A 72089-nucleotide genomic window follows, 5' to 3' on the forward strand; every position below is an offset into this window, starting at 1 on the left:
AAAAGAACACAAGCAAACGAAAAGCTTGTCATTCGAGGCACCGAGTTATAAACGGCACCGATAGCGAGCCGCCAGTAGTTCTATGGCCTTATCGGCCAGCCTTATCCGTTTCCTTGCATTGCGTTCTTGGAAAGCGGAAAATGGGATAACGCCGGCTCGCTGCTGACTTGGCTAAACGTTAGATCACGTACCACCGGGCGTGATGTCACGTTGGCGTTTCTCGCAACTCTATCGCACCGCGTGGTTGGGCTTATCTAAACTCGGCATATAGTGAAACTTGTAAGCCGGCACGTGGAGTGCCTTCAATGTGGCTACCACAGACGGACAGGCATACAAGGGTTTTTTGCTGTGCCCACTTGTGAAGTTTCGCTAAGGAGCTAGGAATGTTCCAAGCGCTCGGTGTGTGCGACTGGCTAAGGAACGGACAAAGACAGAAAACTGTTGACTACTTCAGGCCCAAGGACTGGTATTAATTGAAGACCAAAGAGTATTTGGTGTACCAAATACCACTTATTGGAATTTTCGATGAACTCTGGAAAGCAACCACGCGTTACCCCCAACACTGCATGTGGGTCTGCAATTTCTGCAGCCGCTGGAAACTGAGCTATCATTAGTTAACTAGGGGCTGTCCAGTATACGTAACGATCGGTCCGGTTCGACCAGCCATGGTCCTGAACGCCATGGAGATCGCGCATTATACAGGCAGTGTAGCACATCCCCGTGTTTTAAACAACACAGTCGAAATGGCAGCACAACTTCCATTTTCGGGCCTTGTTGAGTGGGCCGTTTCATTTTTGCTTCGAAGGCTTGATTGATCACTGCCAGAAATTGAGCGTGCCGCAAGAGCCGCCTTATTATAGCACCGTCGAATCAGAGGTTCGATCGGCTGGCATTTCAGTCTTGCTGTCAACCGCTAATAATTAGTTTAGACAACTCGATTTACGAATTAAAGCACCGTCTCACCCGAAAGTTGAACATGCCAATGTATTACACTTGTAGTTTTATAGGCAGTGCAATCGTCAGTGAAGATTAGTTTACTATGTAAACAAGCGCGGTGTCACAAGCCCAAGGAAACAGATGGAGAGAGATCACTCGATGACAGCGAGCAGTCATGGTCGCAGCGTTGACATGGCGAAGAGTGGTGGCAGCGGGGAGCGCGTGTGCTTGTCCCAGAGCGAACGTTCCGCGCTGCCGCTCCCTTCACCGTTTCAACTGCGCCAAGTGTCCAAAATGCTGCAGCTAGCTCGCATGGCCTCCAACACTGGGTGCGTGAAAAATACAACGCACACCAAGCTACCAGCGTTGTGGGCTCGCCCTCGGATGCTGGACCTGGCACCCGCAGCACATCACGTGACCTTCAACACGCGGCGCGCTCCGCGCCCATGTGAATCACGAACGTCTCTTCAACGCATGTGATTGATCCTAACGTCAACGTCTTGAAGTCACGTACATGTTATGTCTCGCGCATGGGCCGTTTTTATAAGAAAAAGCGTGGCTGTTTATGGGACGTACTATCTACATGACTGTTAGGCTATATGATGGCTATATGTTAGGCTATGATTATATATATATATATATATATATATATATATATATATATATATATATATATATATATATATATCATGCATATCACATGGCATCCAGTGTATTTTTGAAGGACAAGACAGAACTTTTTCGACCACATATGGATAGTTGTCCTCCCAGGGGCGTTTTTTACAGTTTCCTCATGACAAACATGTTTTCTCACTTGTTCAAATTATAGTTCATGACTATTATGTTTGCATGCCATATGTTTGCATCTACTCTCCTATTTCCGCGTTCGGTTTACTCTTAAAATGTGATGTAATTCAATGATATACTTGAACCAGTTGTGAGGTCCTGAAAGATTCACGCCCGCGAGGCGGGCGTGCGTGAGCACTTCTGCGTTTGCGCGAAGTATATGATTTTGCTGTGTTGTATTCTACGCCTTGCACTTGTCCCATAGCGCCTACTGAGGACGTAATATTCAACATATCAAGCAATATGCAAAAGCCCTGATACGATAGGAAGTCTCGCGAGTTTTTATTTCTCAGCAATATTATGGAAATTTTATGTTCTATTTACGGTCCGTCAACATAAATATGCTAAACTGTTCCCACACAGTAATGTGAATGTACAGAATGTCATCTGGGTAACGCGGTTATAGCGCATTTAGGCCTTACACTAATATCCCAAATTGCAGCGAATATCCATCAGAGACATTCATATATCATCTTTTCAACGTAACAAAAGAGGGCTTTTGACAGTACCATCAACGTTATTTTGACGTAAACTATAGAGCAATCTCAACCTCTATTAGAGGAGTTTAATCTCCAACTGATACATCTAATGTACCTCCAGGCAATGTTGATTACTATTTAAATAATTATTTAGTATCCGCCGCATGTTACGTTACTATTGACTAAAAATGGGCTCTGTGAAGTGGTAAAATTCCAGCTGTTAGCAGCGACCACATATATCATAGAGGCTGAGTGAGATGGGCGTGCAACCGCAAATTTTCTTCGAACTTAAGCATTCTCGAATGTACACGAGCATCCGTTGATCAAAAGTACGCGTTTTATAATTCGCAACTTACACTTTGCAAGCTTACCAATTGAGATGCGCTGATATTGATTTAGCCCCTTTTGGACGTATGTTGCCTGCAGCCAACACACCAGATAAATATTTTTTTCCTACTGAATTTCGGTTCTGAATACGCAGTTTCTAGCTAAATGTCCTCAACCAACGCAAATGAAAGAGAGCAAACATCACTGGTTGAATTACAAGAAAAACAGAGGTCACGGGGCAAAAGATCCCGAGTTTCGGCGCGAGTCGTCCTTTTTTTTTTTTAATCGTGCAGGCTCAGAGTAGAACGACCAATGGAAAATGGCCCAGTGCAGTGATATCACGCAAGTAATTTAAAGAAAACCTCAGTTTCAGATATACGAAGAACTGTCTGTACATGCTCCAAACAAAGCCGTAAGTGGTTTGGGTTGAAGCTCGCCTTCAGTGTTCTGCGTGGTGTTGCCCACCTGTGATGGAGACGTTTTCACAGAATAACTTCTTTTTGTTTTGCTGAATATTCTCATCCTCGGTGTATTTCACACATTCCCAGAAAAGAATAAAGATTTCCTTTGTTTTGATGGCTCGTCCTAAAATGGTTGGGGTTGGAACTTATCGATGGAGGTTAGGGACAGTGGTTGCTCGACCCAACTACACTTCAATCAAGAGCTTGGGAGACAATGTACCATCTTTCTAAGCTCAAGTTGTCCATTTATTGATATAAATTTAGGCATACACATAAACTTGTTCCCCGATGGGGCAGCGTAGTGGCAATTGGCATTGCGCTGCAGCCCGAGGGCGCGGGGTCAAATGTCGGCCGCGGCGGCCGCATTTCCATCGGGGGTGAAATGCAAAAAATGACCGTGCACCGTGCATTTGGTGCAAGTTGAAGAACCCCAAATGGTCACTTAATCCCGAGTTCCTCACAACGGCGTGCCTCATAATCATGTCGTGAATTTGGCACGGAAAGCTCCAGAACTGAATTAATTATTAAATTAACTCCTCAAAGGCCTGCAGCGCCCTTCACCCTAGCTCTTCGCTACTGCTTCGGCGAGTGCGGACTACATTTGACTTCGCTATTACGTCATGTATCGTGGGGTTACTCCTACGCATGATAGAAAAAAAAAGAAACTGTCTTTACTTCATGGTATTGAATCACAATCCAAAGTTTATTCAGCAAATTAAACCTTGGAGCTTAGTGTTGACCGTCTCAGAGGCCATGTCTTGCAATATTAGATGCAGCCAGTCGGCAGGGCCACGGACTGTCTGAAGCGCGCATGTCCAAGCGCGCGCGCTCCAGAACAAAGTGGTTGTGGTGGTTGTCTGGATTGTGGCAGGATAAGCAAAGAATGAAAGTGAGAAAACAAAGACCGCGCGCACGCTTAGATCTCAGAGGCCATAACAAAACGTTCTATTTAGAGCCAATCAGGCATCCATCATTTGCATATCTAAGCTTATAAGCTCCTAAATTAAAAACTAACATAAACGTAGAATTTATTCATAGTTGTTAACCAGTAGAGTTCGGTAGTGCCCTTTTGTCCTGCATTTTGCAACGAGGAGTGAATTTGACCTAAACACACCCCGAACTACTTTCTTGTGCGTACGGATCTCTTGAAGTGAGTTGGCCGTCCGGCCGCCGCAGCGTACGCCGACGCCGATGCTTGCGAAACGAGTTCCAGCAGTTCAAGTTCGCTTTCGTGTGGCGTGGCGGGAAAGTAAATGCGGTGACAGGACTGACAGCTCCGAAGTGAAGACATCGCAGAAAAAGAAAGCATGTTGTTGTCATTGTTGATTGCCACACTGGTCACGCTGCTTACGACGTACATTTGGTGAGTACGAGCGATTCGAGGAGCCATGTAGGACAGTCGCGATTCGTACTTTGGAAAATCATGCACAGTATCGGGCGCACTGGAGTTTCCAGTGCATCATCTACGCGCATGTGGGCCGACTAACCCGATATATAAGTTCACACTGTGTAATCGGTATAACGTCGCGTTGGCTAAAGTGCTCAGCGACTTGTATCGAATACACACTCCTCAGGCCCGCGTTAAATGCAAGGATCGTATCCTTGCCTGCACGCATGATGCTGTTCATGCGTAGGAAACTTTCCTAAAGACTCATTCCAGCCTGTTGTAGCAGCAAACAACGTTAAATTCCCCTGAATCGTTGATGACCAGCGACGGTTATTGTGGGGTAGTTACGAACTTTCCCTTTAGCGGTTTAGCATTTTGGCACGTTTATTTGTCGCAAGTACGCTGGGAAACAAATTTAATACAGCCAGTGCTAAACACTAAACACAGCCTACTGGCGGGAAGCAGTAAAAGTTCGATGTGTGTTAAATATATATCGTAAGAAAAAAGCACGGAATATTTTGTAAAGTTTTTCATAGGAGCTGCTCAAATGAAATGAAAGCAATGAATATTTATAGACAAGTCTACTGTTAAAGCAAACGCTGTTTGTCTTCCGCCATCAACTGCAGCTGAGCTGTGGCAATAAGGGGCATAGTGAACACACGCACACTACATGCATGTTTGCCAATGATGCTGTCAGGTGCATCTTCCAAACTGGTGAGTTGTCACAGGTACATTGGCTTAACTATGCATTAGGTGTTTGCCTAAAAAAATTTGATCGTATTGTATGTTTTGAATGCGTTATTCTGTCTGTTGTGTTTACTAGAAATGCCGGTGTAATGTTATGCCCAGTCTTCTGTTGTCCATGCTCAAGTTGCTCACTTAGTGCTGCTTAAACACGCATGATGTTGAATGATCTGGTGGCACTACAAAGTGACGGGAAACAAAGCAGTGGTTTGTGAAAATGTACAGAATATGGAAAAATGGTGAAAACATGTTTAGCTGTGACAAGTTGGTAGCATGAGCTTGGCGTGCTAAGTAGCCAGTTGACCCTGTCAGCAATTAAGGTGTCACTGACAGATAGGTACTTTGATCACTTGCAGTTACAATACTTTGATCAGCAGGATCGCTATAACTTGCCAAACAGAGTCAGTTACTTGGAAGGCATCGACCTTTGTATTGTGGCTGCTACATTTTGATTGGGGCAAAATGCGAAGACACTCATGTGGTTATTGTGATTGAGATGCCCCAGCTTGTCAAAATTAACCTGGCGTCCTCCACTATAGCGCCCCCTCATATAACTCATTGTGTAGGTTTAGGACAGTGAACCCCACGTTTTAATGAATTTAATTTTTAACCTATCAGCTTGCAGCTGAGAGATGCGTAGTTTTCTTAAAAATTATTCTAGAGATCAACTTGCACACCCATAATCCCCGTAGTTGAATGAATGACTTATGCTAGTCACTCTGTGCATGCTGCTCATGACGTCCGCATGTAGTCAGCAATGCCGAAGCTGACATCTTCATAATCTGCCCTTAGCACCTTCCGTGCCACGCTATTATCCTGAATTCTGGCCAAAAATAGCGAAATTGCTGTTAAAGATTCTAGTTGTGGACACATTTTGCTTCCTTGGAAAAAAATAATTTCTCTTCTGCTTGCACTACTCCATGAATTGTATGCTGCCATCTGCCAAAATTGTGACAAAGCACTGAGTCGTAACTGGGCTCGTCCATGGCACTGCTAAAAAATGCAGATTACTGTCCACGAGCTGAGCTTGTCGTATTTCCCCGAAACATGTGGCTGAACCCAGCTCGTCCAAGGCACGGAAGGGTTTAAACAATCTTTGCAGGAGCAACTGTTTGCCCATGCCGGAGGGCTGCTCTGACCACTTACGAATGCAAAAAGAAAAGGCATTGCTACGAAATGCCCAGGACTCTTGCTACCATGAGAGATTGTGCTTAAGTCGTCTCCTAACATGAAGTGTTCAACAAAAGTGAGGTATTCACAGACAAATATTTCTAATTTACTTTTTGCCATGGTGAACACTGTGGCACGATTACATTTAAATTTGCCTGTAGTTAAACATAGTGTCTCGAGATGTTGCATCAAGTGCTACCATTTGCGGCTGTTATGCCACTACTGAAGCCATAAGTAGCAGCTTTCTTAGCTGCCTGGTCTAGATTGTGTTATGATTTTATGTTTCTTGCATATTTATAATAATTCTTCTGTTCTCGCACAAATTGAACTATCTTGCACATGACAGAAGCTGCAAAGAAATGGAACACAACCACATGAAATGAATAAATAAGATATGCAGAGTTGCCCTTTGTAGCTCTAATGATTATTACTGGTCTTTTGATTACAAAGCTAAATGATAAATGAGTATAATTTGCTTCTTAATTCGGCATTCTAAATTTGTGCCTTCAGTCATGGTTAAAAGCTAGCTTTCTATTAGCATTTAATTGACATTGTATGTTGTAAAGCTAAAGGCATAAGCCCTGGAAACATGCTGCCATTTTATTTCCAGCTATCTTCATCTTCCCATCAAGACATGCTCCACGGTTTTTGTCTTTTGTCACTGCTGCTGCAATATGGCGATACATAAATCACACCACTGGCCTTCACACTTTACCTTAATTACTTTAGAACGCCCAGCTGCTTCTCATCGTTAGTAATCTTGTAGGGGCCAGTGAATGGGTATGACCATTCCACTCCTTTCTCTATGAGGATAAGGCTCTCTGGTTCAGTGTCCTGTGATGGCTAACATGATTAATGATCATGAGCAACAGTCATGCGATTTCTAGCATGAAAGATAGTTTTTTGTGACGAATTTGCACCCATCTTGCCTTCTCATCATATTTTGGATGCTTTTAGAGTTGGATGGCAGTCTGCGATTCTCAACGGTTAATCTTTTCGTAATCAGCATTTTCCTCACATGTGGAGAAGTGACATTTTCAGCCTAAGCCAGTCGTATAAAAGCTGTAGCATCTTAATCTAGGTTTTAAATGTTTGCCCTCATTGTGGAGTTTAAAAGCTTGCCTTTTATTGCCATTGTATTTCATTGTAAGCGAATTCTGTTGAAAAAAAGTGTTGTGGCACATTCTCTTTTCAGGCGACGGCGAAAGCGGTTCCTCTTGTTCAAGGAATTAGGGATTCCGGGACCTGAACCAAGCTTTTTTTCTGGAAACACTGCAGAAATTCTCAATAAGGCAAGTCATGAGCATAAAATATTAGCTCTACATTGTATAGTTTCAAAAGAAGACAGTGGGCTTTTATGTTGTGCAACACAAGATGCACAATGAGTGTAGCTTTTTCTCAGGTTTGCAGAAACTACATTACTTGCTTACTTCAGTTTTTCCATCACATTTGATAAGTTTGGCCTTGACAGCAGAGAGGGGAAATATAGAATAGCCAGAAATTAGCACACATTATTTTCAGTAAGCGTCTTGGATAGGAATAACAGCCAATGAAGTGTCTAAAATTGAGATCTCTTCAGTAGTTGTTACTGGATGAATGGGAAGGCGGGGTGTTCTTATTTAAAAGTTTGAGAAGAATTGGGCTACTTTGCACCTTCCAGCAGTGTTTGTGTATGTAAAGGTTAAATAAATGTGATGCTAATGCACAGAGTGTGCTTGTTTGACCACAATACCTGTGATATGTTGGGTTGGAGTACAATTATGCTGTATAACACTGACTGGATAGCATCATTGTGTGGAATACCAAATTATTATTATTGCTTGGTTTGAAAACTTATACACTTGAAAGACAGGAAAGGGAAAGCAGGGAGCGAGCTGACAGCTGTCACCGGAAGGGGCTAAATGCCTGCTTACTCTTCAGAAAGGAAGGAGACAGAAACATGGAAATTGAAGATAGGAAGGAAAGAGGAAAGGAAGGACAAGATGATAAATTTCAGAGAATAAAGCAATACAGTGTCAGAAAAATACTATAGCTGAGCTTACCTAAAAAAGTTAATTGAAGCCTAAACGCAAGTTCTTAGTGGTTGTGCTCTCATCACTGTGTTTTCTTCTGCGAGTAATAGTTGGGAGAAATATTACAGTACGTCTATCAAAGTACAGGAGACCTGACCTCCTCCTGCGCTCAAGATGCAGGCAGACCTGGGGATCACCCGCCGTGGTTGCTCAGTGGCTATGGTGTTGGGCTGCTGAGCACGAGGTCGTGGGATCGAATCCCGGCCACGGCGGCCGCATTTCGATGGGGGCGAAATGCGAAAACACCTGTGTGCTTAGATTTAGGTGCACGTTAAAGAACCCCAGGTGGTCAGAATTTCCGGAGTCCTCCACTACGGCGTGCCTCATAATCAGAAAGTGGTTTTGGCACGCAAAACCCCAAATATTATTATTACCTGGGGATCCACTGTGGTTTGTCAGTTGATGTGGCGTTCTGCTGAGCACGATATGTTGAGGATTTGCATCCCCGCTGCAGTGGCAGAATTCTGATGGTACTGACCTTGCAATTGAGTTTTAACATTTGCTGTGGGAGGCCGTGGATTCAAAGCCAGCTGCCGCCAGTAACCCAGTAGTAAAAACTGGGCACTGCTGTCCCCCTTTTTGGATGCTCGGCTTTTGTCAGGTGTGAACAGCCTGGGAAGGGAGCCTGCACCAAGTGAAGTGGTGTTGTCTACTGCAATTTGGGTGCATGTCACAGCGACACTATAGAGAAATGCTGAATCGGTTTACACAGAAAGAGTGGCCTTTAAAGACTAATTTCGTTACTATCACCTTAAAAGGTTAATTACAGAAGAAAATGAAGCCAAAACTTCAATGTTTAAAATTTTACACCGAAACGTCTGTGCTAGTATATCAGTATGATGTCACAGATGTTAAAGCATTTTTCTCATATTTTTGGCAGTTGTGATGCAGCAGATGTTTTCGAAACTTGCCACACTCAGTCGTTGGCTTGTCTAGAATGCAATGCAGACCATGTTTGATAAGAAAAAACTTACTATGCCTGAGCACACTTGGAAATGCATGACGTTAGCATGCAGTTTTCTTTAATGCTTTTTTAAAAAATTATGGCCGAGCCCATCTCACGATAACTGTTGATTGTAATGCGATTAGCGTTTGAGCAGTCTAGCGATGTGTTTTTCTGAAGTCGCGTTTATTGAACATCTGTCATGATCAGTCTGAGACTTCCATTACTTCAGCTATGTGCGGCACACTTTGGTATCGTCCCACTTAGCCGTGGCACTCGCTTGACAAGATCACCCATGAGCATGGTGGCATGAGGATGATGAGATAGGCGAGAGGGCTTGAAATGTCTGGAGTAAGCGATAAATGCTAATTGCATTAACACTCCAGGTGGTTAAAATTAATTAGAAGCCCACCTCTATGGCCGTTTCTCATAGCCCAAGTTTCTGGGGACATTAAGCCTTATCAATCAGTCCCTGAGGCACTTCCTTTTCCTGTCTTTCCTGAATGCAGCACCAGAGCAGACAGAGAGAAAGCCTTCACTGATAGGATGCTTAGTATAGGATTTCCAAGTTTCAAGTGGTCCAAATGGCCAGGGCCCACAACAGAACTTATTGGTGATGCTAGGGACATGGGCAGAAATGCGACTGGCTTTGTGTTTATGACAGCGTGACAGACGACAAAAGAAAATCTACAAATGAGCTGTCAGACATTATAAAAGGGAAGTTTATTCTTGGTTATTCAGCAGAAAGAAGAAAAAAAAAGAAAAGGTGGGGACATTTGGCCATCCTGAATTAGTCAAGTCGGGACTTGGGACATTTCCTCGAAAGTCGGTACTTCCGTGTTAAATTCGTGATGGTTGGTAATATTAGCTAAATATGTAAATAATTTCTCCTTGAATGGAATGCTGCCATGTCCATTACGTTTTCTAAGGATTTAGTGTTAGGGGAAGTTGGCTGGCGTTTGTGTGCTTTCCTTTGAGGTTTCTTATCAGAGGCTCGTGTGGCTACAGCATGCCGATAAATAAACTAAGGTGGGTGGAACAGGACAGCTTTGACTACAACATGTCCAAGGCAATCGTAGCCTCACCTCAGGCTCATTAAAGGGAAGAAGGGAATTGCGCTAAAAAAGACACGGACGAGTAAGGACATGGACGGGCGCAAACTCGCGACTGATTTTATTCAGAAGGAACACAAATATATATACCTAGATTCTTATTGCCTAATCATTGCCTAAGCGCACATGCCAAGAACGTTTTTTCTTTCTTATACAAATTTATACTGGAATCGCTTACACAATCATCACCTGACTTATGAATGTAAAAAGCTTCTGCGAGTTCACGTGCTACCTGGTTACGACTGCGCCTTAAGATTTTGGTTCTAGCCAGCAAAGGCTGGCATGCTTTATCAGGCGTAGCCAAAGGGCATGCGCCGCAATGTAAGGGCATGCCCTTTGCCCTTTGGCTACGCCTGATAAAGCATGCCAGCCTTTGCTGGCTAGAACCAAAATCTTAAGGCGCAGTCGTAACCAGGTAGCACGTGAACTCGCAGAAGCTTTTTACATTGATAAGTCAGGTGATGATTGTGTAAGCGATTCCAGTATAAATTTGTATAAGAAAGAAAAAACGTTCTTGGCATGTGCGCTTAGGCAATGATTAGGCAATAAGAATCTAGGTATATATATTTGTGTTCCTTCTGAATAAAATCAGTCGCGAGTTTGCGCCCGCCCATGTCCTTACTCGTCCGTGTCTTTTTTAGCGCAATTCCCTTCTTTAAGTATGTACGACCGACTCGCCCAACAACGTGCTCTCCTCATTAAAGGGGCCCTGAAATACTTTTCTCACTAATCATATAATGACCTCACTATCGAAGGACACCACACAAATGTCATGTCACAAAAATTTTTCAAATCCTGGAAGTATACGTAGAGTTAACGCACCGATCCATGGCTTTCTATCTTTTCATTACTGGTAGTGTGCTGGCAGCTACACAGGGGAGAAAGCAAGGGGGCAAAGCCTCGTTCAAAAGTTTAATGCCCTGGCAGTGAAAAGGCTCATTGTGGCACCCCATGACGGCAACGGTAGATTATGCTGCACAGCACATTACTGCTGTCTCAGAGGCTATGCGCAGCGGATGCAGCTACACACAACTGCTGTGCGCAGATCGGCAATACAAAGATGAAAATTTGTTCTTTTTGTGATCGTAGACAAAAAATATTTTTCACTTATTTAACTGAAAATTAGCAATTAGGTATTACTGATAATGTCTCCGTGACCACGAAATCAGCCAACAGCTCTTGTTGGGTCCAGCTGCTTTCGATGATGCTGCACTACAACACTGTGGAAGTGAGAGCAAGCGATGTTTTAGCTGTTTTTGACACAAGGTTGTAACTTCAATGCTGAATGCACTGCCATAAATTCTGGCTCACATGTTCACAGGAGTCTCTTGTACAGATTGGGAGCATTTTCTTACGATGTTCAAAAAGTGTTTCAGGGCCTCTTTAATAATGACTAATTACCGATATGAACCGCAGATAGCATTCCGGCAGAAACATGAACTATTTGTTTGTGTTGATGCTCTGAGGGGAACATTTTACTTTGCTTAGTGCAGACATGTTACATACCTTTTTTTTGTCTTTGTATATTAATAGCTAAAATATGCTGCATTTGTGGAAGGCAATGTTGTGTATGCTCATGGAACTACAAAGCTGCCACGGTCAGTGACTTGTTTAACTGGTACCTGGTCTGTTTGGGACATTAGCGGCCTAAAAATTCACAGCTGGATGCAAAAAATCAGAGCATAAAAAGAAATGATATCATTGTTGGTTAATTTTCTCGTATATTCGATAGCTCTTACAGTTTCATGTTGAGAGTGGTATAGAAAGAATGGCATCATGTCAGTGTCTCTAATGGTTAATGATATCTGTGAACAGACTGTTTTACTGGAGCTGTGCAGCATGTGGTATTAGGTTTTGTTTTGGCTAACTGTACATTCTAATGACACTACTTCTTAGAGTGAATTAAAATTATGTTTACACCTTGATGGGAAGATTTGTTCACATGATCTGCTTGTCGTTGCAGGGATCTGTGAAGGCATTTGATGAATGGACCAAAAAGTTTGGTGATATTGTGGGGTGAATATTCCTTCCCTTTGAATGTAGCAGTGGTCAGTGCATAACACTTTCTTTTTCTATGGTCTGATGAGACTGGTAAGCCTTGGTGCATTGCTTATGTTGAATATAAATGCAGTTAATAGAGGGAGATTGGTAAAGCAGCAAATGCAAGGACTTAGCATTAGCACTGCATTATCTACACTGTGCTTTCCCGGTACATAGATGACCCTAGGGTCCTTGCTTGTCTGTGCTATTTTAGGGATTTTGCATTCAATGCTAATGCCTGTACGGCAAACATTGCACTGGGGAACATGGGGGTGCTTGTCAAAGTGAGGGCCATCCACATCTGAGCTATCAAGTCATTGTTCTGCACTGTATGGCCCATTGCTTTCCAACTGATGGTCACATTTGTTTAGAGATGTGCCATGATGCTTCAGCATCAAGATATTGGTGACAATGGGGTGCTGTTTCTGATATCTGTTCCAATTTTTCAGCACTGTAGGCTTAACAAGACAGGCTGTGCTAGCTGTATATAACCTTCAAGATTTGGCAGCACATGCTGCTCGATCTGTTAATGTATTTCTGTGTACTTTGTTTTTGTATAGATGATACCAAAGCCTGCATTTGATGATTGTCATTTGGGGGAAAGCAAAGTTTGGCTAGCACTGTGCAGATAATGCGGGATACAGCATTTACTAAGGTTGACATTTAATGGGCATTTAGTTTACTTATACTTTGTAAACACTTACTGTAGGTTGTGCTGCAATTGTTTGTATTTGTGTGCTCGTTGGTTCCACTGTTCTAAATAACTAGATTGTGCTGTGCTCTATAGCATACCAATAGTGCTAGCGTTGTTTTGCACGTTTATGCTAACACAAGCATTTTGCATTCTGCTAAACTTTCCATTAATGCAAAGCCCAGCTTGTACCAATATGTGCATAAATTTTGTTGCAGATTTTATAATGGTGGAACGCCAGTTCTAATTGTGAAGAACACAGAATTGCTTCGAAAGATTCAAGTTAAAGATTTTGGAAACTTTACTGGCCGTGGTGTGAGTATCTGTGAGGTTTTCACAAACCGTCATTTTCGGAAATTGGGTGGAGTGTGGTTTAATAGAGTGCACAATGAATGTACAATATAGCCTCCTGGATAGACTATTAAGGATAGAGTGGTCTGGTAAGGCTTCTAAAATATTACAGGCTTCAGGCATGCATCGTGTTGGAAAACTGAAGGAAGTTTGCATTGAAAGGGACATCCTGCAACCTGATAGTGAAATTTATGCACACTTTCGTATTTTTAGTCGATGTCTGATTGTGAGAAAAGCAGAAGGGCAATCTCTTTCTTGCTTTGTGCGAAACTACATGTGCTTCTATGTTGTACGAATTGACTGAGCAACTTTCCTAAATGCGTGCTGCATCTGTGTCTTTGTTCATAAAGCATCGATGGAATGCCAAAACAGCAGCTGAATTGTTAGTTTACAAAAAAAGTTACCAATCGAAGGGCTCAGCAGTGCTTTTGAAAACAAAATTGGCTCATCTTGTGTTAGACTGAAGTTAAGTCCTTCGAAAGATCCTCGAATTTTCTGAATGCAGTAAGGGGTCATCTTTCATGATCGCACATTTACTTGCGATAGCAATCAGCATTTCATTTCCCATTGTGGACATCTCAGTACACAGCACTCAACTCTTTGTAGTGCCTATCTTCAATTGTACTTTGTTTTCAAAGGGGAAAAAGTTTCTTGCAGACTTCTGATCCAAATCTATTAGCATGCATTAATAGCAGCACTGACAGGAAAGCACATGTTGGACAACTGAAAAAATATATATATATCGAAGTGCATACCTGAACTATAATCATTATGAATTTATTGTCGCTATTGCTGTCTGAAAAAGCTCAAGAAATTCAACAGTTTAGAGCAAGTGTGAAGAGCCAGAGTGTTTGAACACCCCGTTGAAGTGTACTGTTGCGTTGAATGGCAGAAGCTGGTGGGAAGCAAAATTTTTTAATGGGACCCAGTCACACTTGTCTGTCAAGCTTTCGTACAACATTGCAGTGACGTAGATAGGCCTCCGAATAAAGTTATTCAGAAAGACCAATTACCAGCAGAGCTATAGGGAGTATATGATGTTTGTCAATTGAAACCTCTTTGACTCTTCTTTTGCACTAATTATAGCAGTAATAGGGAGCAGTGAAACAGCTGTTATGTCCACATAGCCGCGTGAAAGTGAGAAATCTTATTTCTCTCTTTCACCGGGAAGCTGTTGGTATCTCAGCTGTCTTCCATCAATTCAGATGCTGATCACGCTCCATACTGTCTGCTGCGGCTTAGGTTTGCAATCCGGCATCTTGTATTGCTCGTGATCACTTCTTTTGATAGGCCAGTGGCATGTGCACCTGTCACCTCACGTCACTAGCAGGTCGAATTCCCACCAGGGAGCAACAGTGTTGCGCTCTAACAGTGCCCTGTGTGTGTCTGCTGCACAGATCATCATAACCTGTCCTAGGTGTTCATAAATGTGTATCCTACCTGTAGAATGTGTTTGTTCATTGCTCTTTAGGGGCGGTTCAAAACCTGTTTAAATATGGCTTGTGGTGCCTCTACATGGGCATCTTGACGAGTCATAGCAGGTGAGAAAATTTTCACGTCGTCTTTCCTTATGCATTTCTCTTGCATACGGGCCAGTGCAGGTGGTGTCCGTGGCATCGCGCCACCACCGCATTGCCAGGACAAGCCTCACCAATGCTCCAAGTGAGCGATGGAAGGAAATGCGCAGCCTCATGACGCCTGCATACAAATCAAGCTCCATGAAATCGGTGAGAACTGTTCTGCAGTGCCATGCATTGTTTGCCTGCTAATGACAGCACTAAAATGAAACATACTAATGAAGGAAAGAAGGACTTGAAGAAGTGTAAGGAATGGGGTGTAGTAGCATGATGCAAATGTGTGTTTTTTAGTAGAGCTCTACAAGTTATGTGCCATCTTCTCTGTTGTTTCAAGTTCTCTTGGGTCTGTACAGTAATTTCTTTACTAGCCATGGTGGCTCAGTGGCTATGGCACATTGCTGCTGAGGACGATTTTGTGGGTTTGATTTTCAGTGTCAGTGCAGTACTCCAATGGGGGCACAACACAAAAACGCTTCTGTACTGAGATTTGGTTGTGTGATTACGAAAACCCAAATGGTCAGACTTAATGTTGAGTCCACTGCACCACTATGGCACCTTTGACATCACCTGTGTTGCTTTTATATGTTTAGTTCGAACAAGCAAGAATTTAAGTGACAGCCATTGCTTTTGGTGGGAGCTGAAGAAATTTTGATAACCGTGCGCCTGAGAGTGCGTAAAATTGGCAGATTTTTGTTACTGCTACGTGTGACCTGCCTGAAGTTTATTTCAATAGTGTTTTGAAGTTCCTAAAATGTGTGTTTGCAGCTACGGGGACAATGCTTAATCTTCAGTATTAAAGTTAGGGCATTCTCAGATCATGAACAGCAGGTTGCCATTATCCCTCAAGAGAAAAGTGTATAATAGCTGTGTCATACCAGTACTCACCTACGGGGCAGAAACCTGGAGGCTTACGAAAAGGGTTCTACTTAAATTAAGGACGACGCAACGAGCTATTGAAAGAAGAATGATAGGTGTAACGTTAAGGGATAAGAAAAGAGCAGATTGGGTGAGGGAACAAACGCGAGTTAATGATATCTTAGTTGAAATCAAGAAAAAGAAATGGGCATGGGCAGGACACGTAATGAGGAGGGAACATAACTGATGGTCATTAAGAGTTACAGAATGGATTCCAAGAGAAGGGAAGCGTAGCAGAGGACGGCAGAAAGTTAGGTGGGCGGATGTGATTAAGAAGTTTGCAGGGACGGCATGGCCACACATAGTACATGACCGGGAATGTTGGAGAAATACGGGAGAGACCTTTGCCCTGCAGTGGGCGTAACCAGGCTGATGATGATGATGATGATGATGATTAAAGTTAAATTGCAGTCGCGCTGCTCTCGCCATCATTGTACTTTTGTAAACATTTCATGATGAGCAGTATGATACCTTTGCACGTCTCATGATGCCACTCTCTAAACTGTTCATTGGATACAACCACCCTAGCAGTACGACAGTGACTAATGAACCAAATAGGGACTACAACATATTACTATCGTTGTTTTACCTTTGGCTGGTGACTGCTTTCACCAAATACTAATCACTCTTGTTATGGTATCGCTATCGTGCAACACATTCAGGCTGTTTGAGAAACTGTGTTGTCATTGCCCATAGTGAGGCATGCCTCTATAACGAAATAGTATGCAAATACTTTAGTGCACTCTCGGATTGAGATGAGCACTATGGACTGCACTGGAAGTTATGACAATGCATGTAATAGCAGGTGGACTCGGGCAGTGGACATTTATCTGTTGACATGCTGTCGGTGTCACTGTTATCAATACCTAGCTGTGTTCAAGGTGTCTACCAACCAGGAAAACTGGGAAAACCGGGAATTCTCAGAGATTTTAAGTAGTCTGGAAATACTCAGGGAAAACTCGGGGAACTTGTGCTTCTACCAAGGGAAAATCAGCTGTAATTTTATTGAAAGTGTACAAAAGTCACGGTAGTGCAGGTTCGAGTAACAGAGGGATCAAAACGAATCGTATTTTGACGCTGTGTCATCTACCGGAGAAGTTTCCCGTGTGCAATCAACGACTGACTTTTCGGATGCCCGATAATTCGGACAGCTTCGCGGTGCCACCACTTACCCCATAGAGTCAATGTATAAGAACGTCTGAAATTTCGGACGTAAGAATGCTTCGCCGTGCGATTTCCGGACTTTTTGCGTGACCGCAGGTCCAAAATGGCATTAATCAAAGCCACTATTGCCACCGTTTTGATTACCTCACCGTCTTGAACCGGTGCTCTCAGATTTAGACTTAGAGAGTTCTGTGGCGAGCACAGTGTTACCCCCTGACCGTTCGGCGTCCATGGCGTGAAAGGTCGTCTAATGAGCGCGCTTTCTCTTATGTACCCTTCCTCCTCTCCTACCACCTGGCCTGTGCTCTAGCTCGCTTAGAGCAGCGCGCCCCCTTGCGAACGCTCACTGTGGGGCTGGAGCGATCTGTTGGCCCAGCGGGAAACCTTCGCCTGACGTGACAGACGCACGCTGACAACCACGCTCAACAGACATTGCGAGCCCCTAAACAGCTCCACTGTTAAAAAGCTTTTCTTTCGGCAGACAGCACAAGAAACAACCTTTGTATTTATTATTATTTTGTTATTGTGCTATTTGCTGTCAAGAAAGAGCATCTACTTTCTTGTATTACTGCCACTGGCCCTGAGAAGAGATGATAATGAAATAAACTTTGTTAAAATGATGTAGCCAACAAATTGTGTATGTCACCCTCAGGTGAGTGGCTTCCTTAGTAGGGGATGCAATGTGAATACGGAACGCTTGAGATGGGGCTACAGTAGCACTTGTCCGTGCCTGTCCTTTCACCCTTGCTTTGTTTTTTGTTTTCTTTGGCACATCAAATTTACTGGTTCTCTGAATAAACAGAAAGTGGAAACCTAGGATTCAGTGCAAAGGAGTGTTGCATGTTGTGCTATGCATTGGTGAGTAAAAGCAATAGACGCAGCCCACACAGCCATGCTCTTTCCTGCACATATTGTGTGTATTTACACCTTACGCTGTGGTCAGTGGTCGACGGTCAGTCAGTGGTCAGTGGGAGTTTTACTGGCATAACAGTTGACTGAAAACTGACTTTGCTGTGTAGAAATTGTTTTCACAATGCCATCGTCATCACCATGTCGCGTGGTCGTTATTATGTTGTCTACATTGTCAGGCCATCTCCTCATTTTGGTTCTCACCATTTGGCAGAGGAAAACAAAATTTAACCAACCACTGCCACTTGGGGTCAAACTCGTCTCCCTGTCGTGTGATGTACATTTGGGATCAGGACATGTTAATATCACTGAGCTCTTGCACAATACTCATGCTTAAGAATTTGTGTGGGGTCTCATGTCCTATGCAGCCTCTGAAAATGGTGACATTAAGGCACCTGTTTAGGAGAGAGTAAGAAGCAATGCTTTAGTGGATGAAGACGACATTGTACACCTCACTGAGAAGTTGTTTTTCAGTAGAGAACTCCATTAGTATTACGAGGAGACAGTGAGCAAGATGGCAGTTATACTTGAAAATCGGTGTTAGAGATGGGACCAGCGTAAGAAGACTGACGTGCATGCGCGTCTCGTCTTTAACTATGCAGCTTTCAAGAGTGCAGCCATGCAAACTTGCCAAGCTGTTTGTACTTTTGAAGATGACAGTGTCCACTGTAAAAGCCTGCTGATGTCACAGCAAATGAGGTCAGAGGTCGAGGAATCATTGAAGTCTGTATTTCAGATTTATTTTTTAGCAATAAATCTCTGAAACCTTGTTAAATGGTAATCTTTGATTTAGGGCACTTTTCCACTGGAAAATTGTTTATAACATGGGATGAACAGTAAGTGTTTCAAGCTCAAGAATCGCTGCTCTGCATGCATTACAGATGCTGTCACTTGTTGAAAACTGCGTGGACACCTTCATGAAGGTTGTTGCGGCCAAGCAGCAAGAAGCAGCTGCCACGGAAATGCGGGAGCTCTTCCAGAAGCTCTCCATGGACATCATTGCACGCTCTGCGTTTGGCACTGAGACTGGAATCCAGCTAAGTCAAGGAGACTCGGATGCTGACACACTGCTGGCCTTGATCCAGGACAGACTGGGAGAATATAAGAAGGGCTGGCTGATGTACTTTGCAAGTAAAACTTGTCACCTTACCTTTCACAACGACTAGCATTTACTTCTCTGGAAAGTTTGTGTGTGCAAATGCCTCTGTTAAGCTAGTATGAAAGGCTAGCACGAAAGTGTGTTTAGCTTTAGATGAGTCTTGTTGAGCTGTACTCGCTTCGTTTATTGGCTAAAATTTCTACAAAAGTGAGTTAACATGAATTCTTGTAAGTAGGAGGCTTTTAGAATGTTTTCAAAGATAAGAAAGTGCTGCTTATTGGAGATGCTTTGTGTAGCATTTTGCTACACATTGTGCTGTCACTTATTAAAGTAAAGATTTCTTGAGATCCTGTACTGGGCTCGCTAGGGGTTGCCCGGAGCATAGCGCACGTGGAAGTCTCACATCTTGCGTCTCTCAAGCACAGCACACACAACACTTAAAAAAAAACTGAAGCATGAATGCATCATTTATGCCAAGCGATGTACTGACGTGGAAGTGTGCCATCTCTCGAGCACAGTGCACACAATCCATACGTCACACAATATGCTACGTCAAGCACACTAGACTCAAGCATCAACGTATCAGTCATATCAAGCAATGCACTTACATGAACATGTTTACGGGTAATCTTGTGACACAGTCAATGTTGGATTTTACGGACTTCCTAGGGGCCATGAAAAACGGAAAAAGAAGGGCAGTCTGCAAAAATGAATGCGTGCTTTACTGCCCTGAAATTGGCTGAAATGAAAAAGTTGAAATTGCCACATGCACATACAAAATGGCTTTGTTGTCCTGCCAATACACTTATTGGGCATATTGGTGCTCGCAGTGTGACAGGAGACCACTGTGACAGGACACTGCTGTATTGCAGCGAAGCTGAATTTTGGGAACTGACATAAAGCAACGCTTGACACTTGCACATTTTTCCGTGCTTCAAAGCCATCCATGCGGACAACAAAGGCAGAGTTGGTGCCGTTGCTGACAAGGGCGAGTGCTTTAAATGGAAAATATGGCACTGTACAGCCGGAAGCTTAGTAGCAAACGTTGTAGCAGATAGGCATAGCATTGCTGTAATGGCTGCGGCTGCCAGGGGATCGGTGTGCAAGAGCACTGGTTCCACACTGCGAGATAACCGAAGTGGCGGCAGTGGTAGCTTTGATGAATACTATTTCGGACCTGCATACATGGCAAAATGTTCAGAAAATCGGAATGATTTCTGCATCTGAAATTTCTGACATCCTTATACATCAGCTCTATGTTGTATCGGCGGTGTCACGAAGACGTCCAAATTGTCGGGCATGTCCGAAAAATGAGCTGTTGCATTAAAAAATTTTTTTCACTGTAAATGCGAGTGGTGGCGAGAGGAGACCACCAGAAATGCCTAGGGATACTTTCGAAAAAGCGTAACGACGAAAGGGAACTTCAGTGCTGTGAAGCAAGCAATGTCGGACACCAGCATTAGGCAACATGTCTGCATCTAGAAATGCCATAAACGCCTTGAAAGCTTCGCATTTTTTGTAGAAACCCGCGAAGGACCACATAGAAAGAGCTGTCGATGAGCAAACATGGCAATTTAATGAGACAACAGTGACGATGACGATGATAGCAGGTGATCAAGGAAGAAGTTTCTGCACACTCCCTGCCCCAGCAGGAAGCGTCATTTTCGTGTCCTCGGCAAAGAGACAGTCCAGTTACACCATATAAAAATGATCCTTAAGTTCCAGTAGGCCAGATGATGCAAAGGAAACCTAGCACAGGTGGCGTTCACTGGATTGTGTAAATTCGCCTTGTGATCAGTATTCACCAGGATCGGTGCCCTGTCCTTGCATTGCAACAGAATGCACAGTTGTGCTTTGTTTTGTAGTTTCAGTTCTGGTGTGCACACGTAGTGGTGTTAGACGACATTGCTCAATGTTAAACACCAGAAGTTGGCGTTTATATGTGGTCGTTGCTTGGTCTTCCTTGAAACAGTGTGAATGTCGTCAAGAGATGTGCAGTGTTGGCAAAACAGTTGGCACAATGGACACCTTGTTCTGCCTTTGCACTGCTTTGATGTTGTGTAGATGATATCCCGTCTCTGATGCATCGTTGTCCATGCTTTGCTAAATATTGCTACACCAAGGACGAATCAGTAAGACGAACAACTACATATATACAGGTTATATATACATAAGTGGTGTCAGTGCTGACCAGTTAGATTCACAGCGCAAGCCCAGTTCGTTCTTCCTCTTTTCTCGAGTGATGGTGCCCATGCGCCTCGTTCAAACAATCAAATACCACATGCGTGTAACAATATCTGTGCCATTAATACCCTTAATGGTCAGACGTTAGTTGTTTGTGCCACGTAGGATTCTTTGGAAGTTTAGCTGTTAGTTTTGACAGTGGCAGACAGGGCAGTGCCCAGACGCTCTTCTATGTTGATTGCGCAGTGACCATGGGGCTCCTCTTGCCGGTGCCTGTATTGGCTGGAATTCATTTTGCTTCGGTTCATGCTTGCGCCTTCGTGGTCATCAATACAATGAGTATCCGTTCCATTCCCTTGCCTGGACGGCACCATGACTCTTCGATGAAAATGAGGTCTTTGTGGACTGCTGGACTGCTCATCAGAGACACTGTTGAGCTACATGTTGCTTTTTGAACCATTCACATCTCCTGCACACTGCACGAAGGCTCTTTCGGTATCCCTGTGGCTAAAAGAGCTACTTCTTCATCATCCTTGTGCTTTCGGCGAGTCTCGAAAGTCCGAGATGGTCAGTTGATGGCTGTCTTCGGTTCTATCATCCACATCACTAACCACGTTACTACCGGTTTTACTCGCAACACTTTGTCTTCAGTAGGTACTTCCATGTCAATGAAGATGTTTTCTCTTTATGCCGTTTTTTTCTTCTATGTGCTTCAATGTGGCCATGGCTTGTAGCTTCGGTCTTACAGTCTTTTACCAGTTGTATATTTTGCAATGCTTCAAGGCACAAGAGTAAAAGGATGTTCATTCTGCTTCCTGTGACCTGTGACACATCTTCATTTTTTACACTGTCTTATCTCAACAGCAAGTCTGGTTTTAGACTTTAGTGTAACCATTTTACCTCTGTAATCTACCTGAATAGTATATTCTTCCTATATTAATAAGGGAAAATCAGACATCCACCCGTTCGTAGCAACTGCTACAACTGCTCCTTTGTAGCAGTTGCTATGAACGGGTGGATGTCTGATTTTTCCTTGTTAATTACTTCTCTCCACCTTGCGGATTTCCGCAGAACTATTACGTCAAATTCTTCATATAGGTCATCGTCAGAGATCAGTACGTCGATCTTTTCATCTAGAAAATGAAGCCTTTCCTCAAGCATTTCAAGATGGCGGCTCATGAGGTGAAGTTGAGCCGTTGTGGCCTCACTGAAAGCCACGTCAATATTGTCGAAAACGAGGCTTAACGTAGTTCTGATCAGTGCCCTATTCATGTCAGCTTGGCCTCCTTGTAGCAGGGAACTGTCGGTGGGTGGATGAGGGTCGCCGATAGCGTTGACTCTGTTCTTCCCAGTGAATCTACTCGTGGGCTCATCATCAGTTAGTCCTGGGGGCTGTTCGGTCATTGATTAATACTGCTCCCGGGTTTCACAGCACCATTTTGTAGAAACTTGTGAGGACCACACAGGAAGAGTGGTCAATGAGCAAAAAAAAAAAAAAAAGAAAAGTGAAGTAACTGAGACAAGCTGGGAAATTCAGCTTATAATTCCAGCGCATTGTTTCAACTTTAAAAGAGCATAAACATTTTTACAAATTTTCTTGCTCTGTGTACCTTTGACAACATTGGTAATAAAATAAGTTGAAAAGTTGCTCTCCTTTCATGCTGTAAAGGCTTAATTTTGTTTGCACCATGCTAAAGCATGTAGTACAATGCAAATAGAATACCCAATTTTGCAATAATTGATTGCTAGGGCACATAGCCAGGCTAGTTGGTTTGGACTCATTATAGACAATGTTTTTCATATTCTTGGTCTCCGTTGTATTGCGCTCTCCTTGTCATTAAGAATTGATTGATTAGTTGATTCTTTATGATTAATTGTTCGGTTGATGGGACATGACCCAAAGCAACACAAGGCCTAGTAATAATCCTGCAGTTGGGGGTGCGCAATCATATTTGACGACCTCCAGTTCATTAATATTTACATAGGTAAGTGCACGTTAGCGCATTTCTTTACATTTGCGCCCATTAGAGTGTGGTCATTGCAATAGGGGATTCAATGTGCAACCTCCTGTTCAGCAGCAGAATTGAAAATCACAGAGCCATGACATTAGAGCTACTGTACTTACTTGAATATAGGTTGAGCGTGGATATCGGTCGACCCCGACGTATTGAACTTACCAAGAAACAAGAAATAATAATGTGAATGTAGGTCAAGCCACATCTCTATAGAAAAACGGGAAACCTTGAGATACACCTTTATTTGCAATAATCTCGGCTACCGAATCTCGTTAGTTTATGCCATAAGCTGTATCCTCGTTGGAACTGCTACAGAAGTCATCCCCGCCAGATGCCGTTTCGTACGATATCTTGGGTGCCAAGGTTTGCGATTGAGAACACATAAAATGACCGACTACAGTTATGCTTCCTTTTTTAATGGTTAATTCATTCCTGGAAAGCACCATCTCTCGGCACCAATGTTCAGAATATGGCCAAAGTGCATTCGTGTGGTACGTCTAAACAAGAAAAAGTGCAAGGCACACATGAGGTCGATAGCTGTAGGCGCCCGCAATGGCACCTTTCCCACAGTACTCGCTTGCCCATGTCACATTAAAATGCCGCCACACATTCGGTTTCCTATTCCAGTGCCAGTAAACCTCCTTGCAGGTTGTTGCACGTTGCCATTTACAGCTGTCGCCGCCAACCTGATGCAATAAGCATCTTCACTCACCTGTTACAGCGCACGTGTGGTTTAAGAAGCGTACCGCACGCCTTTAATAGGCAGTAGCCCAAACACCACCACCACCGCAGACTTCGCGAAGTGAGCTTCATGTTTCGCTTTCGTGGCATCCTGGCATCATATTCCAGTGTTGCCCACCAGCTCGATTTAGTTTTGGTTTCCCATTCATGTCTTGAAATGACTACGCATGTCTCGGGTCGCTTGGGACACACGAGTCTTGACGCGTGTCAGTATCTTGTGCCGCAATGATTCTTGCCGAGTCTGCACGCCAAGACGTGCTGCCAAAATACACTGCCTGACGCAGCTGCTGACCCCGGCCAAATTTAAGGAGCGTATGTAAGCTTGCCGAAGCCACATACACAATGTGCATCTTCGGTCGCTCGGGCCCCGGCATGCGTCGGCAAATCATTATGCAACGATTCGCGTTGTGCTTTTATTTGCATACATATCAGCTGCAGCTCACTTTGACGAATTCTGTAGTGAATTTGGATTGTAAGTTTTCTCGGTTAGTGTGTTTTTTTCTTGCGCTTTTTTCCAAAACGTACGACTGAGGTTGTACTGCAAAAAGATAGAAAGTTGGGCGAGTTGGTACGGTAACACTGTGCTCACTCACTCGTCATTGTGTCAGATATACCTATGACCCCGGGTAGCCTTCAGAGTGCTCCAATGTGCTGTTTATGCCGCACAGCAGCACAGCTTTCACGTTCTTGCTATGAAGTTGATTGCTGGGTTCTTTGGGCGAAATTGTAATTAATTTAAAGTCTGTGCACATTCACGAACTCGTATTTGTGAATGTCCAATGAGCCTGCCTCTGCTTAGAATACGTGTTTCACTGTCTTGTCAGGACCAATTTCTTTGAAAGAAGGATCAACCAATTTTTTCAAGCACTGTTGATTACTTCAGGGTTTTGAATTCCGGTGAACCGTTTCTCTCATTTTGATGTCGTGTGTGTAAATGGAGCACTATGAACATCAATGCGGAAGCCTATGTCAGTAAACTGGCCTATCATCGCTGACTTGGCTAAATGTGGTCTTTGTTCTTGCAGACTGTTTTCCAGAATTTGACTACCTGTGGAGATTTCTGCTCTCCCGTGGCAAACACACTGTGAAGACACCAACAGACTACATTAAGAACAACCTAGTTTCGATCATCGAACAGAGGCGAGCAAACAAGCAGGTATGTTCAATAAGCTTTTAATGTGTTCACATTCTTTGGATACTTGAGGCACTTCCTGGAGCCAACTATCTATAAATTTATGTATGCTTGTATTGTCGGGCCCTTGGGCCCTCCTCTGCAGCGTGCACGGGGGAAGCCTTTAAAACACGCGCCACAACAGCACTCGTCGCATAGAACATGTGCATCGATCGCGTTAGCGTAAGAACTCGCACAGGGGCTGCCGGGAAGGCGGCTGCCCGATGAGAAGGCAGTGGAGACGGCACTCGGGGCTTCTTTGGGGTGCGGGCCTGGTGAGGCGCTGGGGGGCATAGCCCGCCTAGGTTTTTTCCAGAGCGTGCTGCAGAGCGAGGGAGAAGCGCTTCTGCATTATGTACACGTGAAAGAGTGCCTTTGTTGTACGCTGTCACAACTATGTCTGTGCGCCCGGTTTGGTGCTTGCTTGCTTTTTCGCCTTACGCATTCTGTTATCGACCTTAAGATTGTGGTGGTTGAGGGTTTGTAACTGCGGTTCTTTCGTCGCTCCCTTTTGCTCGTACATTTAGTTGCCTCGATCGCTCTTCTGCTGCTTGCTTCTTCGTCTTGTTCTTTTCCACTATCGGCTGCGAGACTGCGGTAATTCTTTCAGAGCTTCATTACATCATAAATTAAAGTGGTTTCTGTTCTTTGCGCCACTGGTCCTTTGTCGTGCTGGTCGTGGCTCGCGGACCCCCTTAGCGAAGGTGAAGGGCCTTCAGTATCTAACCATATTCCCGAATACCTGGGTCACTGGCTAGTCCGTGTCCGAAGGGTTCGCACTTCAGGATGCTGTGCTGAGATAACAAGGTTCGAAATGAACCGTTGGACCAACTTGCGTCACTGAAAATGTGGCAATGTGTGCATACATGTCTCTCTTCAATGAAGCTCTTTCACGCTGACATAGTTCATTATAGTTGCGGGTCTGGGTAGGTATCGCTGTTTGAAGGAACTACTTGACGCCAACTTGGAGCGCTGGGTGTGTGCTAGTAGTTGTGTGCCACTCTTAAATGAGTGTCTTTGACACCAGCGCGATATCGCCACTGGGAATGTGGCACTTTACAATGAGCAAAAAGATGACATCGGTTTATCCGACCCTGAGCAGAATCCAGCCCACGTCAAAAGGGTTCCTTAAGGAATGAAAGCAAGCCAATGCTTTAGCAGGCTGCACCACAAATGCACGTGTTATGTGCCACTTTTCAATGAACCTCTCACCAGTTTAGGTGGCTGAGTATGTGCTGAGTATGGCTGAGTATTCATACACCTTGAGAGGAAGCTTTAATGGTGCTTCTATCTAAATACATGTAAAAGGAGAATTCAGTTTTCGTGCAACCACTGCGCCAAATTTGACGAGGTTTATTGCATTTAAAAGAAAAACTTGAAATCTAGTGGCTGTTGGTTTCGAATTTTGGATTTAGGTTGTCAACTTATTAAAATTTGCAAAAATAGAAAATTTTCACGAAACGGAACTATCGAGTTTACAACTCTCCAGCTCAGCAAGGAAAAATGATATCACAATTCTCTATATTGCATCTGATAGTATATCTAAACTGGACAAAATTGATGCATTACAGATGAATCTAAAAAAATTTGGTAATATGAAAATACAGCTTTTGCAGAACCCTTGTAAACAACGTAATGAATTCACGTAAGATATAAATTGACATATCGAATTTGTCCGCCTTGAATGATCTAATGGATGCCGTTTACAGAACCGCAATATCTGTTCTTGATGCAGAGCTATTAATTTATATACTTTGTGCATCTATTTCTTTCAAGCTTTCGAATTTTTGAAAATATTTTTAACAAAATTCAGGCGCTAAATCGAAATTCCTGTTCCCACAGTCACTAGAATTTAAAATGCAACAAATTTCATTAATATCGGTTGAGCGGTTATTTCAGAAAAAAAATTTTGTGTTTTACATGACTTTGAATAGGCCGCGTTGGACTTGGGCCCGAGCTAAAGCTTCCTCTTAATCTTTGAAAGTTCATGAATTCGTTGAAAAACAAAATGCAAGGGCCTTTGAAACTCATTGCAATAGAAAGTGCTTCTTTAATTTCTTGAAAACTGTGATCGGTGGTGACTTTTGAAAATTCAAAGTAACAAGCTCCGCATAGGGGCCGTACCACGGGCCTTCTCCACTGGGAAACAATCGAATATCATATGTTCTTTGAAGAGTATCGCTAAACAATTGCAATCGGGTGCATCCACAGCCACCAATGACAGTCTTGTTTAATCGCCATTGCGATCATGGAACTAGACAAAGACAGGTCAAGCGATCAAGCTGTGCCTTCATTTTATGGTTTGGCTAGTTGGTTTGCACTGCAACCATCATGGCTCCTTTTTCGAGCCCACGACTCAGGATATTTCTGGCTGAAAGTGAATTTCAGCCATTTGGCTTTAATGCGATGAGTATCTTTGGTCGATGTTGGACTGTAGCAGCCACCTTACCAGAAGCTGATTGACATCATTACAATGGAAAAGTCAACTTAGAAAAACGTTCTGAAGAGCTTCAACCATGCGTACAACTTGACAGCAGCTGAGCTGCAAGAAATCGCAACAAGGAATGGGGAGATCTCACTATCTTTCAGTATGTGCGTACCGGTAAGGTTTGTTTCCCCCTCCTTGAACTTGGCCTTCACTATCCTTGCAATCCTTGAATTGTCCTTGAATTGTCCTTGAATTTTGAATCGGAGGCTCTGTGCAAATCCTGGAGCGTGCAGCAAGCTAGGGAACAGTTCTCAGCATTTTCAGGCATTGGCACTCCACGCTTGTCACGGAGGCCATGTGAAGACTTCTCAGCAGCACCACTAGCTGGCACAACATGTTCAAAAAGAAGCACAAGAGAAGGGTCCGGTTGCCACTTGTCAAACTCCTCAGTGATCACACGCACCGGGTCGCAATGCATTTCGAAAGCCACGTGCAGGCTTCGCTGTGGTGGTGCTAGATGGCACTGAGTGTTCTTAGGGAAGCGTGAAAGAGGAGTGCCGCTGCAGTACACACCTCATGCATAACTTGTTTCGACGGTGACAATCCTTTGTGTTGCTGAATTGATTCAATGCTAAATGCATTACTGTCGACAGTCTTTGTGAGATGTCTTCTGCTTAATTTTTTTTTCCTGATACCTGCTTCTCTGCTCCTACATGCTTGGATGCTTTCACTGGTTGGTCTTTGCCCCTAAGGATCACAGACAAAATTCTTCTGGGACTTTATAGCTGTAAGGGCCAAGTGCATTTTAAGTGCTATACTGCAATTTCAGTTTCTAATGTGCTTTAAAAACATTGGTGCTAGTGACGATTGAAGGAATGGGCTAAGGTCTAAAGACAATGTGTTGCTTGTCGAGCTCTGCTGTTCCAAGTTGTTTGTCGCGTGTCTGCTGCTCCTAAAGGTAAATCGATCATTATTTAACAAAGTGCACGTGTTCCCGAAAAAAAATTGAAATGTGTGCTGTACCCTATTTTGTGTTCGAAGTCGCGCCAGTGGGGTTTTACAAATATTAATATATATCCAGAAGTAGGCATGTTTAGCCTTCAGCTTGTTGGCACATCTTTGAGGAGTGAAAAACAGCACCCAGCTGGCAGTATGAACTTAGGGCTAATAAACTGTTGCCGTATCATTCGGGACATTCCATTGATGCCTTATTTTTTGTGCAGGTTGCACACGAGGACCTGTTGCAGCTCATGCTGAATGCTGAAGAGGAGGCTGACTCCTTGATTGATGTGCAGCAGCTGACTGTGATGCATGAAGAAGACGAAGTCGGCTGTGCATGTGAGCTTCTGGGCTTGTACAGCTGCATCTTGATAATTCAAACTTTGACGAGCTTGAAAATTAGTTCTAGTTAAACATAGATCGTATTAAGGAAGCTCATTGAAGAGAGAAATTATGCGCAGCGCTGCGTTACGCGGTGCACGTGCAGTGAGTGCGTGCACCGCCTAACGATTCATGGGTTCTGGAAAGTGTGATGACTTCACTGCAGCGCAGCAAATGCTGCTGTGAAGCCACACATTCAAGCCACACTGCTGTGAAAACCACACGTTGAGTGTTTGTCACTTTTGCCCAACTGGAACTTACACAAGCACCATTGAGTGAAACATTCCATTCGTGTTTCGCTTGAAAACCTCGATATTTTTTTGTTTTATTGTGCCACCTCAAATGGAAAAAAATGATAAGATGAACACTGTTAGAACCTTGCAGCACTGATCCTTCTGCGCTCTTTCAGAAGCAATTCACAGTTCTTGGAGAAGCACTACATTTCCGACAGATGTACACCTTTATAGATTTTTAAAGCTAAAGGCATGAAAAGTTTCTGTTGTGTGGACATTTGTTGTCTATTTGCTATGGAATTTTGGTGCCTGTTGCCTGTTGATGTGGAATCGCTCTCACATTTGGCCGAAATTCGAACTTCACCATCATCTTTGTGTGACAAATAACTGCATCACTGTATGCGCGAGAGTGCAACTGTGACTTCCTGTAATAAATGGGCACATGTGACTCAAGCCAGTCAATGGAGTTCATGCACCACGTTGTGATGTACGTTTCTCTCGTCTGGCTCGGCTGAAACCCATATAAATCGTATCTAACTCCCGTTAAAGATAGTGGAAAAGAATATTGAGAGCTAAAAGTGGAATCGCAAACCAGAAGTCAAGTAGAAGTAATCCTAATCAAAGTGAGCGTGAGCTGATAATACTTAATATGAAGTACTGAGCAAGCTTTGTTGTGAATCATGCCTGATGTTTTACCATGGGGGTAGGTATTAGGAGCAGTTGTTGAGCATTTTTCTTTCACTGGAAACAACATGACTCTGCCTAGCAATTCGAAATGAAAGTAAGTGATGTAGTTCTGGTGCCTTGAGTAGTCATGGCAGATGCCTGTAACGTCTTGTGCGCTGTTGTTTTTCAGCCCCTGGGAGCATTCCCATAATCCGCAAGCGACGATTTATGACGACAACAGAGATTCAGTCCAATGCAGTTATGTTTCTTGTTGCTGGGTGAGTGAGTAAGGTGATTTCATCCATGTTTATTATTTTGTGGGATGGATGCTTCAGTGTTCTACACTCTAGATGTCTTAATGTAAGCTTAGGCAATTTGGCATTAATTCTGCAGTACCATTGCTATTGTTGCTGTTGTTTTCTGTCACAATTGTAGTGGTGATGGTGATAGTGACCCTCTGTACTTTTACAGTTGGCAAACAATTTTTTTAATGCCCGATTTTTCAGACATGCACAATCATTCGGACGCCTTCGCGGCACCAGTACATACTCCATAGAGCCAGTGTTTATGGACGTCTGCAATTTCAAATAGCTAAAACCCTTTGCTGTTTGATTTATTTGATGTTTTGCGTGACCACAGATCATAAATGGTATTAATCAAAGCCATCACCACTGCCATTTTGATTATCTCGCTGCCTCAAAAAAGTGTTCTCTCATACCGATTCGTTGGTAACCATAACCAGCTGTAGCCACAGTGGCCACCGTAGCCATTTGCGTTAGGCCACATATCATTTGGTACAGGGTTGTCTGGTTGTTTTGTGAAGTCGTGCACTCTACAATGCTAGGCCCAGCTGCTTCGACATTCGCTTAAGTTTCCTGCTGTTAACGGCTGTGTTCTTCATTGAAACGATTCGTCGCTATCTACAATGGCGCCGACTCTGTATTTGCTGTCCTTGCTGATGGCTTCGCTGCTCAAAAACCATTACTGTATGTTGACGATCAAAAATACAGCTGCCATTATCACGAAAGTTGAGAGCGGCCAGTTTCTAGCCGATGTGAAAGGGGTTTCAGCATTTCCAAGCAAGCAATCTAGAATTTTCTAAATAATGAGGTGAAGATATTAGAACCGAGCAGAAAATCAGCCAGGGCTTGAAAAAAATTATGCAAACCAGGGTGCTGACCTGATGCTTCAAGAAGCTCTTCTCATATGTTTAAATGCCATGATCGCCAAATGGGTGCTGGTCTCAGTTTACATGTGGTCTCAGTTTGCCATGGTGACAAATGAATGTTAAGGAGCTGAACTTCAGCAGTTGGTGGCTGACAAATCTTGAAAGTCAGAATGACCTCAGGTTCAGAAGATGTGTGCCAAAAATAGTGCGGTTGACGATTCAGCGGTCGCACAGTATCAGAGCTGCAGTTGTTGCAGGAGTTCGCACCTGAGAACCTTTTCAACTGTGATGAAACTGGGTTCTTTTACAAAACACGCCTACAGAAAACGCCTTTGCTGGTGACTCCTGCCATGGTGTCAAACAGAGAAACATAACAGCTGACTGTCCCCGTCAGCAGCAACACTTCGGCTGTGAAAAGCTTCGAATATTCGTCGTGGAAAAGTCGAAGCAGCCAAGGTGCTTAAGAGAGCAAACCTACCTGTTCTCTACAAAGTGAATAAGAGTGCTTGGTTAACATAGCAGTTATTCGAAAATTACATCTATTTCGATTTTTTTTCTTCCAGTTTTTCCACCTTCGAGTTAATAGGGGTTTATTGTATATGTCTTTGCATGGGACACTTTTAAGATGCTCTACTGTTGTTAATCATCTGGTGTTGACAAACACATGAGCTTTATTTTTACACTTGGTGCTGTTTACACTGCCATCTGAACAGATGACCTTCACACTGTATAACATTGGCTGTAACTTTGTACATTGACTTAGATTTGAAACAACTGGCACCACTCTATCATTCACGTCGTACCTGCTAGCAAAGTATCCTGACATGCAAGAGAGGACGAGGAGTGAAATACTGTCCGTCATGAAAGCTGAGGTAATCAACAGCTTTATATGGCCTGGTTGAAATGTCTTTTGTCACAAACTGCTTTTTTTTACTTATTGTGTTCTTGCATGCTTAACTAGCCTCTGTATACAAGGCACAGTCTTCATTACAACTCCTTTAGAAAAAAAGAATATAAATCCTTGGGTATTACCTATGTAACTAGCCTAAAACTATGTTCATATTTGTAAAAAAGTTACACTTTCACCCGAAAGGCAAAGCATTGATTGTGATAGCGAATGAGTAGACAGCTATACGAAGCAACGGTAGTAGTTTTATCGGCCGTATGAACTTGGAAACATTCGCTGTCTTAATAAGCATTGCATTATAAGCATATTAATAAGCAATACAATAAGCAATGCATTAATAAGCATTGTGTCAGTGCGCACAAGCAAACATGGACACATCACACTCGATGAGTGCAGACACCCGCTGTCGAAATGCTGGTGTGAGCGAGCGTGGCAGTAGCAGCAGCGAACGAAATGAACTAAAACTTCACGTGGTCTATTGCTTCAACGTAAGAGCGACAAGAACACAGCACGTACAAAGGTATGAGCCGTCTGCAAATTGCTTTGAAGATACAGTGTGTGCAACCTTGCAAAGTGTGCACTTGTTGGCGAAGTCGAAGCTTCCCCCCACCCCCCTCCCTCTCGCGCTGGCTCCATGCTTTCCCCTTGGTGTGCGGTCACGAAATACACTGTTGCTACTGGAGCGCAATGCCGCCCCCTTCCTCCTTCACTCCCTCCTTCTCTCCCATGGCCTTTCGAATGACGAAGACGCCGCATGTGCTCTCCACTTTCTTTCTTCGCGCATGCCAGATTGAACCGCAACCGTCAGCTTCCTTCACTTTCTTTCACTTGCACATACAGCATACGACGCGCTGCGACAGTGCTATCGTCATTGTACTTTATATGGAACATCATCATCATGCCGACGGCGACGGCAAAATGTGTCTAAAGTGTCCATATAATTGCTGTCACAATAAAAGCAAATCAGCACAAGTGCAAGCATGTGACAAAGCTCCAGAAACAATGTGTGTGTGGTGTGTGTTCCTTTCTACATCCTGTCCGTTTATAGCACTCTTAAGTTTTCTAACAATGCTGTTGTGTATGTTCAATCAGGGCTGCTTTATTGTTGCGATCTCTCAAGGTGCGCTGCGGCTTAAGTGCACTGTGAAATGTTTTGCTGTGCAGTCACACCAAAAAGCAAATTTCCATACAATTCATGTCCACACCTTCATTTTGTACGTAGTATTTTATGTAATGTTGTGTTTAACTGGAGAATGTTCAAGAGCTAAACCTATTATTAGGTGTTCAGCCATTTTTTGTGGTTTTCAAGCAAATAGTAGTCCCTTTTCTCTTAGAGGACCATTAGTTCTCCGTTCCACCTGATAAAGGCATGACATCACCATCTGCTACATATCCTGTGAAGCCTGAAGTTGTAACTCTCGCTTGTGTGAATGCCTTTTTAGGCACACACTGAAATTCCTGCTTTGTGTCTTCATGCACCTGTGCTATAATGGCTCTGTTGTTGCTGGGAAAGAAAAGAAGAAAAGAAAATAAGGTGCAAAAGATTTTTGAAATGCATACAAAAAAGTTACAGGGGCATTTTAGTCTCCTTACGTGCATTGAATGCAAAAGCATTATGACTCTTCTGTGCGATACTTTTTCCTTGGTCATATGCTCGAATTAGGCAAAGTCAATATTGGGGGTGTGTCAAGTCAATTTTGGGAGGCTGTCAAGTCAATTTTGGGAGTGGGCCAGGTCGGCATTGAATGTGGGCCAACTCAATTTCCAAATAGGGCAAAGTAAATTTTTTGGGTGTGGGCCATGGTGTCCGTCCTACGCCGTGGCTGTACACTGTGGCATTTTGCATTGCATGCTGCAGCAACTTCAGCGCTGGGAATGTGACGTCATCACTTCATTTCACATCACTTCATGATAACGCTGCATGCTCACTAGATTTTCCACTTCATGGAGCATATACAGTAGAACATCGCTCATTCGTTTTAGAAAAAAGCTGCGAGAAAAAAATGTACTAACCGGGGAAATGTACGATTTGAAGTAACTAAAAAAAAGTTTGTCAGACTCAACTATTGCTGACATCTATGTAATGCAAAGCGTCACGAGGATCGTTGTGACACAAGACACCAACACACGTCGAACTCGTGGTGCTCTGGCGGCCTGAGATGCATTTTGTTGTTTTTCTGTTGTGTGGTGTTTTAAGAGGGCGATAGGAAGCCAAAGCAAAACGTGAGGCCCACATCGCACTGCCTGCGGCAGGGAATGGCCACGCATTTGGATTATCGCCTAATAAAATCTTACAGTACTCTACAAACGGCACTATGCAGCGCGCACTGTAAAACAGCTAGATGAAGATGCTTATCATAATAGGTTTGGCAGTGACAGCTGTGAATGATGTGTGCGACGACCCAGGCAGATATTTGCTGGTACAGGAAGGAGAAACTGTGCAAGCTGTCGTTTTCACGTGAGATGCGTCTCTATAAACTGTCCTCGATCATGTGCACCTCGTGCCTTCTCATGTTTACGTGGGATCTAGTGGGTGGCAAACGCATACGATCACAGTCTGCAGCAGGGAACGGCGGTGTCTCGGTTATCGCCTATTAAAAGCGTGCGCTACACTTCCTACGGCACCATGGGCTGTGAAACAGGTAGGCGAAGATGCTCATTGCTATAGAATTGGCGGTGATAGCTGCGAATGCTGCGTGTGATTACCCTGGGAAAGGTTCGCTGGTGCATAAATGAGAAACAGTGCACACCGTCGTTTTCATGTGGAATGGGTGGGTGATTATTGCAGAGAAGCTGCCGCGGTGGGCAGCTGTGTACTGTTCTCGATCGAGCGCGCTTTGAACATTTTCTTATTTACAATGGGATCTAGTGGCCGAAAAATGCATCATACGATTGTAGTATGGCGACATGCGAAACGTTGATGCTGAAAAATAGTTTTTTTCTGAGAACGTATGAACCAGAAAAAAATTAGCACAGCTCTAGTAGGCCATTTTTGTGTTCTCAATTGCGAGTGCTAGTGCCAGGAAAACATATGTAATGGAAACCTATCAACGAGGTTCTGCTCTAATGCTTTCACATTGCACTGTGGGACTTGATGTTATGTGAAGCATTTTGCGAGTACCTCGCTAACCCACATGTTTAGAGTTTTGGAAGGTGAAACAAGGTGGATGAACATGCTTGTCTAAATGGAGTAATCGGCCTCTTTCATGGCGCGACGGCGCATGCGCACTGCCCTAGGATAGCAGGGACGCGTGCGTGGCTGCGCACCGTAGTCCCCCGGAAAAAAAAAAGCACTCGGATGCGTGCTGCTGCGAACATTCGTGCTGTGTACCGCTTTGAAACGGTTGAAACTCTACTGGTTGCTCGACGTCAGTGTGGTGCCCAAAACATGCGTAGCATAAGGCTGCAACTCCACTTTAAAAGAGAAAGTGACCAGGGCTTCGTCTGAGTTGTCCAGACTGCACAGTGAGCCAGGTTGCACGTGCCTTTCATTTATGGCTAGCAAATTTAACGAAAAACCCGTGCATTACACTTGGGCGACACTTAAGTACATCACGTTGCTGACGAAGTCTTCTTGCAGCGTCGGCCCTCACTTGCTGGTGGTGGCAGCCCGTGCCTGACTGCACGTACTCGTAAGGCGCGGCTACACTGGGTTCATATGAGGCTTACAAGACCCTCACTTCAACGACTATTGTGCGTCACTGAAACGATTTTATCATACCAGGTCGACAACATTGCAACCGACGAGCGCGAGTTGTACTGCTACAGACTTTCTTGTCGACGGCACCGGCAGAATCAGCATGCCGACCATCGTTCGACCAAACCCCTTGTGATCAGCCATCAAACAGACAACACCATAGCGACAGCATCTTCGCTTGTATATATAATTATTCATCCTCAAAATGAGTCAAACACACCTACGAAGTTGAAATGCACAAGCTATAACCCTCTCAAGCCGTGGCCACGAAGTTTGAGCCAATGTTGGTCCTGTTCAGCAAAGGTTAACCTGGCGCCGTCGAGTTCATGCACCCACTACCGGCAGACTTGAAATGAAATGTAAGCAGTTAGGTTGAATGAAACTGCTTTTATAGTTCAGTTGTGCCCTTAGAGATTTGAAATCAACTACACTTCACTTCGCACGGCACGTACCCAATAAGCGGTAAGCGGCGACACAGCGCTGTGCCAACATCTGTATGTCACCGCACCTGTAGGCTGTCGGTCGCATTCGCTACATACGTGGATGGGTCTGTAAGTGTTGCTTTGCCGACACATTTCTCAATCTCAGAGATGCACTGTTTCCCTCTGCGTCACGCGCAAACAAAAGACTGTATTCCGTATACAGCAGCATAAACAACCGCCTTACTCAGTTATACCAACGCCATGTGAGCGATTGCATCCATGCATTCTCGTGAGAGAACACAGCCTACAAATGAGCCCTTATGCAAGCACAGTTTTCTCTAATAATCCTCTATGGCACGCTAAAACTGTAAATATTGTTACATTGGAAGACACCGACGAAAAGCTATTTACAAGTATATTTACAAGACAATACTCCACAGTTGGCCAAGAGGCAACAGCCCACGCTGGCTTCCAATCGTCGTCGTCTTCTTACTGCTCGGCTCTTCATCATTAGAAATACTATACCGTAGCACTATATGATGGAGTTGAAAAAAAATGAGAATCAAATAAATTAACAGCCGGTGATATGGTATCTGGCATGTACTAGCCATGTTTAAACGGTTCGGCCACTTATATTGAATCGTCTCAGGGTGCAACAACATGACACATATGCGCAGATATGCATGTTTTGCTAGGTTTTGACACTTTCATATCAGCGATGCACCATTTCCACAATATTTGACGATAACAACGATATGCACCTGTAGACGTCGACGTAAAGAAGTACACCGCTTTGACAAATCCGACGCAGAAGGCTGTTCTCGAAAACTTCTTGAATATGCAAAATGTCTAAATAATGTGTAAAAAGAATACAAAAAGCGATGTCCAAGTGCAGAAATCAGTGACAAATTCCAAGGCAGCCGTGTTGCCAAACGGAACTTAGCGTGCCTTTATCGACCGTACTGTTCGCAGAACAGCGCACTCAGGCCTGCTCACCCAGTAGTCGGTGAGTGCTACATGGCTTCCAGGAATGACATGCTTTCCCAAAGAAACCATTAATAATGATTAGCAATCCATGAAACAAAAAAATCGGCGCGCACTCAACGTGGGTGCAGGTACACAAATCAACTGGTGAAAGCCCCGGAATTCTTCCAAAACGTTTCCAGCGGCATGCGGCAGAGGTCAGCATAGGAAAATGAAAAAGGCGGATTGTGTGTGCGAGTCGCAAGTGCACGTTTGTGAGGTGACACCAGCACAATGACGACCACGTTCAAGAGGATTGTATGGCAGCAATGGCATGCTTTCTATGTCGGCCGTACAGCACGCTTGCGGTATGGTGATTGTTGGGTTCTATATAGATAGTAGGTAAGCGTAAGCAAGAGAAACACAGATTGTTATGTCATCAGTGACTATGTGTCATATATAATCATACATAGCTATGGTTACGTCATGTAGTGCATGTTAAAACCACAATTGCATTTGCACTCTGGCAAAGAAATGTTAAAACATGATTAACATAGGCGATCATGAGGCCATACGATGTCAAAAAGTTTCTATGTAACCTAACTGCTACGAGGAAAGTACAGGGGATAGTGGGCCGGTCCCAGAGAAAGTGCAGTTTACAATACGGCCCCTCTATGTGCCAGCTGTCACAAAGAAAGAAAACGAGAAAGTGACATAGGGCACATGTACCAGGTGTTTCAAAGAGCTGGCTGTCTTTGGAACAAAAGAAGCGTGTGTGCGATTGTGTCTTAACGGTTAGGGCACCTGGCTGCTGTGTTTGACGGCAGAGGTTCAATTCTAGCAGCGGTCACGCATTACTTTCTTTTTATTAAAGTGAGGTGAGACAGGAACCTACCTACCTACCTACTGGGAGGTGCCAAGAATGTGGCAAAGAGTGCTTTGTGTCAAAAGTGCCTGGCCTGTCTGTCATTTTTGTGTTTGTGCTATAGCGATTCGCCCAGAAGCCGGGCAGCAAATATCTCTAAGAATATTGGAAATTGTTGGTATGTTGTGGACCTTGCAAGTTACCCAAGAGCACAATTGCTGTGTTTGATAATATGAATTTTGATAAGTTCGCTGGGGAATCCTTGTTTGTTCTACTACCTAAAAGGTAAATAAAATAATAATAAAAGAAATACATCTGTTGCTGAAAATTTTGGTTGTCTACACTGCCTGTTGTAGCACTTAGAGCAGGCAGCCGGCTTGTCATGCTTGTAGCCACATATTGAGGTTATTTTACTTTTCTGTATTTCTCACAGAATGGTTTAACGTATGACAGTATAACCAAGATGCGCTACTTGGACCAAGTGATCTCAGAAGCTCTTCGCTACTACCCAGTGGTTGTTGGGTAAGCATTATTCTAGGCAGAAACTGCCTGAAAAAATATATTAGTATGCATTAAATGTTGCTAGACAACACGAACAAGGTTTCAACCTTAGTCTCTAAATTTAAACATTTATGTAATGAACAAAAGTATAAGGGATAATCAAATATAACAAAATAACTTTAAAATGTTTGTCACTCATATCAACACGCAACAAATATATACTTAATTTGAATATAGGATAATGCCACGTTATCGTGACGGTGAAAAATTAGATCATGACACAATGGTGAGTCGAGAAAACCAACTCTTTATTGAGAAAATTCGTGCCCACAAAAACAAGTTACACTTGGGTAGAACAATAGTGATGAGCACACGCATCGATCGTAAAAATCTGATCTGCAGATCAGGGGCGTTGGCTATGTATGCATGACGGTGAAGATTCCCCAGTAATCACTGGCAATCACATGTGTTTCAGAACCTACAAGACTATTCGCATTGTGCATAAAATCTGATTACTCCAGGTTCAGTGACAACGATAGGCAATAGACAGAATTGGCAATAAAATTCGAGAAAGTTCGAGTGTATGCAGGCACACCTTGCGCCAAACGATAACTTTAGTACTTGTTAGCAGGTGAAAAGTGGTCCCCGGAAAAAGGGGCAAACACTATATGTGTGTCAATATAATGGCAATTTCTTGTCCGATGCAACTTTGTGATAATGAGGTTCAACTGAACTCGTTAAATGCTCTTAACAACTGTGAACCAGGTTTCAGCAAAGCTGTCTCAAGAATCTTCCCAATTTTTGGACAATTTCATAGATTGAAGAGCATTGCAGAATTCGCTCATTTCATAAAGTTCAGTATTCAGACACTGTTCATTGGCATTGTGGTTGTGATTCAGACTGCGCTCTGAGTTAAATCCAGGCCTCCAGTCATGTGACAACATTATACTAACAACACTATGAGGTCACAAGCGCCAACGTACATGTCAATGAGATCCTTACTCTTGCAAAACAAGGTGAGCCTGTCAGAAGAATGAGTAATGATGACACAGTAGTATGAGATTAACTTGTCACTAAACGTAGGAGTAAGTGCAAAAAAGAGGGATGGTCATGACCATGCTTAGACATAAGAAAAGGAAGCCACAACAGCAAATAACTTTTTCATTGCTGGGAAAATATGGCCGTGAACACTATTATTTGTGCTCATGATCTGATGAGAAACATCCTTTACTTGTTTTTGTATATATACTAATGGTGATTTCGTTTTCCATGCATGGTGTGACTGTGATAATCTTGGGGTGCATATGTTGCCGTAGATGTCGATTTGTGCTTAATACCATTAAATAATTTCAACTAAATTCATCAACACGAACACAAGGTTTGAAAGATTTGTGGAATGCAGGCAGCAGTGAGCACTCTTTATTTAAAGCAAAGCGGGAATTCTGTGCTGACCTAATTTTTCCAAAATTGAAATTTAACTCAAAGGCATTTAGGAAGTATGTTAGAATTTCAGAAAGGAAACATGAAGGCAATTGTGCAGAAGGATTATGTGAGTTAAACTTTTTTAAACAACAATTTATGAGCCGCGTAATGAAAACTGACATGAGAATACATTTGATGTAAGCATTTATTGATTACATGCTGATATCGGCAAATAGGATGATAGATTTACTTTGTTTTGTCTGATAATTCAACATAATTGTGTTTGTTGTATTGAAGTGTGATCGTATAGCTGGTGTGAAATTGACAAATTATATATTGATGACTACATTTGGCATAGATTATTTTTTATTGTGATGAGAATTAAGCAGTCTTTTTAATGCTTAATGCAATGTGAAAATTTGTCAATATATACCGTTTTCATCCTCTTTCCGCATTTATGAGACCTGACTGACTCCTTAGAGAAGCGAACTAGTCGCTAAATGTTCTATGTTCATTGCCTTCTAGCCACTTTTTCTAGGGGTGCACACCATCTTGGTTAAACAGTTCATATGAGACCATGGTGAAATTGGCATTGCAGTAATGACCAAGTGCAAATATGTTTGCTTTATTTGTTGTCCTGCCACCATTTTTGGCCAGAAAGAAAAGTGACATGAATGCCATGGTAGCTGTGCTGATTTGATAAAGGCTTAGTGCACATTATCATAAAAAGAAAAAACATGATTGAACTTGTGCACTGGAATGCACAGGGAGCCTATACACTGTTTTATACGTAGCAGGCAACACTGCGAAAGCTACGCATGTAGTGTGGTCATGGAAGTCTTATTCTGCATGTTTTTCAATGCAGTTGTTTTTTGATCTGCGACACTTTTTACAATATAACCACTTCATGTACATTGTTAGAATTACAACTTTCGGCTGTAAGGTTACTTCAAATCACATCTTATCTTTGTGCACCTTTGTGCTTGTAGCGTGCAACACCTATGCTTTAGTCACGAACACGAGTGGCATACATAAAAATAGAAAATAAGTTTATATAGAATTAAAACATTATGTGTACATATGTATTTGTTTCACGTGTGACACGCTATAATGCACAGCTTTTTGGTTGCAAGTACGGGGCGTCAAAAGAGCTCTCCGTAGTATTGCTCGCTACGGATCAAACAGAGCATAGCTATAGTTAGCTATCATGTGTAAAAAAAACTGCAGAATTTAAGGTGAGAAGCAACAAGATATGCCAAATTTGTTAAAAGATAAGAAAAGTTTAAAGGCAGAAATGTAGTGCTGAAATTGGAAGTGCAACTGCATTCTCAACATGCGTATGTCACCTACGACAGGTTCATAACTAGAAAGTGTGAGCAGGAGTATGAATACAAGGGCATCAAGATTCCCAGTGGGATGTCCATATTGGTGCCAGCTTACCAAATTCACCATGACCCCAATCTGTGGAATGAGCCAGAGGCATTTGATCCTGACAGGTAGGACATTTATCCCCACAGATGCATGAAAAGTGTTTCGGCATGAATTACTTGAATCTTGCCGTTTGTATCGGAAAGTGAGGTGTCTCCCTGTGCTTGGAATAGATGTGTTGCCAGGAATTCATTTGGTGCTTTGTGGCCAGTTTATATTGTGCACTGCTCTCATACACTTAAATTGCACATCGGGCTGATGCTTCCTTCGGAGGGATGCAAATGCCACACCTGCACTCCGATGAAGAGGACAATGCAAGTAGGCATAAGCCCTTTTTATGGTGCTGTGAAGGTGAAGTGAAGAAGTCGCAGTTGCACTCAATACTAAAAAGGCAACTTGCCGCTGTGCCTTCTAAATAGTGCTGTACGACCCCTGTTTTTGACGTTGCGACAATATCTTTCATTTAGTATATTATAAACACTACAGTACGTTAATTGCATTGTCACTAACAGCTTATTTTAAATCAACTGCAGGACAAAAGCATTTTTCAACTATCCCTAGCCATACCTTCCTTGCATTGGCCAACACGACTCTATGTCTCCATCTATCCTAATCTTATCACTTCATTTAATCTTTCACCACTCTCATCTGTGTTTTCCCCTTGTTCGGCAGCAATTTCGTTTCAGTAATCTGTCCCCAGTTACCTGTTGCATACAGATCATGTGACTTGACAAGCTGCACTTCTTCCTTATTATGTTAACTTGAATATCGCTGATGTTGTTTATCTTAAATCAATACTACTTTCCATCTCATAAAAGGGAGACTAACGATAAAAATAATTTCACCAGTATTAGTAAATTACCTTACTAAAAAACCAAAAGAAAGGCCTTCTTACCCTGCGAGGAAGCTCGGTATACAAGAAAAGACGCAATAACACAAGACAAGTGGCAACACTGCCTTGTAGTTTCTGCGCCAGCTAGCCACAATTATATGAATTTTTGATCGTGTCCACTCGGGCCTAGTTAATTCTTTATTGGTAAAGGTGGACTAAATTGCAATATAAAGATTCCAGAGACTGAACTTGTGAACGCATGTGAATATTCTTTTTTCTTACAAGCGAGTTTTAGCAGTTTTTAATCACTTCTCTTATTACTGTGCTACCCTGAGCATTCATTGTAGAATTCAGCACTTGCGTCATGTATGACCCAAGGATGTTTTCAACGCTTCACAGTTTAATCCTTTCATACACAATTTAATCCAGTTCATACTGAAGGCATGCTATGTGATACATTGTGTGACAATTTGTATTGACCATGACACTAAATAACGTTAAAAGAGCAAAAGCCACATTCTCTGCCTTGTTGCCATCAATATAGAAACTTCTAGGACGTGTTATAAATGTTTAAAAAAAATTTGAGTCGATAACGCTGTATTGTCACGTAGTAGTGATGGTGAATATAACAGCTGTAGAAGTGTGAATGACAAAACTAACTTTTTATTGGGTGAACTTGTGCCCACAAAAGCAAGTTACACTCGGAGCACTGCAACAGTGGCGAACACGGTCAGCGATCAAAAAAATCTGGTCTACCGGTCAAGCACTTAGGCATACACGAGTCATGGAAGGTTCCAGAGTAATCGGTGGTGCCCGTGTGTCTTCCAGAAAGTTCTACACAATTTGTGTCGCACATGCAATCAGATTACACAAGCTTCGGTGACAAGAGACAGCAGCAAGAGCTGTCAATAACATTCGAGAAACGTTTGATAAATGCGGGCGTGCCCCGCACTGAGCGATAACGTTTTTCGGACGGTGAAAAGCGGTTTACCCGAAAAAGGTGTACAAGTACACGCGTCAGTGTAGACTCGTGTAAGGGCCGCACTATTTTTTCACAATTTTGAAGAGGAGCTGCGCTTACATGTGACCGAACCTTTTGGTCCAAATGGTGCCCCGACATCTACTGGGCACCACTGATCCCAGAATGTACCATTGCATCGGAGGTCAACGCGCAGCTCTCGCCATCTAGTAGGGGCTTACGGAAGTGCGGAGCAGCATGAAAAAATTTCTATTGCGCGCGCACTACATCAGGACAATGAGCGTGATAGCTTCTCCAATATAAATTTTTCCTTTCAGATTGTGGGCTGCCAAGTTAAGATGCAGCCTTTACACAGGTGCAGCCCTTACATGAGTCTGTACGGTAGCTGTGTTGACAGACGGTATTTGAAAAGAATTTTCTGGTTTCTGCTCTTTTATTCTTTGTTTTAGATTAGCGGATGTTTTTACCGATGTGCTGCTTACTGCAGAAGCTCCATTAGTCAAACTTTGTGTTGTTAATAGCATTTGTGAGACCTTGTGGTCTTTTTGCTATTACGTCGTTTAAGTGGTATGTTAAGCTTCATTGCTAAAGTTATGGCTATTAGATTGCTATTTGCAACATATGAAAGTGACACTACCTTCTTGCATAGTGTCCAGCATGTTGTGAAGCAGAGATTGTATTACAAGGCACCACTGAAATGATTAAGTGATAATTTGTTTTGGTCAGTGCATATAACTGAGTATGAGAGCGCAGTACAGTATAACTTTTTTTTTCTATGGTGGTCGTCATGAATGACTGTTAACTGCTCAGTGCCTGGAATCTACATTCACATATTTATCTGTAACCTTACGGTCAGTGGCATTGCAGAAGTTCGTTATGTGTAAACAAGAAAGACAGTGCCAGTGATGAACCTTTAATAAAGAAGGGGTGGCTTGCAGGCCATATATGAAGTGCCATGAATGTGGTCCATGTGCCAGTGTGCTTTTCTTAGTTTTGTGCTAGACATGTGCATGTGTAGGGTATTTCAAAATTGTTACCATCTTTTTGAACTTCGTCGCACTTAGGAATGAAATTGGTGTGATAGTTGTTGTGAGACAGCTGTTTCGTATAGTAAATAGCAGAGGCTGTATGTATTTCTTGTTGTCGTGCGTCTTCATTTGCTGCCACAGGTTCAGCTCAGAGAACAAAGGCAAGATAGAGCCAATGGCATACCAGGCATATGGCAATGGACCACGAAATTGTGTTGCCATGCGATTTGCTCAGCTAGTGCTGAAGTTCACTTTGGCGAAGATGCTTTCTACTTATAAGCTTGTGCTGGATCCTGACAGGCACAAGGTAAGCCTTTCCATATTTGTGGCATGTAACTGGCTGCTTGGCTTATTGAAGCCTCTGTCATTAAGTAATTTTTTTGGGAAGGCTTTTTTGTCTTTGTATCCAAGATTGGTCACTAATTCAGGCCTCACTATATTTGCACATTAAAAGAAACTCATTCACTGCAGTCAAGCAAAAACAAACTTTTAGGACTGATTTGCGAACCTAATTGGGCACATTACCACAGAGGCTGCAAGCTCTTTTGAGTTTCTTGCCCTCAGTGCAGCCATTGCTCCATACGGAGGCATGCAAGGTGGTTATGTCAATGAAGCATAAAGTGAAGTTTAGCCATAAGAGGCTCACACATGTAAGATGCATAAGAGTCATGAAATATTTATATAGTAATCAATTTAATGTGTCCAAGCGTTGACACAGGAGTGAGGGGAGCACATATGTTGGTGTATGCTGCCTGAAAAAACACCAATCCAAGGCAATGGCCAGGCTTTCATTGAAAAATGGATATGGTTCTAACTTGCCGCTGCATTGCAAGGCCTGCGGAAATGAGGATGAACGGGTATGTGAAGCGAGGCTTCATAATACGACAATCATGTATAAAAGTAAAGATTCTGTTGCGCGTGAATTGTTGGAGGCCAATGAGATTAAGAAAAGAGGGGACAACTGTGTCAGTACCCCGTCTTTGAATATATACTCAAATGAAAGCATGTTTTTAGATAAGCTTTATATTTAGATTAAGCGTGATTCCCTATATCTTCAGTGTTCTCGCACGTGCGCATTCACATATTCAGTCTCTCGCTTTTTTCATTCTCCTCTCCTCATGGCTATATAATCAGCCACTTGTCATTTCAATAAACAGTTGCAAGTAGCGCCTTGTCCTGTCTGTTTTTCTTCTAGTGTGCTGTCACTTTTTGGCGCTTATTCTATTGAAAGCTATGTACCAACTAGCCCCACAACGTGTTTTACTGCAGATTTTCCTTGTCTGCGGCAACACAGTAAAAAAGATGTAACTTTCTCTGCAATGGAATGATGGCACCATTGATTAACAAGCAGCACGTTTTGCCTTGTTTTTTTAATTGTGGTGACAGAAGGTGCCACCATTCCATTGAAATGACATTGTGTGCTGCCTGAGTGTGACCACAGGCCTCTTCATCTCTTGATATCAAGAACAAATCTTAAGACTACCAAAAATAATGTGCGAACTTTGCTGCTGAGGTCAGATAAAGCGTAGTGAAAGTCTACTAGGCACAAATGCATTAGAAATTGCTAACTGTTTGGCCTGAAGCAGGTAGGCTTGGGCAGGCCAGGCTCCATCATGTCAGGCGAGTATTTAATTTTTTTTTTTTGTATCCATGCAATGAAAGTATGCATGAGATCTTGCCGAAAACCGCTTCCGGGGTAAAAATGTAAGGTTCTTCCCAAGTCTCCTTGTGTGCGCTTCCAGGAATGCTCTGTTGGTGTTTAATAGACGGCGTTTCATTTGCCTTCCTAAAAAAAGCTTTCGTCTTACTTTTTACTGTGCTTTGCACGATTGCATGGCCATAGAAATTACTTTCTCTTGCTATCTGAAGCCATAAGAAGGTTACATGAGTGCGGTTGTTGTGGAATTTAGGGGGACCTGAAGATAGGTTCATCATTCACATTGGCTTATCCATTGGAGGGTGTGTGGCTGAAGCTGCAAGAAGTTCATGAAACCTAATCAAGGACCGGCCTGTTTGTAAGTATGTTTTTGTGTTGTGTTACTGGTCCTTCAGCAAGAAACTGAAATTATGTGCACGAGTAAAGATAGAATTGTAAAGTGACTGTCATAAAAAAGGAAATTTGAGTGCTTTCTTGTGTCAAAACATTGTGTACTATGAAGCCGGAGTTATTGCAAAATGTGTGTGACCTGGTGGCATATGACCTCAGTGCTGGTAAAGTACACCACTGCTTGTGATGATGTTTTGAGTTTACCCAGGACTAGCAGAGGCCTAATGAATGCAATGCCAGTAATGCCATGCAATGTTTTCATGTATTACATTAAGTGGCTTCACAAAATCCATACTGTGACATTTCTATTTGAATACTCCAATATATTGAATGTATCTTCTGCAGCTTTTTTTTTTTACGTTCAGGTTCTCAGACCTGGAAACCTGAAACTTTTTACCTGTTGTCTTTCAGCTACATGTAAACAGAGGGCCAACAGAGAAATGCGTGATTGCACAAACAGTGTTCATATAGATGACAATGGCAGAAAATTATAAATGCTGCTCACCAAAGGATTCAAGTACAATAAATTTTGCAGAATCTAAGTCATACTTTTGGGGTCCTGTTTTCTTTGTGATGCTCCTGGTTTCTGCCAGGCCAGGTGCTGTTCCTGTTGCGCAGCGGTAGTTGCCTCATGTGCTGCGTTGCGTCATGTCGCACCCACCTAAAACACTATTGGGGGAGCTCAAGCATAATGCCATACCTTTATATAGGTTTAAATGCTGCGCGTTCGGCCAAAACTGCCTCTTTTAATAGTGAAGCTCTTCTTTACGAACATTGCTGGGTTTCGTGGTCGGAGGCTCTGCGTCCTGGCTGTTCCCCTGCCGAATAGGCCAAACAAACACCGCAAAGCGCACGCCGCTGGGTTCCTTGCAGTGCTACTGGATGGCGTTCACCTCCATGCCACTGGTCACTGGCCCCCATGAAGCCCTTGGGTTCAGCGAGAGCGGAGGGAAATAAACATGTCCACAATAGAGATTAAAACAGGCGATTGGAAGATTGGTGGAAGAAAAGTAGGGAAATTACAAAAAAACGGAGGCGTCCAAAAGCAAAGTTCACATCAGGGGTTCAGAAAGTTTGGTTATGGGAATTCATTGTGTGTTTTTTTTCTTTTCTAACATAGGTAGGACATTAGGCAGTATATTAAGAGCTTAATGGCGCAATTCACTGCCCCGTTCCAAAGGGGACGCTCATGGCATCCATGCATCCGTCCATCCGCGCCGGTGCTGGCACTGCGGGTGAAAGAAAAAACAAACAAAGCTCGCATTTGCAGCTGTATGGTAATGAAAGAGTAAACGCTTCTTGCAGATAGAATGTATTTGAGTTGTGCCACGTACCTACATAATATGCGCATGCTGCGTCTGAAACCATGACACGTTCAAGGCGTCTGTCGTACCCGATTCTAGCAACCCTAGTGAGGTCAGCAATGGTGTTCCGTTCATTCGCAGTCTCCGCAATCGTGCCTGACCGTGCTTGTTTCTGCCGTCATAATCAGCTTCACTCGACACTGCATTTCTTTGTTTGTGTGTATGTAGAGTGGTAGTTGACGTGCGCAGCATCAATTGAAGTGGTGGGCCGATCATGGTGGCGTTCTGTGCAGCCTACGGTTGCACGAACACCAGCGGCCGCGACGATGTTCCGGTGTTCCATTACTTCCCGCAAGACAAGAAGCTTTCATCTAAGTGGTAGGCTGCTGTGAATCGAAAGAATTTCAAGCGCTCAAGAACAACAGTGCTGCGCTCTAACCACTTTCGTGACGACGGTTACTACCAGAGTTTATTAATAATGCGTAAATGAGTGAGAGTACGACTTCCTGCTAGCAGGCTTTCTAAACGCAGCGCGAAAAGGTCGAGGCAACGAACACATACAGACGGGACAGGTGCGGGCGGACGGATGGTAACTGGTCTTGGAAGACCTTATGAATACACAAACTCGTCCAAATCTGGATTTTGATTTACTGCTAGCTCCTTCGTGTTAGCACGTTGAACAGAAGGTGCATGTTTATCAACCACCCTTGACACAGGTTTCGACGCAAACCGCCGTTAATTTGCTATTGGCACATGTGAAACAGCCTACATGCAGCTACCATAACCCAGTGCAAGTGTAAAATGTGCATGTGTTTGAAAGCCAGCGCAGGCCAGGACGCTGCGCTCCCCCTTCTCTCGCGCACAGACAGAAGCCGGCCGTCTCACGTAGCCAACGCTACGAGTAGCGTACGTGCGGATGGCGCGCTGATGAAGGTCACTACACGTGCTGCATGAGCCGGAAAACGTTTCCCGCATGTAAACCGTCTGTGTAGATTGCCGGCCGCTTTGGGGCAGCGCACAAATGCCGACAATCGCATCCCTGTTTACGTTCCACGAGGAGGTATGTAGGAACACAATTAACAGTACAGTTGTTTGCCCGGAAACGAACTCACTGGATTGCTGAACGCAACTTTGCAAAAAACACTCACCAAAGAACATTTCTGACACGAGGAGATGTTAACAATTCGCTTCCGTTCCCGTCGAAACCACTGCTCGCTACCAGAATCTTTTTCTTCTTCGAGAAGTCAGTTCCTCGCAATCGGTTTGTACATGTAGGGAGCAACGCCGAACTCATCGGAGAAACGCAAGCTCTCGAAATTTGCCATTATCCTCTCAGCAGAACAACAGCATCAAACCACCTTGCACCGTGGTTTATGTGTAGCGGCAGCGGTCGGTCCGGACGAACACCATTGTTGACGTCATGAGGTGCCTGACCAATCACAGGCACAGACGTGGCGGGCGAGCTGCCCTGAGTCTGCTGCTGCACTTTTCGTACAAATAAAATATGTTTGCGCTTTCTTTCGCTCAATTTCGATGCGATATTCGAATTCCGAGGGTTGAAAACCATTACGTACAGCTCTTCACTCATTTTTTCTGAAAAACCCTTCAGCTTCCCTTTAAGAAAAGGCTCAGTATAATTGGTGTGCGCCCGTGCCTGTGTGTATGTGGTGTACAAGCGTGTACTTGTGTTTTGACTCTTTATCCACTCACACAAAGCTTCGCTGTATATATTTTCCAACTCGTTGGATCTACTTCATTTTGCAGAGTGAGCTGTTATGGGTTCGCTCCAATAGCTGCTTCGGTTGGTGATGGTGTCTGGTGCCATCAGTGTCCGTAGCAGCTATTGCTGGGAAGGAGAAAAAAAAAAATACCCAGTTCCCGCTGAAACTGAATCCAGGTCTGCTGCGTGGGAGTCAGCTACTGTACCACTGACCCACGCCAGTGCTTTTCTTTCATGGTATTTATTACAGTAGCATGCAACCCGACAAAGCATTCATCAGTTGTGCATATTCATAGAATGAAAGGCACTATGACAGTTACACATAGAAACGGCAGTGATCATACTTTGGGTGGAAACGTTGGTTCCACTTTAGAATGGTGGTAAGGATAGGCACCTCACCAAAATGGGGCACCAGTTTGGTTGAACACCAAGTCCATCACAAACATGTTTTAGGTGAACAGTCATAGTACTATGTTCAGTTGTCTCCGGCACATCGCAAAGACGACAGTTAACAGAAGGGACAAAGATACCCATTTTCTTAAGCCATGTTTTTTACCAGTATGGTTTCACTATAAAGTTTATAAAAGAATGTTTTGCAGCAAGGGGATTTATGCATTTTACGAACTCCTTTTAGTACATCATGGCTTGTCCATTTAATGTGTAGTGATCGGTGAAATGGAGGCCGAAAAAGCATGGATAGTAAATCTTTGTGTAACGTTTTACGGGACATGGATGCCAATCAAGTCCAGCGGCTTAAAGCAAGTGGCTATCCTGCACAACTGCTGTCATCCTTAGCGGAAGTTTTATTCTAAGAGGCTCGTTCTCCCAAGAAACAGCGCAAAGCGGGTGATGACCTAACCAAGACTGTTGCGATCCTGTATATACAGAAAGTGTCCCATAGCATCAAGAAAGCCGCAGGCTGAGCCGGTCGTGTTTACTGCGCCTAACAAGTTGGGAAGGATGTGCAAAAAAGTCAACGAAAGCCGGACTGTGTAATAAGCAACATGTCGCCAAGCCTGTAGATTGCAGTACCAATGTAGTGTATGCCATTCCCACCTCTTGCGGCTGCACTTACATAGGACAAACAGGACGTTGTAATAATGAATGAACGTGAGCATGCGCACTGTGTCAACATTAAGACTGGCAGTAATCTGGCTGTTCATTGTGCCAAGTGTGGCTGTTCACAGCTCCTTGACGACACACGTGTGTTGAAAAGGTACAGCGATCAGCTGGCCAGAGAAATCTTTGACGCATTTTCAATGTGTCAGTTAAGAGCCACCTGTGTTAGTTCCCCTTCCATAGCACTTTGTGATAAATAACTTCAGTTCTTTAGAAGTTAATCAGTTTGGCCTGTGTCCACCGTGTTATGGTTACATTGAAATTTATAATCTTACTGACGCATGCGCAGCAGGAGTTGACCGACGATGATTCGCCTTCCCCTAATTCTTTCACTCTCTCTATGCCCGTTGCGAATTGTATATATTTGCGCAGGCTTCAATAAAGGTGTTGTTGGCAGTCAGCGCTCGTCCTGTGTCCTCCCTTGTCCGTGTTCTTAGGCGCTGTTTTAAATATGAATAATCTATTAGCGCGCTGGCGCAGCCAGGCGCCTGCGATCACGCGTTTGGAAACGCGTAACTTGTCTCGCCATTGTTTCGCGATGACGAGTGGCAGCACGATGGCCGCATAACCAGAAAATGCTGGCTCCACCGCAATCGAGAGTTCATGTAAGCATAAAATGGCTACCGGCAAAGCAGATTGGTTGGAGATGATACTAGCCACAAGCTTAAAACGGGTGTAGTGCGTGTTCGCAACGGCACACCCCACCTCACCACATCGCCCCACGCCATACTGTGCACTGGTATATGGACGCACTAGTTTCCTGTCACAGACAGAACCTCATTGCAAGTCTCCTTGGTCAAACATCCATCCGCAGTGCGTCGGACGGTACCGGCTAGGACGCGTCGCGGACCTCGCGGACTGCTGGCGTTGAAAAGAGCACTGGCAGCTCTGTCTCAGCGCCAAAAGATGACACTCAAGTATATAGTACCCTATATATGCCTTTTAAACCTCGTTAATGCAAATGACAAATAAAACTCCAGCATACTAGAAGTTACAGCCTGAGTAATATTGTGAACAAATATTTGGAAGAACTCGAAAGCAATATTTTTGTAACTTGTTTGGCAAGTAACTGGCGTATGGAACGCGGTCTTGACTGGTTGCCCAAATGATCTCGTTTTGTTCTCGGAACTTGCCTGGATGTTCTTGTTTGAGTGCCCGGTAACGGATCTGGTTTTTGGCTTAACGTCACTTGAAGGTCGCCAACAACGGGAGCTAAAAGCATCTCATGCTTAAATATCGAAAAAGGCCTATACAGTTGCGTGGTGAACTGTCACGATGGTGACAACAAAGTCGCAGTTTCGTCGGAAAGGCGAATCATCGATTGAGATAGCAAATTAGTGGACAGCTATACGAAGTATGGATAGTAGTTTTGTCGACCGCATAAACATGTTAACGTAGGTATACTAACTAAATTAACAAGCATGGTGTCACGCGCGCACAAGCAAGCATGAAGACATCACACTCGATGACCTCGGAAACTCGCTGTCAAAATGTTGGAGTGGGGAATCGCGGCAGCAGCAGCAAGCGCATTGACCTTCGCGCTGCGTCTCGGCATCAACGCGAATTAAGCCGCAAAAGCACAGCGCGCAGCGGACTCTGTCCCCGTCGCAGATGACTTTCGAGGTATAATGGCCCGCGTGGGCGCACGCCGCCGCCCGGGCCGGCCTGAGTAACACGCTCCCCTACCTACCCTCCCCTCGGATCCTTGCACGTGACGGAAGACGGCTCGTTTCCTCTCCGCTTTCCTTGTTTGCGTGCGCGAGATTTAGCCACGATCGCAGGCTAACCCTCGCACACTTTCACTCGCACATACAGCACATGGCGCCCGGCGACGATTTTGATCGCCCTTGCACTTTAAACGGAATCTCACGGGGACGGCAGAAAGGCACCTGCAGTGTCTATGTAATTGTTATCGCAATAGAACACCCGGGGTCTGCAGCCGTCTGTGAACGTCTACAGATTCCTGGGTAAATGGTATGATAAGGAAAGCAGGTGGGCATGATGCGTGGATCGTATAGTTTTGATTTTGTGGTTCGAATGCGGGCGTCAACACAGGGTGGCTTGCCTACGCCGTTGTAGCACCTGAAACGTGGTGGCTGCCCTGTGCTGTACCGGGGCGTCGCACTAAGCCGAATAAGCGGACCCGCGGCGTCGTCCGTCTCTATCGCCTAGAGTCGCTTATTGGTAAGATGAAGTCGGAGGTAGAAAAACAAACAAACTAGGAGCGGGTTTATTTTCACATTGACAAATGACTCCATGCTTATGGGAGCACGCTATATATGGACGTTCTACATGATGAAATCGAAGCACACATACCGGGGTACTTCACATGTCTAAGCATACAGCATCCAAGATGTCCGATTTTAAGCCGTCGCTTTCGCTAGGGCAATAGATGAGTCAAATCGATGAACTTATCCCAGATAATCGGAAAAGGTCTAACTCGTCGCAGCACTTCGCCCATGTTGTCGCACTACCACGCCGGACTCCTAACCTGATGTGCCTTCACATCAGGTTCGGATCCACGCCATCACGAAGCAATCGGGAAGCAGCAGTCGACGCGGTTTTCACGGTCGGACGTTGGCTCCTTGTAGCGATTAGCTGTCTCTCCGCGACGGTCAGCTTGGGCTGCTTGCAACGATTGCGGTTTCACACGAACATCACTAGATGTGACAGCCGCTCGACAAGCGCGTATAGGGTTTTGCAGACGAGCTCCACAATGACAGCGACGTCAATTTGCTTGAATGGAGTCTCTTGACCGCCTTGCAAAGCTGACGCACTTTCCCGATGGAATGCTGAGATTATCAGCTACCATGCGCGGTATCCTAGCGGAAGTAAACAGAAAAAAAAGCGTTATTTATGCTCGAACCGGAGCTTTACGATACTTTTCACTCTGGAGCGAAACCAAAAAGAGGAAAATTCAGAGCCCTTCCACTATGTTAAGATGGAAGACCAGCGGAGCTGTATGGTTCAATACCTATATTAAGTTCTGTATGGTGGTTGCGCCATATTGGTTGAATAAAGGCACAAACGTAACTTCATTGTTAATTGCCTCGTTTTTTATCTTGTTTTATATTTATTTCTATCTTCCTTTTCTTTTCACATTTCATTTTTATTTCTTTTGATTTTTCATTCTACACAGCTCTTGCCCCCGAACACATTTTTCATGGGAACCTAGCCATGTACAGCTTCGCTGTAAAAATAACGGTTTTCGGTTCAGGTTGGTCACCTTTTCTGGAGCTTTTCATTCTTGCATTACTCGTACTTGTGTCTCAACTTTGCTACCTCATTCGTAAGTGCACACTATCTTCCCGTGATTTTGAAAGTAGTAGCACCGTTAGTGCGGGTTTCAGCGCATTGCATCAGGGCACAGACTATGTGCCCAGTGACAACAAAGACGTCCTATGTGCATCCACTGCTACGGCATGGATATTGTATAGGCATGTGGACGTCTCTGACATGACCATTTGGCAGCTCTTCCTATGCCTTGCGGACAACTCTTGCATGTCCTCAAGGTACATCGCGGGGACATACTGCGTAGATTTTGCGGACATATGTCAGGGCCTTTCGCACAGTGCTTGCATCATTTATATTATACGGTCGCAGCGTGCACACGCTGTGTGACTGATGGGCGGAGCGCCCACGCATCAAAAATGGATGCATTGTGGGCACACGTTAACTGCGCACGCACGTATGCATAAGTGCAGCTTATTCCTCCTTCTATAGGCCTTTTGCCAAGCGCAAGCGGCTTATTGAAATATTTAAGCGTTCAGAGTAAATTGCGTCCGAAAACTCGTAAAGTGCGACGCACACACAAGCTTCGGACATGATAGCTTCGGACTGTAGCTCCAACATGTGCGAAAACATTCTGTGAGGAAGAAACTCAAAGACAGCATCAAATGCAGGGTGAAAATTTGGAGGAGGTTTAAGCTTCGCCTTTAAGAGTGGAACGTGATAGCATTCACAGATCCCTGACTTCTCACGCTTCCCCGCAACTGCAGCTTATGTAACCGTAATGTTTACCGGGAAACGCTGGCGGCGAACCCTATGTACGAAGGCGAGCCTTGTGGCAGAAGCGCGGCCTCTTGCCTGGGCCGCGATGCGGCGGAGGCGAACGCCATCTGGAGGTGTTGCAAGGAACTCCCGCTTTGTGGCCGTTGAGATTTGCGCGCGCAGATCTAGGAGGTCATGGTCGCTCTATAAGTTGTAGAAGCACTGGAAAAGGGGTTTGTGTTTTTTAGTTTTCGCGTAACAGAATGATGTTTTCTCGCATATTCAAATTACAATCCGACGCTATCATGTAGGTAGGTTGTATGTAAGTCGCACTTTACGAGTTTTCTACATACCTATATTAGCTTGAGATATTCAATTAGTTCAATAACTTCTTTGCGCCACATGGAGAGCCTAGGTACGTGCAATTGAAAATTATTTTTGTCGAAACGGCGTTCGACGCTGGACGCGGGCGCCGATACCAACTTTTCTGCGACACGGGGCCCTTAACGCAATCGCGTTAATATTCACGTGTATGCAAGGAAATGTAGCAATGAGTTGGAATCTACATACCGCATAACTTTGTGTTAGTGCAAAGATAGCCGAAACACGAGTAGACGCACGTAATAGCACGGCGTTAAGCGAAGTTGCTGACTACTGATGCATCATGGTTTCAGACGCATACGCAGCTACCGGTACTACGCGCACTCAGCAAACGTCGCAGATCGCCTTAAAGATGAGGCTCGCGCGGGCGCGCACTTTGGCCGCGTCGCAGACCGCCTTCAAGATATGGCGCCCGCAGGACCACGCCGTAAGGAGCAGCCGCCGGAGAGGAACGGCCTGCCTCCCTCCCTCGTCTCACTCCCGTGCTTCGCGCGCGACAGAAGAGGGCGCGCTTAAAACCCCTCGAACTTCGTAAAGTAGTGCCACGCTTTGAAGAATGCCGCCTCCTCCTCGCGCGCTCTGGCCGAGGCACACGCCGCGTCGCTATTGGCCGAATGGCGTCACGTGGGCCCTCGCGCCGTGAATCACCGCCATTTTTGCTCGAGAAGCGTCTACGGAGTGGCGAGGATTGCATGTTGGCGCCGCTGCTACGCTCGAGCAGTGTAGGCGGCGCCACGGTCGAGGAGGGAGCGTGAAAGAGAGGAGAAACGAGGAGGAGTGAAGGCGGAGGAGGAGGGTGTCGCTATACTTTACGAAGTTTAAGGGGCTTTAGGCGCGCTTCTGCCACGCCTTCCTCGCTCGTGCACACTAGATTGAGCCGCATTCGCCGGCTCACCCTCGGACGCTTTCGCTCACACATGCAGCATACGGCGCGCGGCGACGATTTTATCACCTTTGAACTTTATATGGAACCTCACGGCAACGGTAGAAATGCCCCTGGAGTGTCTACATAATGGCTATCACAATAAGAATCGTCTTAAGCGGGCCCTCAAACATTTTTCTAACTTGTCAGAAAGTGGCCTGGCTATTAAAGAGCGTAGGCTCACTGATATTATGCCGGAAAAATTTTTGGAATCCTAGTGCAAGAGGAGTTAGAGGTAGTTATCGCGCTCGACGTGCGCCTTTCTCTCTCTACTGTCGTCGCCCCATTGGCACGCTGGAAAATAAACATCCACCCGTTCGTAGCAATTGCTACGAACAGGTAGATGTCTGATTTTTCCTTTATTAATCACTTGTCCACCTTGTGGGTTTCCGCACAACTATTACATCAAACTCTTGCTTTGGCTTCGAGTTCTTGAAAAATTCAACTTCGCCCTGCCATCTGCTAGCTGCCTGGTTAGCTGAGATGGTAGAGCGGCTGCCTCGGAAAGGTGGTGGTCCCGGGTTCGAGTCCAGGACCAGGACGAAATTTTCTTCAACTGTGCAGCTTTTCTTTCGAGGAACCCGTATGGGTTTCCTTTGTAGCAATTGCTACGAACGGGTCGATGTATGATTTTCCCTTTATTAATTAACATTAGATTGTAAGAATGAGCGGGCTCATAAAGCGAGGATTTAGAGCGAAAAAGAGTTGCTTCAGTTTTGAAACAGTTAAAATGAAAAGCATTTCTAACTGCAGGGGCACATTTCTTCTAATGTTATGCTAGCTAAATTCACGAGAGGATGTACATTTGTTCCGGAAAAGAAAATACTTGTATCATCAGCATAGATTAGGTATTGGGCCGATGGTTCAACATTTACAATATCTTTAATAAATATAACAAAAGCGGCCCCCATAAGCTGCCTCGGGGAACTCCGTGTTTAACAGGTTGCATAGAAGACATACTTCTGCTCATCGATAGACATTGATGCCTGTTTTTCTAGTAGTTTTGAATTAGATTGAGGCCAACACCACGAATTCCATAACACTGCAGCTTTCCTATTAATGTTTCACGGATAATTTTATCAAAGGCCTCGGACATATCTAAATATATGCATAGTGGGAATTTATTTGTTTCAATATTTTAAAGGATTCAATTATTTCTGAAACAGTACAGCGCTTTCGGTTGAAAGACCTGATGTAAATCCACATTGCGGTTTTGTTATGACGGAATGTTTGCCAAAACATTTCGCCACTCTAAAACGAATACTTTTTTTCAAGTCCTATGGAGAATAGGGGAAGGATTGAAATGGGCCTGCAATTACCGAGTATATTTATATCATCACTTTTGTACATTACCGTCACTTGGCATTCTTCATATACTGTGGGAAAATGACAGAACTTTCAAGGATGGGTTGTAAATATGTGTCACACATGGGCTAAGAATATCAATAACAAATTTAGTCGTCTCCATTTTTAGACCATTTCTATCCTCAATGTTACTCATAATAAAGTTTTTAAATACTCTCAATACGTCATATTTATCAGTTGGCCAAAGAAATATTGATTCCTTGAGCGGCATGGATAAGTAGTAAAAGGTGCTATCTTGATGGGAGCTCTCAGTTGATTCCGTGCGGGGCTTCCCTTAAAAAAAATATGTATAGAAAGGTGGGCTCTTTGGATGCGTTGGTGAGGTAGCATGCAGGCGCCAAGCACGGTCGCGAAAATAAGGCATAAGAAACAGCGTTTATCTTTCTTCCTTTTCGTCAGTTCGTTTTGTGTTTCGTGTGTGTTCTTCGCGCATGCGATAATGAGAGTTTCCTTGTTTGCTTAATGTTAAAGCACGAATTTAAAGGCTGGTCGAAAGTTCAGGGTGACACTTACGACACACGCGCCATCCCACCGCGGTGGCTTGGCGGCTATGGTGATGAGCTACTGAGCACGAGGTCGGCGGGATCAACCCCTTGCCGCGGCTACCGCGTTTCGATGGTGGCGAAAAGCAAAAGCGCCCGTGTCCCTTGCATTGGGGGCACGTTAAAGAACCCCTGCTGGTAAAAATTAATCCCGAGTCCCCCGCTACGGCGTGTGTCATAATCATATTGTGATATTGGCACGTAACACCCCAGAATTCAATTCAAACGCGTCTCAGATTGTCGCTTTTTACTGCTTGACAAACACCGTCGGTTGCATATCTTTGAGAGTGCCGAGCGTTGGGTGCCCAGAGGCAACATGCTCTGAAGTGAGTGTCTCCGTGGCGCAGGTGAGGAGGTCCATAGAATATGGTGCACACCGAACAGCGAGTCTGTCTGCACGAGCCACTTTGATTTCATAAGGAGTGACGTGCTTTGTGAACACCTTTAACGTATGCCCTGAAGTCGTGGTTAAATTTATTTTCACAATGTTTACTTTTTTTCTTTATTCATTTTTTAAATAAGGACGTTTCATCACTCACTTACAAACACAATCGTGAGTTTTTCAGTTTTGTCGAAGAACCTTGTCGCACTGTCCGCTACTAGTCTTCACTGTAGCACTCTTAATGTGTACAAATAGAGCAAATATTGTCCAGAATACTCATGAAATCTGCATGGAAAGACACCAAACAGGAAACAAAGACGTTCTCACAGGATGTGGGAAGAGATCGCGCTTTTCGCTGGACACGCCTGTTGCTTATCCATGCGCTTCCTTCTTTCAAAATTACAGCGCCGCATATCACAGCCGCTGTCACTGTCATTTCAAAATAACAGGTATTCCTGGCGTGTTCGCAAAACAGGAATCTGTCTCATCATTAACGCATGTCCTCACTAGCACATTTAGGGTTTGCATATGCAGTACGGACTGTTCAGAATACCCATAAAATCTGCACGGAAAGACAGCAAATGGCTGAAAAAAAAATTAACTGCTTACAGGATGTGGCAAGGTATCGCAGTGTTCGCTTTATACAGCTGCGGTCTATTCGTGGGTTTCCTTATTTGAATTCCAACGCCGTTTATCACAGCCGCTGTCACTGCCATTTCGAAATAGCAGGTATTCATGGCGTCCTTGCGAAACAGGATATTGTATTATTATAAACTGTAGTGCGACTATGATTACCCGTTGCCATTGGACATTGCATCCATTGTTGTCTATGCAAATATTAGAAGTAAAGTCTTGATTTACAACTGCAATCATTCAAGGTCTCAACATGCAAAGTGGTCATAAGCCAGTTGAAAACACCTAGGCCCTGAAAGTGAACAGCGGGCACACGATTGTAGGTATTTACCATTTACAAACTCAGATAATCCGCCAGTTACAGAGGACGAAGTGACATTGAACGTGATGTGCTAGGTAGTGCACACGTAGTAATTTCAAAAAGGAGGCAAAAGCACACATAACTAGCAAATATTCTAAAGAAGGCTAAGCTACAGAGAGAAAGGCATATACAAATAAGATTTTAACTCAGCAATACAGTCAATCTAGAATGAACGTTAATCAACCGGATACAGAAACAAAGCGATAGTAATCGAAACTTCCGAATACAATGGACATTTGACTGAAAGGAAGTGCAATTCTAGAAATGTCAGGTGTTGCTTGCAGTTTTCTCGGCCTACTATGCGTTACCGGGCTTGTAATAGCGCAGTTCGTTAAGCATCCTAGTAAGGAGCTGTGCTCTGTGTCTTGTCAAGTAGAAAAATTTTAGTGAAGTTACGTGCAGAAAAAAAAAACTGCGCAAAAGAGACGAGGATGAAAAGGAGACAGGTACAACGGATTATAACTGGTCTGTAATAGACCCATAATTTGTATGACATTGCAGTGTCTAGTGATCAGAATATACTGAGATTCCATCATTTGGGCATACTAGTTTCTTTGTATCTTGAATGTTTTACTTTTAGTGCCCATTTTACTTTTAGTTTTAGTTTTTTTTAGTGCCCTTTACTTTTAGTGCCAAACACGCTGACTTTTTCAGTGAATTAGGCTTCTCAAAAAGGAAATATCATGCAGAAGTTACTAAAATTTTTGGCAAATGTGTTTATACGTTCTTTTTATCCGGTGGAATGACTTCTAGAAGATTAAACCAAAATTTCCGTTGCTGCAATGGCACTATCTTTGATACTACTTTTAAGATAACGTCTGTTGCAGAAAGATGTATATTTGCGTTTTATCGACTTACAAAAATTTATGCATAAGTTTGTTCGAAAATATGAAAAAGGTAGGCAATCTTAAAATGCGCCGCAACGTGGTTCAGCAAAAAACCAGGTGATCCTTCGTGTAGAAATCATGTAATATGGGCGTCAGAAAGAGCAAGCGTAGCGCCAGTCTTCATAAGGCTGCACTAGAAGTGGGCAGCAAAGAAGTTAATTCGCGAGTTGTTGCTCTCATTTAAAGTGCGACACCAACAATCTGTTTTATTTTGGGACAATAAAAAGGAGCTACGCTTCCGCAGTAGCTAAGGGTATCAGTTACCATGAGCGGATGGCTGATGAGTCAGAAAAGGCACATAAAGAACATACAGGTGGCGACTCCTACTGAACTTCACCCTGAAGTTCGTGTACAAGCTTGCCGTAATCTCATGAACTTTACGAGCGTTCATTTAGTTAGTTCTAGACATGTGAATGTGAGTACAGAACGGCTACATGCATCCTGCAGAAAACTGTAAACATGACAAGTTATGAGAATCTTTACTGCGTCAAACAGGTCAAATAGTTTGAAATCCGCTGCATGAGACGTATGCACCGGTGGCAAGGTTTTGGGGTAAAATTCAAACAAGGGAATTTGGGTCCTAATTTGTTTTTTAGTAATAGTCAACCTTTTTTCGCCTAATGAATAAAAATGTATTATTAAACAATAATTTACAAGGCTAAACTGACTCAGTATTGGTCGTTTAGAGAGTGTCCTTTTTAGCCAGGTAATACACCCCTATACCGCCACAATCAGTGCGCTCCCCCATGTCTTAACGTGAATCATGGCCGACAACATCGCTACCGATGTCCTGACGCTTCTCGCACGAAGTGAAGGGCAACATATTCATGTTGGATACCACAATCCTAATCTAATAACTTAAACGCGAGTCGTAGGTATATTCGTGTGAGTTAAACTTAGGTAATAGCGTTGTGTGCTTTCACAAGTGCGCTCAGTGGTGCTGAAGGAAGAACGAATCGAAGAACAAAACGAGGAAGCCTATCTAGAACATCAATTACTCTTGATGTATACGTTGTGATAAGAACAAACGCGAAAGCCCTGCAAGAGTCTCTTCAGAAATATGCACTACAGTACTGCAAAGTATCGTTGATGCAATGCGGATGCATGGTTTAGTGCTGCTATTTGCGGCGGAAGTAAACTTTGTTCGTGCCGCGTTGATGCTACTGGGTTGATACCTCGTTTTCGAAAAACTCGGGGCAAAAAAAAAAGAAAGTTGCTGGCCCTCCCGTAATCGAGAGTAGATGTAAGCATGAAATGGCAACTGGCAAAGATTGGTTGGAGATAATACTAGCCACACTCTTAAGATGGGTGTAGTGCATGTTCGCAACGACACACCACACGGAACCACACATGCTGGGCGCTGGTCCATGTGAGCGCTGCACAGCTGGAAGAAGGAAACCGATTGAAGGCCACACGACAGGTAGCGAAAGACGGCAGGGAGACAGGGTGCACTGCCAAGCAAGAAGAATGAATTCCGTGGTTTTACGGGCCAAAATTGATTATGTGGCACGCTGTAGTGGGGGATCTTTAACCAGGGGATCTTTAACGTGCCCCCGATGCGCGGGACACGGGCGTTTTTGCGTTTCGTCTCCATCGAAATGCGGCCACCGTGCCGGGATTTGATCCTACGACCACGTACTTAGCAGCACAACACCATAACCGCTACGCCGTCGCGACTGGTAGAAGCGCCTGAAAGAGGTGCCACCGAGCGTGGCGCCATCTCTAGAAGCGATGCAAAACCCTCGCCGCAAAACCAACGGACCACTGGCGTTCAGCGCTCAGCGCCAAAAGATGATAATGAAGTGTATGGTGTTCTGCATCTTCCTTTCGAACGTCGCTGATAAAAATGACAGATAAAATCTCAGCGTACTAGAAGTTACAGCTTGAGAGACAGTGTGAAGGACCATTAGGAAGAACTCGGAAGCAATATTTTTTCGAACTTGTTTGGGCAGTATCTAGCGTATATAATGTGGTCCTGTGCAAAGGGTTGGGGGCCCGAGACCCAATTTTTAAAAGTTTTGACTGGTTGCCCGGATGGCCTCGTGTGAGAGCCCGGATAATGGCTCTGGCTTTTGGCTCAAGGTCACTTGAAGTTCGCCGACAATGGAAGGTAAAAGCACTTCATGCTTAGAAAGCACACTTCGGGGACTTATAAAAACAATGCTTAGCGGAAGATTAGACAGAACCAACGAGGTTGGCTTTCACAGCGCAGTGCTGTAGCCACGGCAAGGACATTTAATGAAGGTGAAGAAAGCGTTGCACTGTTTCCAGGCGGGGTTCTTATTTGACGCCGCCAATACGTTTTCAGGTATTTCCGGAACCCAGTTGCGGATACGGCACCTTGGTACGCAAATGCAATTGAGGGTTTTTTGGACTAGCTCAGTACCAGCGACAACGTTGATGGCAAAAAGTTATGAAGTGGAATAAACGCTTCTGTTGTGCATTTCAGCTAGTGATCAAATTGGTCCGGTTCTCCCATGCAAGCAGTGGAAACGGCATACCATAGCCTCCAACATCACATTGCGTCTCAGGCGTCACGCAATACAGACAGCCTCATGGCATTGCAATGCAAAACAGTTACGAAACGCTTTTAGTAAAAGCACTTAGTACAACGGCATGTGCGCCGCTTCCTGACATCTTTTTTTTTTTTTTACCGTCAAACCACATCTCACAAGTGCCTCTAAATTTGTGTTTAACTTTTTTTTATTTCCTATGTGTTTGAACCGGGTGAAGGAGCCGTAACGTAATTCCTCTGCTTGCGGTTCGGAAGACAGCGTCAAATAATTTCTTTCGCAATGAAATAAAATTCGAAATACTCAACTCAATAAAGCGACTTCCTGCACGGCTCATGACGGCATGATGCCACCAGTAAGCATGGCGTCGACACAGAACAGTCGTAGTTGCCGGGAAATGCACCAGTGGCCGCTACTGTTCTGCAGGTGAATTATCTTGCCAAAAACTAAACACGGAAAGGTTTCCATTCTTCGTGCTCAAGTAGGTCAAGGAAAAAGGAATTGTCGTGAAGTCACGATTCTTTGAAAAAAATTGATGTTGAAAGAATGGGTATTGTGCTAGGTTAGAATAATATAAATACGAGAATGACGAAGTGGAGAAAGGCCAAAATGCTATTGTACACGTGCCGTGAATCGTGGCCGGTGTCTCTGTATTAGATATGTAGCTTTCTTTTCTGAAGAAAACAGTGCCAACATTCATAGATTTAGACTTAGTTTGCACGGTAGGTGCGTGATGCTGACAACACTGCTTGTCTTTTTTTAGCAGTACCAAAATTTAATAACTCGCCTGTAGCAGATATCACCGCTGAAATAACTTACTTGATGAAGCGGGAATTACTTCTATGATTAATCAGAATGCTTCAATAAATAACTATGATAAGTACAGAAATTAAAGTTTTTAATAATAACATTAGGGCATTAGGGCACATATTGCAATTTATTAATTATAGCCGGTGAGATCGCAAGGAGCATTCATTTGGAACGAATTATCGGGATGAAATCAGTTTCGAGATAATAATTTCCAAACTGTGCGACGAAACCGATTGACGCTACATTTACTTTTATGCTTCAATACATGAAACAGCGTTTTATTTAAAACTCAGCGGAACAGCAGCGCATCCTTACCACTAGTTTTACGGCGCATATCTAGAAACTGGTACCATCCTCAGAATTCGTTCAGAGGTCGATATGCCTTGCATTCTCGCTAGCTACAATTCGTAAATTATAATATGTGCTCTAAATTAGTCGCTAAGAGCCTAATGCGTGAGGTTTTGTTGATTTGTAAGTTATGCATTTAATCGCTCGGTGAAGTTGTGTCTGCCTCTTCAAGTAATTTAGTTCAAGGTGTTATATGTATTCTATTCGCCGTAGCTGATTAAAAAAGACGTTTATCTTACAAAAGAGTGCGGATGACGACTGGTCACAAAGATCTAACGCACCTGCTCTAATCTATATAAAGCGAAGCTTTAATGAAGCGGGTAATTAGGTGCTATAAGACCGCCCACCCTGTGCACCGCTTCTCACAGCACAACTATCACACCTCCCTACCAGGCAAGTAGGCAATACGTGGAGACCCCCACCACGTGAGCCACACAAATGCGCATTACACCGTCTCCCCAATCGGCCCAATTGACCACCAGACTGTTTTTAGAATCGAACCCTTCACTTGGCGAGAAACCGACCAAGCAGGCGTGCCAAACTACAGAGAAGGAGGAATAGAAAGCCGTTTTAATAAAGCAATTACGCCCTTGGAAGTGCACATTCTTGGTAGTGAGGGCATTGCCACAGTAGGGCAGAAATATGGGCTAGTTGGAAGTGGATGGCGTACTTTGAATTAGCGCGGCAAACGGCGGCAACACTTGTATAACTTGTAGAAGCTTTGCATCAGCATGATAGTCAGCATGATAGTCAGCAGCTTTGTAGTCAGCATGACAACTGTGTGTGTGCTCTGTCTGTCTAATTGTTAGGTAGTGACCCGAAGCGGCATGCTGGTGTTCTCTATAATTTAACCTAATGACATGCGCGCGCGCGTGCGCGGTGTTCTCGTGTTTCGTGTTTTCGCTCCTAATAAACTTCAAATCATATTGACCGCAAAAAAGACGGGGACAGAGGAAGAAAACACATAAACAGCACAGGCGGTAACTTTAAACTTTTTTGCGGTCAATATGATTTGCAGTAAATACTAACTAGGCCAAACTGAAGTTCTTCTGAAGTAATAAACTTCAGTTGTTAGCGCTCGCCCTGTGGCCTTCTATTCGTATTGTTTTCCGCGCTGATTCCACGTGCACATTGCATTAGCACAGAAACGGTTTTTCTTGACGTCTGCCGCAGACTTCTATTGCGCGGAGGCATAGGGAATTGTGTCATCGCCTGACATGGGGGAACCTGGCCTGCCTAGCCATGCCCACTTGAGGCTGAGCGGGTGACCGCTTCGAACCCGTTTGCCATCTTGACGGGAAATGGATGTTGGTGCAGAATTTTGATACGCTTTATATAACCTCGGCATCAAAGTGCGGGCATTATCTCAGCGGCCTTCTTGTAATTGGTTTTCCATATCTAGAGATGAAGGCGTAGCCTATGGTCACACACAGCATGGGAATGGTGGCGCCATCTGTCACTGCTACGGCAAAAACAAAGCAATAAGACGTTGCGGGGTGACAGATAGTGGTAATGGTAGCGATAAAGAAGTTGTCCACTGACAGGCCCACCGAGTTCTGGAAGTCGACCACATCATTGTACTCAATACATTCCCTTAAGGAAACTAGCAGAAGCTTATCCTGAGGCTTTGAGTCCAACAGATCTTCTACGTCAACGGAAACACCATACTTAACGCCGTCATTACACTCAAGAAATGCGCAACCGCCGGAGAACTTTTCACACACAACGAGTCGTCCACATGTAGCTTCTTCAGCTTTTTCAACGGAAAAAGGCTCACGCAGTGCTGCCAGAACCATCGTTAGCGAGCGGGGGGTGCGGCAGCGCTGCGTGAGCCTTTTCTTTTGAAAAAGCTCAACAATCTACATATGGACGATCGTTTGCGCGTGAAAAGTTCTTCGGATGTTGCGCAATTTGTTAAGTGTAATGATGTCGTTAAGTGTGGTTTTTCTGTTGACGTAGAATATCTATTTTACTCAATTCCTAAGGATAAGCTTCTGGTTTACCTAAAGGAATGTATTGAGTACAATAATTCTTTAACGTTACTCGAGTTTTATCTAAGCGTGACTTTTATTCTTTTCAACGAGCAGCCATATCTGCAACGCCGGGGAGTGTGTATGGGTTCATGTGCTGCTCCTGTCTTGTGCGACATTTTTTTTGTCTTTTGTTGATAGGTTTTTGGAGGTTATTTTTATTGTGGGGCACGTTTTAAAGGTTTTTCGGTATGATGATGATTTTTTAATGCTTTTAAACAATAAGGGTGATTTTACATCGCTTGCTTTAATTTTAGCAGCTTTTAACAACCAAGGTCAAGAGCTCATTTTCACGCATGAACTTCCTTCCTTTCCTGTTCTTAGATATAAAGCTGTCTTGTGAAGTTGGTCACGTCTGCTGGGCCTTTCAACCGCGAGCCTTGAAGCAATTACTGCCGTATGATTCCACACATTCTAAAGTGGTGAAGCGAGCAGTAGGTAGTCTTTGCTTGCAATCAGCTCTGCAAAAATAATGCGTGCACTAAATACGATCTAGTTTTTCAAACCAAGTTGGAGGCCTTTTGGCAGATGGTTTTCCATTGACGGTCGCCAACGCTATAGCGGAGTCTCTACTTCAAACAGTAAAGCTTGGAGCACGAATGGCAAGAGCCGAGGTCCAACGACTGAAGGTGGGACCGGAGGTTGCACTCTACGTACACAATGTGTCGCACAACCTTAAAAAGGTTGCTAATCGTCAAGGTATTCCTCTTGTTCTTTCTGCACACAACAAACTTTCGAAGCTGCGCTCTCGAGCTTGCTGTGAGAGCAGGCGGGGCTGCCGCTCGAGGCATGAGAAGCCCTCTGTTGCGTGGTCCAGAGAGGTTGCATATGCAATTCCCTTGCACCCTTGTGGACAGTTGTACATTGGACAAGCCGAGCGTTGCGTGAATGACCATTTAAGCAAATATGCGCAGAAAATGAAGAAAAAGGAGGATAAAGGCGCACATATGGTGGCTCATGTTACCGCGTGTGGGTGTGACGCTCGATTTTCTGAGGCTAGCATTCTGGGCAGGAGCGGCAGCGCTTCTTGAACAGAGATGGGTGTCTAAGTGAGCCTTCTATCTCATTACTTGATGCTGAATTTGACTTGTTAGGTAGCCGACTTAGATGTGCATGTGCCTGTTCGTGTTTCTCGGTATGCACATGTGTGAGAAGAGGATCTATAGGTAGAACTCTATCTCTCCATTAAACATTTGTGAGTAGCGCTTGTCTTTGTCCACCTTTCTTCTGTCTGGTTTTCGTGGGGCTGAATTGCTAGTTCATTTAAAGCCAGGCACTCGTGTTCAATGATGGAAAGGTTCCGTTCGGACGATGAAAGAAGACGACTGGCGTAGGCGACGACACGTTCCATTCCGTGCTGTTTTCGGGTAAGGACACCTCTAATCGCATGACCGATGGAATTGGTCCGAAGTTCTGTAGGCGATGAGTGTTCGAAATCGGCCAGTATTGGTGGTCTATTGAGTAGACGGATGACGAGAGAAAACGAAGCTGCTTGTTCGGGTCCTCACATGAAAGGAACGTCCTCCTTCAAGAGTTCATTGAGAGCGCGGGCGATGTCCGCGAAGTTCCGGGCGAAGCGACGAAAGTAGGAACATAATCCCTACGAAACTCCTGACGTCATTGGCTGAGCACGACACGGAAGATTGTTGCACTGCTCGCATCTTGTCGGGGTCTAGTTGAACACCGGCAGCACTGACAAGGTGACAAGCTGACCCACGTCTTCGCATTACGCGTGCGATGCTCGTGATGCGAAGACGTCGGATCGTACCCCACCTGCGGCAAGTTGTTTATCATCATTTTTCATAATAATTTTCCCTATGCTGTCCTTGGCGTCTTTGTTTGCTGGCTTCTTATGATATAAATAATAAAAATCGGGCCCCTCGGTTAACCCCCTTCCTTCACGTTCAAATATATATATATATATATATATATATATATATATATATATATATATATATATATATATATATATATATATATATATATATATATATATATATATATATATATATATATATATCGCTAAGGCGCGTCAGATCGGTTTTGCTGCTGGCGTGGTTTCCCTAGACGTGGCTTAACACGGTACAGGGCCTATCTTTGGAGTCGGCGTACATCTATAGCCATGTGTTCTACCGTTACAGTGGCGTCGGTCACCAGCTTTGTTTACTACGGAATTATGCAACGAAACAAACGCTATCTCAATATCTCCGCCGCAACAAGTATACGCCGGCAAGGCCCCTGGCCATTCTTTCACCCCTTTTCTTTAATAAACTGAATGGATTTCTCTGTCTCTTTCTGCCACTTCAAAGAGACTGTAGCTTTCTTTGGCTTTTGCCCCATTTTCCGTCTCGTACTTTGACCGCCAAGTTCACTTGCTCTCGCGCAACCCGAGTTGCGGGGTGCGTTCGTCGCTGAAGACCAACTAGCTTTTTGAGGCGCACTTGGTTGTCGCCCAAGACCTCTATGACTTCTGAAGGTTTATAGCTTGTGGTCAATGCTAGGCGCTGTGTTTCGTGTCTCTGCCGCCTGGGCTGACGTTTCCAGGCCGCGTTTGCCGCAGAAATCCGCTGGGCATCTGTCGTCGAGATGAAGCGTTACGTGCTCTTCTTCCACGCGTAATACGCATTTCGAAGCCTCATAATTTCAAACCCATTTGTGGCTGGCTTCACTGTTCTTATGCCGCTCAACCGCATCCACTTTTGCGGTAACCTAGTTTGGTTCTGAAATAGAATAACCCTAAATATTTGTGGGCACCGTTTGTTGCTTCGATTGCGTAATTCCGCAGAGATCCGAGCTGCTTAGCTGCGCATGTGTAAGTGTAGTCTCTTGGATATATATAAGCCGATTAGTGATATGACTGCTGTAATGTAAGTGAGTTACTTGGGCAGACATTGGCGTTTGCGAAGCCGCCGTCTCCACAATTACTCGAGCAGGCGCGCTAAATCCCGAAAAAGAAGGCACGGAAAGGTTTGTCTTATTAAAGAAATTATGTGCTGGAAGGTCCGTATTTTTCGCGGTATTATCCTTGACGATGTTACCGCTTCTCCTAACTAGTCCCTGGATCACTGAGATTTCGAAATTTGCCTGGATATCATCTAAACTTCCTCAAAATACCAACATCGCGAGCAATCTACAGTTTTTTCACAAGGCAGCGAAAACACGAATGAAACGCTTTTGAACTGTTATAGCCACACTGACAGCTGCGCTGTAATTGTGTAAAAATATGAGTAACACTTGTTTTGTAGTTAACAGGTTATTTCCGGGGCCATGTCTATAACCCCTTCGTGCGCTTTTTGCTTGTAGAATATGCGGGGCTGATTGTCTACATTTCCTGAATTTATGCTAGGAACAATGGGGTGGTTTTAAACGGCAATTTTGTTTTCGTGAATTGTGGTCCCGGTGACATCCTCTCGGTAATTCGCCATAACAGTAGAAAAGAGTGTGTTTTTCTCCAATGCGAATATTCGAAGACTATAAAACTTCTGAAGTAGTGATTTGCCTAACGTGCTTTGAGGCCTTGTTACCTTACAGCAACAACATCTGAATATTCACCAGTATCCCACAGTGACGCAAAGGTAAGGACAAAATATGAAGGTAAGAATCCTAATTCAACTTATATGCAATATTTATTAGGCTGCTGAATGCTCCGATTAGGGTAAGTAGAAGTCAAATTTTCTTGGATCAATAAAGCTTAGGAACCTGCTTACAGTGTTCTCAGATAGCATGTTTATCCGTGGCCTTTCACAACGGATATCCGATAGCCACTTTAACACTGGCTTCCCAACGCGATATCCTCACTGTTTTACCTTCATCGCCGTAGTCCTCTTTTTTTTGATGACGAGCTCGGCGCCTTTCAGTCATCAAATACGGAAAATTATCCAGCTATGAATTCCCGTGAATTATTCGCCTGAGTGTGCGAATGTTTACTGGAATTCACTTACTATATACATACTAATATTTATAATTTGTGCAGTCTGTAATGGTTACAACTACCTCCCTACAAATTCTGATGAACGAGAAGCTGGAAAACCCTCAAGCAGAGCAATGTGCACAATGCATAACTCATAAAACAGAAAGAACTTTTCAAGCATGACTTAAGTAAAACCGTTTACTGTGCTGCAACTGCCTGACGGCTTCGTTTAAGCACAAATTATGATTTAAATGCCCGCACTACAGAAGTGACCTGATACAATTCTTCGCCATTCTGATCTTATCAGGCATATGTAATGTCCTATTCGTTCTTCAGGTTAACCACATTGGTTCAAAATAATGTGCGTCCAATTGTCTGCGCTTCCAGCACTTATATATAGTGCCGATTTTCATTGATCAAATCCCAGCCACTGCGGCCGTATATCGATGGGGGCGAATGCGCAAACACCCATGTATGTAGACTTATATGCACGTTAAACAAACCAAGGTGTTCAAAATTAATTCGGAGTCCCCCCCCCTACGGCATGCCTAATAATCAGATCGTGGTTTTGGCACGCAAAACCACATAATATATCATTATTATTCCTCGTTTATTCAATAGGTTTTGATTCCTTCGTGCGTAGTAGTAACATTGACTTTTTTTTCTAGGGAGCCTAAAGAATGCAGTGCTGTCGAAGAACACTTGCCTTTGCGGTGGTAATGCTCATCGGTAAGAAGTGTGTGTACATCGTCGCGTATGCTCAATGAATAGCTTACGATAGATACGCTTTGGATAATGGTTGTGCTTAGAAATTGGGAGCGATAAACACTTGGATATGTGAAGGACCCTGCTTATTCGAGTTGTAAACGACATTGTTTTTGAAAGTGCTCCCCTTTAGGTTCGTAACCTTTAGTATTAGGTCACACAAATTTCAGTGTATTGAGAGGCGAAGGGCTCGGTACGTTTTCACCAACTGCTCGCAGTTTGTTCCCACTAGAGCGTTAGCAACGCAGTGTGCCGGCATACGAATGCATCGTGCTTGAGAAACTGAATACGGAATTATTACGGAATGAATACAGAATGCGGAATGAATACGGAATACGAAATAAATACGGAACGATTGCTTTGAGTCATGGGCGGATCTCTTGTAGAATCGAGGGATGAGAGTATTTATTCTTGGGCTAGCTGGTTAAACATAACTTTCAGAACAGCTAGTTATTAACCGTTTGTAGCGGCGTTCGTCTTGTCTGTCCTGTCTGAAGTGTGTCAATTTTCGTCCCTCTTTCAGTACCAAGTAGAGTCTGATCAAAACAAATGGCGAACGGGGAGGAGGGAAGTGGGAGGTTGTTATACAATATGCCTAACTGCGACAGTACCCGGCTTTCTTGCCACAGAAAGGACAACATGACCCAGAAATGGATCGTTCCTTGTGGCTCATGCCACAACAGCAGGTGAAAGGAACCGCGAATATGCCTCCTTCAGCACGAAGATCTCAGCAGGCCAAGGCAATGTGGTGCTGTCATTGGGTAGTGGCACTCTACTAGAAGCATTTGCATGACTCAGCTCTTTGCCAGGCTTGTACACAAGTTCGTACTTTTAAGGGGAGAGCTTTAGAGCCCACCTAACCACTTGAGGCGAAGCTTGTATTGGAACAGGTTCGTTGTTGCCCAACAGTCGAAGCAGTGGGTTGTGGTCCTTATGCACTTCAAGCGATATGCCCCATAAATACCGGTGGAACCGATGCACCCCAAACACAAAAGTTTGAGGGGCGCAAACGTTTTCAGAACAGAAATGTTTCAGGACAGAAAACGCAAACGTTTTCTGTCCGCAGCAGCTGATGAATACGGAGGTTCGCTTGCCTTCCGCGATATCGTTCGCCACAAAAATGCTTCGAGATGGTTCACGTAGCAGGGCCAGTCATCTCCTCGTCCCTTGAACGGCTCGAGATTGCCAAAATTTGGTATGAGGACGGTTGGTCGAGTGGTGCGGGAACGAAGACTCAAGTGAACATTTCTTTCACCCGTTTCGCCACTTGATACAGGTACTTACTTGGTCGGGTGTAGTCGGTGACTACCGGGAAAAGAAGTGGGCCAGCAGGCCTGAGAATGAACAAGGAACATGCCAAGCCGGCAATCCAGAATGAACTGCGTTTATTCTCTGTCACGGCCTCTTGATGCTGTTCCGGGCGTAGCGCAACTAAACACAAACTATCAGCGGCGCGCGGGGGCGTTGCCCTTCGGTTATTATAACATTGTAACAGGGAACACACAAAATCGATTTATAAGGGTCGCGCACTGCTGTCATGAGGGTGAGTAGAAAGTAAACGCCTTTGTCTAACAAATTGAAGCACTGTACATCCGAATAGGAAGTCAGTAGAATAATATTTATTTATTTATTTATTTATTTATTTGTAATACCCTCAGGGGGTAAGTAAATTACAGAGGGGAGGGGCATACATAGTAAAAGTGAACACGGAAAATAACAATGACAGAAGGAGCGAAGCTTTATGCAGAATAATTATACAAAGCATTATACAACATATACGAAGCATTATACATAATAATTATATACT

At 43.9% G+C, this 72089-nt stretch overlaps 1 protein-coding gene and 1 long non-coding RNA gene across 2 annotated transcripts in view; both read left to right on the forward strand.

Moving 5' to 3' along the window:
- Nucleotides 1-4216: 4216 nt before the first annotated feature.
- Nucleotides 4217-46848, forward strand: LOC135914507 (cytochrome P450 3A11-like). Its single transcript, XM_065447393.2, has 15 exons — nt 4217-4412; nt 7546-7642; nt 12441-12493; nt 13427-13523; nt 15161-15286; nt 19006-19255; nt 25189-25319; nt 28986-29100; nt 30232-30319; nt 31973-32081; nt 38497-38585; nt 41342-41482; nt 44395-44560; nt 46164-46268; nt 46712-46848. Exons 1-14 carry the CDS (start codon nt 4357-4359, stop codon nt 46248-46250), a joined length of 1605 nt encoding a protein of 534 aa, XP_065303465.1. The 5' UTR covers nt 4217-4356; the 3' UTR covers nt 46251-46268; nt 46712-46848.
- A 22213-nt stretch (nt 46849-69061) lies between these two features.
- The window catches only part of LOC135914504 (uncharacterized), a 4286-nt gene continuing 1258 nt past the window's right edge, over nt 69062-72089 (forward strand). Inside the window, exons 1-2 of the long non-coding RNA XR_010568324.1 lie at nt 69062-69201; nt 70186-70246. This is a non-coding gene — a long non-coding RNA (uncharacterized lncRNA). The remainder of the gene's footprint in view (nt 69202-70185; nt 70247-72089) is intronic.

The sequence above is a fragment of the Dermacentor albipictus genome, chromosome 8 (genome assembly GCF_038994185.2).
Source record: "Dermacentor albipictus isolate Rhodes 1998 colony chromosome 8, USDA_Dalb.pri_finalv2, whole genome shotgun sequence".
Lineage (NCBI taxonomy): Eukaryota > Metazoa > Arthropoda > Arachnida > Ixodida > Ixodidae > Dermacentor > Dermacentor albipictus.

Excerpts from the sequence above, each read along its gene's own strand:
- LOC135914507 (XM_065447393.2), top strand. The coding sequence starts at position 4,357 with ATGTTGTTGTCATTGTTGATTGCCACACTGGTCACGCTGCTTACGACG. Across the intron at positions 15,287-19,005 it reads AATCAAGCTCCATGAAATCG|ATGCTGTCACTTGTTGAAAA; the intron begins GTGAGAACTGTT and ends CATGCATTACAG. Across the intron at positions 44,561-46,163 it reads TGGATCCTGACAGGCACAAG|GGGGACCTGAAGATAGGTTC; the intron begins GTAAGCCTTTCC and ends TGTGGAATTTAG.